We start from the raw sequence: 60,948 nt of genomic DNA, 5'->3' as shown, positions 1-60,948 counted from the left end.
TTAGGTTCATATACGTTGAATTCTTCAAAATTCTTCAGTGTTAGAGTACAAAATTCTATTCAGTCATTTTGGATGTATCCTGCTTCATACAAAAACTAAGATAAGAGAGTCACTAATAATAAGCAGTGAGCAGCCAGCCTGGAAGGGGATACACAGAGCTAACCAAGAGGAAAATGCATGCACATGTATTTAACTGAACATTGCCTGCACCAGGGCTTTTCCTACTGGCTTCTCTGCTCTCTTAGAATCCAGACCATTAGGTACATTCTGCAGAGATCACAAGACAAAAATAACGTTCTTATCTTTCACAGCATTGCCATTTGACTTCCTTTCAGAAAAGCTGTAACCTGGATTCTGGTCCCTTCTCAAATGTGTATCAGTACATTGACATGCATTTGTGAGCATGGCAGGCACAGCAGTGGGTGGCAGCCCCTGCTCTGTGGGAGAAAGTTCTGCTCACCTTCCTGCTCCTGGGGATGGTGGATAATCCCCACCCCTTTTGTTGATGTTTGAAGGGTCATGAAGGAACTCACAACATAGATTATTTTTTTCAGTTGTGTAAGAGGAGCCTTATTTTGTGGCCACTAGGTCATACTGTCTCCTGGACAATGAAAATCATTCTTTCTCACCTCTAATGGGGTAAAGTAGGTCTGCAATCCAGCAGGAGCCTTTTGTTCCTGAAGGTCAGTACATGATGTGAAGCTTCTGAAACATTAAAAATGGGTCATTCTTTTTGCTCTTGTTTTTCCATGCCAGTTGGTAACATCATCTGTTAATGGTGAACATTAAATGCTTATAAAATTGTTAAGGGATCATTCCTTAACATTGATTTGTGTGACTCAAAGACACTGATGACAATCAAGGTATTTTGCATATTTTATTGGTAATGAAAATATTCCTCAAAGATACGAATCCACTTACAACTTGCTTAGCTCCATCAAAAAGGAAATGAAAGTCTTCACTTTCTTCCTACTTGTTCAATAGATTGAATATTTACCTCATGTCTAAGATAAATTATTTGTCAATAGAATTACTTTATTAAAGTTTAGGGCTTGATGTGCTTCAAAGATCACACACCCAGAGGGGTGGCAAAATTTGGGAGGAAGGGTGTGCTACTGCAGGACATCCAAGATAAAAAGAAATTAACAAATCCAGCTCAGCACAGCTCAGCAATAATAAAATAATAACACTGAAGGCCACCAGGCTGCCCAGGATAAGAAGCCAGCTCAGCACAACTCAGTAATAGTAGAGCAGTAAACACTGAATATATATTAGATAAGTGGAATATATCAAGATTAACAAAATATAAATATTGGTCATCATTTCTGCTTGGTGTGCTGGCTTTGTGGATTTACCTAGCACCCATCTTTGCACAAGTATTTAAATAAACAAACACCTTGGCTCTATGTTACTACACATAGGGTGATGGATACTGATTTTTGGAACAATATACCCACTAAGAAGTTAATTATGTCACCAGAAGTATTAACATTCTCTTAAACACTGCTTTATGTTCTTATGGAGTAGAAGAAATGAAATAGAAGACTAATGAAGAGCCTCAAGAAGATTTTTAAGAAATAAAAGCATATAGAATTTGTAAAAAAAGCTAGATAAATAATACTTCAGAAACCCTGACCTTGAATTATAAAATACAATAGTATTACACTCAACACATGTATTAAAATTAGAAGAACTCATAAAAAAGCATAATCTGCATCTTACACATCAGTTTTTCTGTTTGCATTGTTGCATTAGATTTTAAGGCACAATTTTATAGGTTTGTTTAGGGTTTTTTTATGAAGAAAAGAATACAGAAATACACTACTAATAAGGCAAATGTGAAAAATGGGATTAAAACTGGTATACTCAAATGTCAATTATCAGGTATCTTCTGGGCATGGACCAGAAATTAGTATAACATTATCCACTCCAATTTCTCCAGTTTTACCCTTCCCACGTTCTGATTCAAAAGTGACCTGTTGTAAGAAAAGATATGTATTAAGGGTGAAAATGCAGTTTATCCAGCCATTCAGCAACTCTTAATTAGTTATAATGCTATAAATGGAGACTATTTTAATACAACACAGGACTTAATGACTTGAATCTTTGCCATTTTTAAAGCTTTGTGCATTATTCAAACTAGATTTAAAATCCTCTGTGTAGATTTACAATACCAGGTGGATTACTTTAATAGGATTACTTACTTTTATTGTAAAAAAAAATGCAAATTGAGTGAAATCCCCTTATAATAATGCAGTTTTATCACGGCATGTGATCTTCATGCATTTCATTTATTGAAGTCATTACATCTCTTCATTTCTGATCTATTTGGATCCTTGGGTTTTGTCTGTATACTCTATGTATATTCACACACTCTCACATGTATTGAGTATAGTATGTATACTATATATAAAGAGGGAGATTATTTTTATGAATAGGATGTCTGAGTTTTTTATTTTCTAGTCTAATTATAATTTATTTAAGGACTTTTCTACATCATTCCAGCTGTGCAAAGGAAAAGGATTTGCATTTCCTTTATGTTCACTCAATTCAATTATACAGTAGAAGCCTTTACACAGCACTGAAAATGTTCCATCACACAAATGGAAAGCAGGCCCCAGAATTTTGAGGAGAAACTGGCTGAAGTCCTGATTGAGGCAGTTTTCAGGCATACATCAGTGCACAGTGTTCCTGTTGGTATGCCCTGCTCCTAAAGTGATGGTCCCCCTTTGATTATATATTTCTCCTTTTGCTCTAATGGTCTAATTTAGTTTGCTTTGAGAACATCTTCTTCTATGAAATGAAAAATTTTCATTTTTCCAGGCATGTAGGTATGCTTCTGTTGCATGAGATATTGAGGGCACATTTTGATTACTTATGTTAATTTATGATGTGAAGCAGTATTTTTACAAAATGACAGAATTACTGGCATCAGTGTTCTAACTAATTGGGGTGATTCAATTCTGAGATTACAATCAGGTGATAACTTTTATGCCCCCTGAAATATGGTCTCTGTTTCCCATTTCAGATAAGCCTTTTGATTGCTGATGCCTATAAAAGAGTTGGTGGAACACTTGAGGATTAGGAAATTAAACTGGCTTGCTGGTTATGGTAGTTGGCTTATAAATTGTGTTGTACTTACACTGTTGGTTGTTTCAGCCCCCTGAAATATCTCTATTTTTCCAGTTCTCCACTTTTCATCTTTTCCTTTGTTCTCTTCCCAGACAGGAGCAGTTTTTTTGCTTGCCAGGAACACTCGAAGCTTTCCCACCTTCTCCCCAGCAAGCCGATAACTGAAAATCAAGCAGTAGCTGCTCTTTGGTTTGAGGTCAGTGAGGAGAAGTTTTAGACGCCCCATATCGTTCTTGTGCCCCACAAAAGCTGGAACTGCCATGTAGTAGCCATCACCTTGTAGAAAGAAAATTTTTTAAAAAGTCATCTTTAATACATTCGTGTTATTTATTAGCAATTTGAATACGTTTGCTAAGAAAATAAGAAGCTGAAGCTAGTTTACTTGAATAATTTCAAGTTACACTGGAGAAAAGCAGCAGGGAGTGTACTTAGCAAGGAATAAACTTGTACTGTTGGAAGTCAGATCAGTTTACAGAGGAGATGAGTTCATATTTCAGTGGCAATTACAGACCTTCTTCCTTGCACTATCTTTCAAAGGCAAAACCATCTGTTTTTCAAATGCAACAGTCTGAAACATGCTGCTGTGCCTGCCTCTGTGGTCAGATTATTTCAATACTTGAGCTAGCTCAATATTCTCTCCACTATCCTCTGCATTGATAACAAATTCACAAGAGAACTGGCAGCTTATTTCCCAAGTCCTGAAAGACCAATGAAGTGACAGACACACACACAAAGTCTTAAAGGAATAAAACATCTGGGGCCATAAATGAAGTCATAATCAGCAGATGTAAGTTCAGGGAGACAGGATAAGGCCAGGGTAAGGTTTTCCTGGAAGTGACAGTACAGAGAAGGAATTTAGGGAATTATATGGAGCAGGAGAGAAGGATTAGTGAAGAAAGACTAACGTGGAAAGACTCTGAGAGAAAAGTGAGAGAATGAATGTGGGAACTGGTGTAAGCAGCCTGAAAGATCTGTAGGATGCACTGGTCACTACTGCAGCAATTTCTGCTACATTTCTGTGTCACAGGGAGAGATCCTTTCAAACAAACTCTTCCAGCCCCACCTTTATGTGCACCCCCTCAGCAGTCCCACATTGCTCTCACAGAGCTCTTTCTCAGGTTTTAGCAGACTCCTATTGGTACCTGTTCATGTATTGGTTGTTCTTGCGTAGGCCCCTTGCCCTTGGCTTATTCTGAGTTTGTCTTGCAGAGTTTGAGATTTCTGAGCAGTTATCCCAGTGATATTTAAGCCATGTGGGTGACTACATTGCCACATCCATCTAAATGACAGATGTGTGGTTAAATATCCTACCAATCTTGGAGAGATACAACACATGGCTGATAAGGTTTCCATTGCCTTGTAGTTTGCAATTCTGAACAGTTATGTTCTAATAAGTTTTCTTACATTTTGATTTATTTGTGTTGAAATATGTTGCCGATTACTGTTTGCTATTAGACATTTCAAAGAAACAATATCCACATCTAGCATCCTCTGCCTCCTTTCTTCTTTTATAAAGATAACCCACTGATAGAAAAGAAAAATCCTGGATTCTGTTTCCTCCCCCACCCCCTTTTTTGGAGGGGATAAGCCATCAAATCAAATTCTATCTACATGGCACTTATTTTAATACCTCTATCTCGATCAGCAGGATTCCAGTCAAAGTCATCATCAACATCTTGTTTCCAGTCACACACCCCACGACTGAAGCTGCAATCAACTGAAAAAAAAGAAGACAGAGATAATAGGAGCACTATATCCTAAATACTGTTAAAACATTTTGCTCTTTATTCATGCAGTTATGAATGTACAGATCATTCTAAAATTATAATCAGATAGCGTTGACCTGGATGAAACTGCAAAAAAGCAAAATATTAGAATTTATGTAGTAATTATTTCTTTAGTTCAGTGTCTTTTTACTTGCATCTGCACATGAGTTTATATTCTGTAAATCTGAGTGCCTGCAAATCCCCAAGTAGAGGTGGAGCTGTTAATGTTGATCTCCAGCATCAGGAATTGTTTGAGATCTAACAGCTTTAAAGCTCTCCATTCTCCATTTGTTGCACTGCTGTAGTTGAAATCAGCTCAAGTTCTAGTTCTATCCATTGAGAGAAACTGGCATTCCATGAGAAGAGTCCCTTACACCAGCACCTGATACTCCAACTACGTGGAGCTGGGAATAGCCCAGAGGAGTTGACCTTTAGAGCACACTGGAAAGGGTGTCAGCCAGAGCACAGCCAGCCTTCATGACTGTGCAGATGAAAAGCATTACACACACAAAGCAACACTGTGCAGTGCAAGCATGACAGATCAGATTAAGAGTAATACATCAGTCATCTGAATTCCTCAGAAAGAAGCATGCTTCTCGTTATTTTAATGTATTTTATCGTGAGACAGAGACATGAAGTACATGGCATTTAGAGAGATCTGTTGTATAAATCCATTATTTTTGAGATTATTGCTTTCTAAATAGGGAAAAAAATGTCAACCAGCACATCTGTCTATTTTGTTTGTTTAAGATTATTGTGTACTATGCGTGTTTTCATTTTATTGACAATAGAAGCTACTTTATTTTTTCATGACTATGAAATTATTCAAGTGAAATTCAATTGCCACTCAAGTTCTAATCTGGGGGAAGCTTTCTGTGCATGTGTTATAAACAGTAAATTATGCTTGGAAAAGAACACGTTGGAACTGGTAGCATAGTTTAGCCAGATACTGTCTCTAACATGTTCACAAAATCTTTGGTTTATGTTAAAGGCTTTTAAACTGGTTCTGACTTGGCTAACACAGATTGTCACAAAAAGATAAAATACACAGGAAAATAAATACTATATGATAAAAATAAGCCACCTTCTTGCTCTGGTCTTGACACTGGAATTTTCCTCTGTGTCAGATGAGGGCCAAAGGCAGCTGCTTCTTTTACCTTGGGAACTAGGGAAAATAACTTGTCAAGTACATCACAGGAAGTGAAAATGGAACTTTATTCCTTTATACCAGTTGACATCATTTATTTAAATAAGTCAATATATGTATTTTCCACTCCACCACCAAACCCATATTCCTAACTGGCGTTAGATACTCTAAATTTTAAAAAATTGCTAAGACTGCTGTTGAGCCCTCTAACCTATAAGCACTGGAGCTACAGCTCCATCGAATTACAGATTCACAAGGTCATAAAATATTGATCTTTCTTCAGTGGGCTGATCTGCTTTCCTGATATGATGATCAAATTGAACTGCACTCTACCAGAGAGCAGAGACAGTGACTTGGCAGCAGTTTGCCAAAGCAGCCTCAAAAAATGGATAATGTCAGAGACTTTGTACAAGGCATAGACATTAGGGCATCAAAAGCCCACAGGTCTGTATTCAGGGCAATGTTAGCTGGTGCTGCTGTAACAGAAGCCCCAGGAAGTCACACTTATTGTTGTGAAGTCACACTCTAAACTAGGATGCACTTTCTCCTGCATTCCTGATCAGCCCTGCTATCTGCTGGGAAGAAAGGCTCCAGCAACTGCCCTTCCCTTCCCCACCCTCCCTGTTACAGCTGGTAAGCACACACTGATGCTTTGATAACCACCCTGAGCAAGTTATTTTGTAAAAATTGGTTGATGTGTCTTGTGCCAAACTGGAAGAGTCAATAAAGCAGCACCAATGAGTGTTAGGGGTGTTCTCTGAGATACCAGCCTGAAAGAGGTGGTTTCTCAAGAAGTATTATTTCTCAGCCTCAGAGACCAAGGGAAATCCTCTCCTGTCTGGTGAGATAGAAGATTACATATTCTTGTTTATACTAAGTAATCTTTAAATTACTATAAGTCTTTTAAAATTCTGTTATTAAGTTTGGTTTGTATTATTTTAAGTGATTAACAGGTAAATGCACTAACTAAAAAAATAATCATCTCAACTTCTTTATGCATACCCTGTGTAAGTAACTAATCACACATGAAATAAGGGAAATATCTGCTTTCACTTTCACACCCTTTGCAAACACATAAGCAGATGATACCTGTGATATATTCATGACCACCTGTGAAAACAGGAGGAGCTTAAAAGTGCCATTTTAGAGGAATGAGGGAGAAGCCTTTGGATTACTGCTTAGAAGATGTATTAGTGGAAACCCTGAAACAACTTGAAGTTCACTTTTCAGCCACACCCTGAGGGCAGCTGTGCTAAGAAAAGCTCAGGCTTCCTCAAAAATGCCAGATGATAGCAGCTATGGAAATTAATTTTCTCTACTCAGCATTGTATCATATATGCAAATGCCAAATATTTTAAAAGTCATTACTTGCACATGGATGCACATTTGTTTCAAAGGGGAAATTTTTTTCCCATGAGTTTGACTGAGCTAGGGCTTTCCATTTAAATACTCCAACATGCTCACATATACTCAGTTTTAAGATTATACTTAGAAGCCACTGCAATCCAGAACCTCCTAGCTCTGCCATCCACTTAAACTTTCTTCTCCATCAAAACTGTCAAAAAATGCTCTGTGTACACCAGTGAAAGCACACACTAACAAAGAGGCCCCTGAGGCACTTCCAGAAGTGCTGAATTGAAGAAGACTCATGGAATCTTAGGAGCTTTCTGATGAATTGCCAGGAGCATGTCCTCTCTTGTTGTTCTTATAGCTTTCCCCTAGCCCAGATCATTGCTTAGATCACCTGGATAATATTCATACTTAAGGCAAGGATTAATATACATATTTCTCCAAATTAAGTTTTGTTTACATATACATATTCAGCAATAGGCACATCCAGATTAGGTGTTAACTTTACTCTCAAGCCATAAACTTGGCCTTGTACTTGGTGAAAGAGGCTCAGGCTGTGAAAATCCCTGCCAAAATGAAGACAGCTATTAAAATATGATCAGTTCTGGAAAGAGAAGAGTGATTTAACAGAAAGCAACAGCTGCCAGAATGATTTATTTGTTAAGTTATTGAATTACACTTGAATTCACTTGAGAGAGACACATGCAGGTGTAGCCATGTGCTATCAAGTGAAGAACTGTCATGGACAAAAAGAGAGTCCAGTTTTGTTTCCAAATCTATTTTTGTTTCCAGTCAGGCATTACAATCAGGTTTTGCACTCACTGAAAGATATCACTGCACATTATGAGAAACTGCAAGCTTCAGCTTACAGAAAGGTTTCAAAGAAACCTTACTGCTTGAAAAGTGCCTACATTTCACATCATCCTCACACACAGCCATGATCCAAAGTTTATTCCCTCATAAATGATAGGAGTGTCAGAACTACTGTTTTTAGCTTTTCTGCTGTCAAGTAGTCTTATAAAAGGGAGGTCTCATCTCATGTTCCCTAAGAAAAAACTCTCACCAGCACATATGTCCCACTCTAGGCAAAGCAGAGTCCATCCTTCTCTCTGTGCTGCAGATGCCTCCCATCTGCTTATCTGCAGCAATAGCCAATATGTAATCTCTACATACAAACCCCTTCATGTCATATCATGGTGCCACACATTCTTAACCACTGATGTCATCAAGCCCATTATAAAAAAACCAAAACAAAACCCAGAAAAACACAGTGGGTATTTCTGTAAAACTGTAAAATATCAAGCAGAATATAAGATGTAGTAAATCTAAGATGAGTTTCCTATATATATGGTATACCACTAGGTTGGACTCACAGGAATATCCCATTTCTCTGCTACCACATCTTGCTCTGAAAGAATTACATTTACCAGAAGTTTGACATGTATAGCTATGAACTGAGCTGTGATCTGAGCATTAATAGCTCAGAGTGGTATAATTACCAGAAAAGAATAAGATTGAGAGCAAACATCATGATTAACTGAGGGAGTTGTCTTGTTCAGCATCAAGAGCTGTGAAGCCATAACAGGAGCAGTCCACTTTCAGTATTGCCAAATACTAATCCCTCCTTATCATCCCTGATGCTACCAAAGGAAGTGTCTCTGTGTAATAATGTGGCTGGCTACATGATACTACAGGAGTTGTAAGCATGATGTGAATTTCATAAACTGATAAAGCATAGAATATAAAATTTAGTTGCAGCTGGCAATACCATTTTGAATTACCAATGGTGGCCAAAAAATACTCAAATGTTAGATACTATTGTGCTTAATTATTTCAGTGGAGCTTGAATGTAGCATCTCTACAATCCTTGCTTATATAACCAAGTACTTTGGTCCAGCTCTCTGTGTCTTCTGTCATATACAGAAAAGGCACTTTTCCATGTAATAAAGAGCTTTCCAATACTATGGTTTATTCTCATTTTTATTAAAATATTTAATAATGAAGATAATTAATGATGAATAATAATATCAATGAATAATTATTATATTAATAAATAAATATTCCTATTTATTAAACTGCACCCTTCACAACAGGACAGGTCCTTCCTCACATTGGACAAGGCAAGAATCCCATGGAATATAGTAATTGAACTAATTTCAAATGGTATCCTAAGATACAAAAATATAAGAAAAACGTTTTGATTGATGACCTTAATTTTGACATTTCTCATATATTGTGGGCTTCACTTTGCTGTCTTTATCTGTTGTGTGGTTGTTTTAAAAAAATTGGTAAATAGCAAGTCTCATGAAGGTCCAGTTTTTTGGGCCTATTTTAATAATTTCCATTTCTAGATAATATTTTCTTTTTTTCCTACAATATTTTTCTATGGGTCCCTATGCATTTATTATGTAGTAAAACTACTATGATAAAAAATACATTAATTTAAAGAGACTTTTCTATTTTTCCTAATTAGCTACTCTCCCCAGAAGACAAATAATATCAATATTAATAATACAAAAGGCAGATGCTATGTGAATACTTGAGGGGATTATATGGAGGAATTTAATGTTGTGGTAAAGGAATCTGCTGAATAGACATGAGCAAAGAAAGGAAAAAATGTACAGGTTTATGAGCTGTATATTTGAGCTAATGATGTTTTCTGAAGGATCACTCAATATCATTAAAATTGAAAGTGTTTTTAAAGCCAAATGTTCACTCAATTAAGCGCCTGAATCATGACTGAATTTTTATGATAACAAAGATCAAGTACAGCACATGGAAATTTAGAAGGAAAGAAAACACAGTTAAGCAATGTATCCTGAAATGAAAATGGTTCTGTGCTTTAAATTCTTGAATCACAGCTGGTATCAAACAAGAAAGCCACAGATAACAGAGAATTCACAAACTTAATGAAACTACATCTTGGGCATGCTGCTATCTCTGCATGAAGCAGCCAAACAACTTTCTGCCAGAATTCCCTAGCAAAATAAAATATCTCTAACAAATTCAGCATATTAATCTCTTAGGGAATCTCTTATTAATCTCTTAAGGGAAAATTCCAGTCAGATGTGACTGGATCAAAGGCAGTATGGGCAAAATACAGATGAACCACAATGCTTTAATATTTTCAAGCAGTAATATTGATTGTTACTGCTGTCATCTGTAGTGGCAAATTTTGTAGAAACAAGTAGACTCTGCCTCTCTGCCTAGCCCAGGTATATGTAATGAAATATCCTGGTTTGGTTGGGAAGGTCCTTGAAAAAGGATCTCACCAATCATCATGACAACAATATATGCCTTGGATTTTCCTATGGATGAAGGAGTTTCCCCATGTGCCCTCACTCAAACTGAAATCTCGAAAATTAGTGCATTCCAAGTAGTGTAGCTCTGAGAACTCAACTGGAAAGTTGCATAATCCCCACTTTGCAATTGCATCAGGTCATGTAGCCCAGTACAGGAGACCAAGTTCCCTTTGTCTCACCAGGCAGAGAGAGCAAAGCCCTTTGTCCTTTTAGCCAAAACCCAGTGTGGCTCTACCTGACCTGTCCAAGCAGGCCAAAAAAGACACCTGTTGAGATGTTTGAGCTCCTTCCATCCATATATCCATATATCCATATATCCATATATCCATATATCCATATATCCATATATCCATCCATCCATCCATCCATCCATCCATCCATCCATCCATCCATCCATCCATCCATCCATCCATCCATCCATCCATCCCACCCCATCCATCCATCCATCCATCCATCCATCCATCCATCCATCCATCCATCCATCCATCCATCCATCCATCCATCCATCCATCCATCCATCCATCCATCCCATCCTCCCTCCCTCCCTCCCTCCCTCCCTGCCTTCCTCCCAGAAAAGCAGAAGGGAACAGAAGGGCTGACTTGGGTTTTGGGTTTTTTTTTGGTTTGGTTTGGTTTGGTTTTTTGGTTTGGTTTTTTTTTTTTGTTTGTTTGTTTGTTTGTTTGTTTGTTTTTTGCTTGCTTGTTTTTTTAAACAGGCCTCAAAATTGAGGAATCAGAAAAGGCCATAGTCCTTTATGGCACAAATTTTGGAATAAATATATCTATAACAAATAGCAGTATTATTTATAAATATTTAATTTATTATTTACCATAAATAATAATGGACCTATACTATATAAATACTATGCTCCTAAAAGTGATAGATCAGCAATATTCCCACAATTCTGTTAAGAAATAAAAGCTTTTAAGCTTTTAAAATTGCAGCTGCAAGGGAACACACTCTTGCCAAGGGTCAAGCTCCCTTCAGGTTCCATAAGCATTTTGCTGGTAATTAGTCAATCTTCTTGAGTCTTTCCCAGTCTAATCACATTCAGCCCAACATGTCTGGTAATTTCACAACACCCTCTTCGCACACACAAGCCCCCCATTAGCTTACCTTCATGAAGAAGCCTGAGTACCTGAGAACCCAAACTTAACAAATATCAACATATATATTGCAACAGTCTTCTGCTCACTTTCTCCAGTTTCTGTAAAATTATGGCCAGCTTTGGATTAATTAGCATGACTGGGAAGAGTTATGTCCTTCTTCAGGATAGTATTTTGGCAGAAATGTGTGTGAAACATAGTTCTCTAAATGTAAAAGTATGGCCACCAGAAGACCTGTGTTTTATTGCTTCTTGTGAGAACAGAGGCAAGTCACTTAATCCTTTGCTCTGAGACTCTCAAATGCATTTGGCAGTACCAGCACAGCAAGGCTGAACCCCAAGGGTAGTTTGCCATACAGTGAAAACTTCTACCCCAATTCAGCATCAGCTCCTGCACCTGCTGCCTCTTTTAGGTAAGTAATTTATGAAGGGATCCTCAGAAGATGGGAGGAACACTTCTTTAGAGGAAGTGGCATATGCTAGTCAGGAGTGAAAGGCTGAGTGAAGACACAGTCTGGGGCTCAGGTGTGGCTGGCCAGAGGGAGAGTGATGTCCTAAGTACAGAATCCTCCACTTGGGAGGCATGGCAGCTTAGTCAGAAATTTGTCACCATTTTATCTGGTTAAAAGCTGACAAACAGAAGACTCTTTTTGCAGGCAGCTAGGTAGCAGATGTTTTGGATTTTTAGAAAAATTACTGAAAAAACTGTGACTTTATGTGCTTATAGTACCCGAGAGAAATCCAGCATCTTCCAGGATGCAGGTCTACACTCACTATTTTCTGAACTACTTTGAAATGCTTGTTTGAAAACACAGAATGAATCACAGAATCATGTTGGAAGAGCCATTTTTAGGTTACCTAGTCTGACTTCCTGATCAGGGTATTGCTCAATGTCCAATTCAGTCATATTATGAATATCTGCAAGGATAGGCACTTCCCAACCTCTCTGCATACCCATCCCAAATTTTGTCCACCTTCATGGTGAAATAGTCTTTTCAATTTATCTAATTAGAATTTTTTTTTTTGTTCCAGCTTGAATTTGTCACTTCCTGTCCTATTGCTGTATATTTTCAAGAAAAGTCTGTCCATTCCTTCTCTGTAACATTCCATTAAATAGCTGAAGAGATCATTAAGATCTCGTCTTAGCCCTCCCTTCTCAAAGCTGAAAAAAAGTTATCTCAGCCTCTCCTCATGTTCTCCCTGGCAGAGCACTGCTAGATTCATACCAGTGTGTCCCATTCCCATTTGTCTTGTAATGGGAAGTGCAAAACTTGCCTTTTACTGCAAAGCATCTTCCTAAGCAGTCATCCCAAATCCATAATGTAGCATGAGGCTTTTCTCCCCCTTTCCATTTGCTTTTGTTGAACTTCATATTGTTGCTGTCAGTTACCTCCACAGCCTGGCCAGAGCCCTTTAGCAGCAGGGCTGCCCTTCAGTGAATGGGTCATTCTCCCCATTTTGGTACTGTCAGCAAACCTGAAACATGCCATTAACACTCACTGGGAATATTTGCAGGAAGGGAGGAGATTGGTGAGCAAAGACCTGACTTTGTTCTGTTTATCAGCTCCCTAGTTTAATTTGAGGAAGCAATATTAGTCTACATCCTTAGCTTAAACTAAAAAAGGCCAATTACCACTGAAAACAAAAAAAAAGAGCAATTTTAGAAGCATGCCTTTGGCAGAGAAGCCTGCATGCTCCAATGTATTAAGTGAACAATTACATTTTTTCTTGGCTGTCTTACAGAATTACAATTTTACTGACCAGTTTTTCCAGAAGACTTTAAAATTACCTTTCCTTTAAAAATATATACTTATCTCTCTTTCCAGGTTAAATAGCAATAAACTGAATGTTAACTTTTTTTTTTTCATTTTTATTATTATAATTTTAATTGCTGTGGGATAGTGTTTATTATTTTTCTATACTTTGGAAGGAGAAAATATAATGAATGAACAATTGACTGTGTGTTTTTCATTGTAATTATTTTTGCTGCTACTTTGAAGAATGTTTGACTGAGACATTTGTACTAAAAACCAGTTATAATAATGGAATCACTTGGATTGGAAGGGACCTTAAAGATTATCTAGTTCTAATATGCTGTTCAATTTCTTGCTGTGTTTTTCAGTCTCCAAATGTATTTTCAAAAACATTAATTAGAACCTAACTATCCTATGATTCTGTGATTCATTTTCTATGTAAATTCTGATAAAGTGTCTGTAATGTTTTGTGATCATTTTTTAGTGTTTATACATATTTACATTAAAGCCAGACATCAAAAACAAAGAAACAAACTTACAAAAGACATCTCCTCTAAGGCTTCGCTCATCAATTTGATTTTCAAAATCTTCCTTCTCCTCTTCATCTGACTCTTCTGCCTCCTCTTCTGCAGCAGCTGCACTTTCTTCCTCTTCTTCACTGTAGCTCCCACCAAGATCAATACCACCTTCAAAGTCCAGCAACTGCAAGTGGGTCTTAGAAGGTGGTGTCACAGCTGCTCCTGGGATTGCATTCTTGATTGTTTTATGCTTTTTCACACTGCTTTTATGTGCAAGGAGTTTCTTAATTTTGTCCTTAGCTGTTCCAGGGCTTCTTGCAATTTCCTTCACTGACTTTTCAGGGATAACTAGAACCAAGAAGAAAATATAAAATACTCATCTAAGGGATCATTCAGCAATGACAATGTTTTTAAATGGGACTGTAATGTCCTTTACAAGCTCCAGAGCCACATGGAATTAAATTCTCTGCTATAAATCCAGTTCTGCACAGAACCAAGCACACATGCACATGTTCACTCTGTTGTATAGACAACTCTGAGTTACAGTAATAAAAAGACCAAGGCAATCCTCTCTAATGATCTCTTTAGACTTCTGTGTAACACAGGAGTAACACAGGCCATAGAGCTCCTTACTTAACTTATTTTTACACTGGAGCTCAGGCAAAAACCAAAAATCCTTGTTCGATATTTGGACCAAAATTTTCCATGGAGCTGGGATCCCCTCCACAACAGCAGCCTAATAATAATGAGCATTTCTCTTGGCTATTTTTGTGAACTTCTCTGACTAATTTTCCTTCCTTGGCAGGCTGAAAGCTACTGAAATGGAGGATACTTTCAGAAGACATACATCAACTCCTCCATCATATTTCTTTAGCTCTTATTTAATTGTAGGGGGAAAAAACAAAATTCAGAGAAGCAGCCAAGAATGCCAAACTGTTACCATCTTGCAATTCCAAGACAGACTAGAACATAAATGGGACATTTCCTGAGAGTTTATAATTTTATGATTCCTCTTGGACATGAAATTATCCTTCTGGATGCTACAATCAAATATTGTACACAACCATGTCATAAACTACTGCTTGAGTCCTTTATGTGAGCTACCTAGGAAACAATGAAGGCTGAACAGTTCCAGTGTGCTATAAAAAAGCTTTTTCATAAAGAGAGACTATTTTCATCACTGGATCAGAACAGCCTCATATACTGCTTCCCATCTTTGATTCTCAATCAGTATTGATGCTGCAGTTATTTTCATTTCATTTCTACTGTCTAATGCTTATATTATCAGGGCAATAATATATTCCTATTTTGCTCCTCACTTTGTGTTAATGAAAGTACTTTGAGACAGATGAATTGGACTTGGAACCTTGGGTAGTACTATTTTCTCTGTGCCTCTTTTCATGGAGACACAGCAGAAATAAAAACACCAGTAAATAAAATAGAACTTCAGTCTAGTAGGAAAAGAAGAAAGTTCCCTGAATTTATATTTACTTCGGGAAAATACAATCCTATCACTGTGAATTTGTCACTTTTTTTTAATGGCAAATGCAGCTGCATGCTGTTTAGTATGTCAGGAACAGAATCAGACTATTGGTGGCTCACTGTAGCAATTTGGTGTTTTTGAAATTGCTGTTGGAGTAAACAGATGCAAATAAAATGAATAAAAAGCAATAGCAATTAACAGGAAAACTTAATTCCAAACAAATTTCCTCTTGACTATCAGTAACAAGAAGCTTCAAGCTTTTAATAGAGAGGCTATGGGGATTTTCACAGCCATAGGACTGACTGCTCAGCAAACCTTACATCTGCTTTTAGTTTCTGCTTTGAAGTTTCCTCATGAAATGGAAAATTCTTACAGTTCAACATAATAATCTCTGCAGTGTCAGAAAACCAATCTCCTTGCACGTGCAAAATTAAGCAGTGTGGAAAATCAACTGACAGGAGTGACAAAAATAGGGGGATGAAAAGGTATAAATTGCCATGTGCTTGCAGACTCCAATTTGCTGCTGAATTATGAAATCTCCATGCTTGTGGAGACAGAAACTCTAGACACCAAGCATATTTTAGGACACAGCACTGGTCTCCTTGCAATCTGCATTCATCTTTAGAGCAGCCAGAGGTGTAGATTTAAGGCTTTTTGTGTCTAGCCATAATTTGCAGGAGGACTAATGCAATGTAAGGATACACCACCTTAAAATCAGTCTGTTCTTTTGAATCCATGGCCTGTGGACTTGCCTGAATGAGCAGCTCACCTTCTCTGGTGCTCTGGGGTGCTACACCTGAGACAGTGATTTTTCAGGACCCTTTGCCTCAAGATATGTGGATAAATGCAGACATGTTGGTCACAAACATTTGTGCACTTATCTGTCCATGTGACTGTAGAGAATTTTGGAAAGTGCAAAGAAATATAGAGCATTCCACCCCAGCTCTTCCTTATGTACTTTGATCAGGAAGCATGCAGATCAATGCCTCCTGCTCATGCAGTTTCTGTTTATTACCCTAATAATAAAATATCTCAGTTTTGAAAGGTATTTTCTTTCTTTGAATTAGAGAGAATTAAGGTAAGAAGTAGGAAAACAAAGGCAAATGGTGGCTGAGGATAAAAGTAAAACTTTTCTGTCATCATTTGCTGTACAAAATTATAAACCCAGAGAAATGGATTGCTGTAGGATGTCTAATGACCAAGTTGTGAAAGCTGAGTTGAAAAAAATACATAAAGAGCATATGCCAGCCCATTGACTCTGTGCTGCATTGTTAAAGGGAATAACTCAGGGGATGCTACAAGAGAGGGACAGACAAGGGTCTGTTTTCCTTCCACACCCCCTGTGCCTGCAGCTGGAGCTGGCCCTGACCATACAGGGATGCAGGAGGAGGTAACTTGCTCTGCCCTGCAGGGCACCCCCCTGCTTCCCCCTTCACACCTCACAGAGTATTTAAAAACCTGGTGAGAGACAAGCCTGGGAGACTGGCTTACAAATCCTTTCACAGCTCCCTTTATAGCTTCTCTATATAAGAGTTGGAGAAGTGTTGTGGGAGACAGACAACCATCTACCACGTGTAGGTGGAGTTTGTCAATATGAATAAAGATTAGATCAGCATGACATACTTCAAGAAATCATTCTAAAAGTTATCAACCTCTTTTAGATATTCTTAAAAGAGCCTGAAAGCTTTCATAGAAAGGTTAAAAGACAGATCCTGGGCTATTATTTTCTTCAATGCACCATGGAACATCATCTACCAATATGCCTTGCTACCCTATTTAATTTCTAAAATTTTTTACTTTCTTATTTAGAGAAGGATACTTTGAGAAATCAGAGCAAGTTTGTCACACTGGACTGTGCTTAATACATGACTACATCAGCCAGCAAGATGTAGGAATCTAGTAGGAAATGTGTGGTGACAAAAGTGTTACTGAAGAATGACAGCAGTATTTGACTTCATACTGAATTGAATTTTAAGAATATCCCCAGCGATAGGATCACAATCACTTTTGAAGCTTTGAAACTTTATTATGTCAAAGCAAACTGTTCTCAGGATTGGCAAGTTAATAAGAAAGCAAAATAATATATATATAAGATCTAAGGGTTACCCTATCAGCAAAAATTAATAAGTAATACAAGAGGCAGAGAGAGGGCTGGTGTGATTTTTTATTGACACTTAGATTCCCAGCAAAGTATAATGAAGAAGAGTAACCTCTGTCTCTAGCTGGGCAATAACAAGAGTGCCATTGTTGACCTCCTTAGAGTGATACATGTAGACTTAAAAATAGCAATCCTTTTTCCTGTTATTTTGCAGGACCAAAAAAGTGAATCAAAAATAGATTATTTTCTTTTTTCCCCCCAGGAGTCTTAATTGCTTATGGAACCTTGTACGACTCTATTCTTAAATGAAATAAAAGCTGAAATACACATAGAAGCATGTGGCAGGGGAAATGTGGGTTTTCAATGCACAATAGGAAATCAGGAAACATGTGAACCAGAGAACAGCAACAGATTGCAGCAACATAGAGGCCAGATGTGGAAATGACTAGGATCCCTTTAAGGGATCCTTCAAATCACTTAATCTCTATGGATTCTCAAACAACATGTGTGCTACAGACAGTTCAGAAATGGTCTCCAATGTTTCATACATATAGGAGTGTTAAATGATAAAATCATCACAGGTCATATCCATACCAGCAGCAGTGTTTGCAGCCTGACATTTCAGCAGCTTTCTCCAAGTTAGTGTATTGACATGCAAATTGAATGAAAGAATTTCCACCACCTTCTTTGCAAAGGTGAATTACATATCACGTCACTTATAAGGTTATTTGATGGCACGAGATGTAGCCACAGGAATTTAATAATAAACAATGTGCTTAACTGTTCTTCTTTCATACTCCAAAAATTAAGTTATATATTAAAATAGTTTTCATTTAAAAAAAAATACTGCTTCCATGGTAGCCAGTTTTTTTAATAGTAGAGACAACTGCTATTAAGAGATAATGCTTGCCTGTGAAAACAGGATTCCAGCTCTGTGGGAATAATTATGTGGAGCACTGGAGACTTATTGAAGAAGGTTTTTGTTCAGCTGCAGCACAAGCCAAGGCCCATCTGCTGGGAACTGGAATGGGCCACAGGAACTGTAGCCATTGTCACCAAAAGAAGTGTGAAGCCACAGCCTTCAGCCCCTAAATTCCCAAGATGGTGTTCTCATCCCATTAAACCCAAAAATTCTTTTGGCTGCAGTAAAGGCAAGGCTTTTCCACAATTGTCATATGACATGAAGTACACTTAGTGCTTCACTGTTGGCTGGTACATCCAATTGTTTGTGTCAATGTTTGAAAAAACATTTTCCCCAATAGCAAGACATGTCCTGTCCCCATCCAGTTACACTGGTCAGATGTTCTTGAGGATTGCAGTAAAAAGTCAATTATTGAAACATTCAGAGCTAAAGGAATCTCCTCCACTTTCCTTTAAAAAAAAAAAAGATATATGTGGGGGAATTACCACCAGAGAAACCACTCTCTATTTAACATTTCTACATTTCAAGGCTCACCTACCACTGATTGTATTTTAATCTTCCTCTATTGTTGTTTACACCTTTCTAGCTGGACTCTCACCTTTTGACCTGCCTGTGGCTCTGCTCTCATTACTGTATGTTATTCCTCTATCCTTTCTTGTAATAAATCTCTTATCCATTTAGTGTGTTCTATTAAGTTTATGAATGGTATGGATCCTTCCTCTACTAAACAACAAATGGATTTCAGTAATTGGAAATATGACAGGAGGAGGTAGGCAGATACCAAACTATGTAAGAAAAACACCTGTGAGAAGATAGGGATCATCTGACTTCAGAACTGATTTTTATACAGGGCTAGGCATCAAAAAATTTCTCTCCACAAGTGAAAATATTTGTTATTTATATTTAAGCAATCATTCTTGTTGAACTGTTTTTGCTTGACAAAAGAATATTTTATACATAGAATTAGTCAAAAAGAAAATTTCCCTGGAAAATTTTACCTTCTCATTATAAAGAAAAAGGCAAATAAATGAGAAAAGAAACAATAACAAACCTGACTATTTTTCTCAGAGGTGTATTTGTTTAACACTTCACCTCTGGTACATTCTGTTTTCACAAAACCATACCAAGATGTGTCATGTCAGTTTGCTTTGAAATTCCTTCATTTCAGTGAGCTGCAGTGACATCACAAGAGATGTGGTCTAGCAAGGAACCTGGCTCATAACATTGAATTTGAGTAGAAGAATGTTCTACACAGCTCTGCTCTGGTAATCTATGTCCATACCAAACCCTTCAGTAACAGTCAGATTTTTATGTATTTTTCCTTGTTAAATGTCAATATTTTTTACTGGAAGTTGAAACTCAAGAAAATGGTGCTCTCCTGTGCAAGGCTAGGAGTTGGACTAGGTGGGTCCCTTGCAACTCAAAATATTCTGTGGACATATTAATTTATAAATGTGTATTGTAAGTTTCAATTGCTACCATAATGAGAGTAGGAACATGAATAATAGAGGGACTCAGAGAACATCTGTGACCATGAAGTATAATCAAAAGACATATCTGATCAAGGATTACTTGAAAAGATTTATATATTATGTAGACTTCATCTGCTACAGGAAAAAGCTTTTAAAATGTTTGAGCAGGAGTCAAGTGTCCTCTTGAGGAAAACAACTGTAATGATATTGCAGGAGAAACATCTGCCAGGATTAATAAAGGTATAAATTAAAAGGTTCATTTTAAATATAAAGACAAGAACAGCCTTCCCTTCTTTCTTCTTGAAGGGTCACATTCAGTTAAAGTGGGAAATGACATCTTTATAGGAAGTCTTCCATATTCAATAGAAAAACAAAGGCAGACGGAAAAGTCACAGCTTTCCTCCCTTTCTCATTTTTGCTAAGTTAGCCTGAAACTCTTCTGGGAGGGACTGTACATCCCTCCAAGGGGTTAACCTTGGGAGTTCATGGAGAAATCACAGTTGATTTTTAAAACTATTTTCTCTGTTTCTTCAAATTCACTTCTCTGTTCTACTTGCAATTCCTAGAGATATTATGAGACTTGGAGACTTGCAGGCAAAATTAATTTGAACAAGTGATACTTGTATTAACTATGCTATGAGTCATATCCTGTTTTGTGGAGAGGTCTTGCTTGGTGGGTATTGCAGCACTGTTCAGCATGACTTTTCTGAGAACATGCCCTTTAATGATCAATTATTGGAGAAAAACAATACAGCACTGTTGCTGACATCCAGTGGTACTCACCAGCACAATCAAAGCCACTTCCTCGGTAGCCCTGTTTACATCTGCACTGGAAGGATCCTTGGGTGTTGAGGCACTCTGCATGGAGGCTGCACCTGTGTGTATTGGTCACACATTCATTTACATCTGGGGAAGACATAAACACTTCAGTGAAAACTGTGCTGGAACCCAAAGCTCCTGACAGGCTGTTTCCAGGTATGTAAGCACTAATGTTAGTGCAGTGACCATCAGAAGAATCCAGCTAGGAGAGAATGCTTGGTGTCAGCTCCAAATGCACAGATGCTGGTGCATGCATCCATGAAAACATAGAGCTTCCCAGCAAAGACAAGGTGAATGCAGTGATTTCCTGACTGAGAACAGGATTCAAACCATAGGTTGTACACACTCTTTCATCAACAAAATGCACAAGGCACCAAGAGAATGTGTGACATCAATTAAAAAAGAGCTCACCAAAACATTCCCATTCTTTCATTCACTGTAGAAAGAATGCAATGGAAAGTAACCTTGAGTATGCCAAGATCTCAAGATTTTTAAGCTACCTCTCACATTCCAGCATATATATGATGCTGCATGAAAAAGATATAATAAGTAAAATTCAGCAGAAAATACTACATTCAACTCACAGCAAAATATACAGGCACCAAGAATATTTGATTTTGCTCCTTCACAAAGATATTTCTGATTTTTCCCACATGAGGGAGTCATGTTGGTGCACAAATGTTTGTACCACTCACATTTTATCCAGATTGCTTCATATTTAGCAGCTGACAGGTCCTCTCATAATGTAAGTCAGCAAAAAAACAAGTAGCAGGAAGACTGACTTAAAAGTCTCCTGTGTCTGAAAGTGAGATTTAGGTTTGCAAATAAAATCCTGACTACTGAGACCTTTCCATTTTTTCCCCCGTGCAGACATAATGTATGAGAAAAGAAAATATATTTTCTCCTTGAAGTCTCTCAGGGTTTGCAAACATGAAATGCAAACTTAAATCTCCCAACCTTATGATCTTCCTCCCTCACTTCCAATATCAATTAAATATAAACTAATCCCATTCATTCTCTCTTTTATGCACATGTAGTAGTTCCAACCCTTCCAGGCCCTTGTGTAGTCAACAGCTTGAACAATATTCCTGCAGGACTTTGCTGTTCTTCCAACATTCAGCTAATGAATTGTAACAGGAGTTAAGTGTGTTTTGACATTTGTTTTAACACCTGAGCATGTCAACTTTTTGTCTGTGTTTTTTTTTTAGGGAGGAACATTGTCATGCAGCAGAAACTTGAAAAGTAATTGAAACCTACTATTTTCATACTTTCTACCCCCCAAGTTCTGTACAAACCATCCAAATAACTGTTTTTACAGTCATGAAGGCACTTTCTTCACATTCCTCAGTAATGACATGAAAAAAAAGAAAAAAAAAACAAACTGTGGGACTGCTTATTCATCACAGTTTGAAGCCAAGACAACAAAAAATGGTTCTTTAATTAACCCTTTACTGGAAGCAGCATTTTTTTTAGTCAAGAGTTGCCAACTTACAACAGACTCTTGCTCATCTTGACTTTGCACAATGAGGCAATTTAAATTGTAAGTGCCACTCATTCAGTTTTTAGGGAAAAAAAAAAAAAAAAACGGAGAAAAATTCAAAGTCCCATCAAGAATATTCTTAGTGTGACATCTTTTACCCATTTCTGAGGCAGCATCCCCAGGACAGGCCAGCGTGCTGGAGGCAATGACAGGCAGTAAAAATGAAGAAGGAACATGCATGGGCTAGCTCTTACCTACACAGCTGTAGCGACCACTGGTGTATTTTAGCTCATAGCCCAGCTGGCACTTGCAGTAGAAGCTCCCAAACGTGTTGACACATCTGCGGTTGTACGAGCAGACAGCTTTGCCAGTGGAGCACTCATCAATGTCTGCAGCAGGAGAAGGGATGCTGGTCAGACCCATGAGAAGGTAAAATGGGAAAAAAACTCACTGGGATTTGCATGGGAATTGTTTTGTCTTGGTATCACAAATAATACAAAAGTCATAATTTCACATTTGGCAATGGCTTTTGCACGTGTTCTTATGAGTGAAGCAGTAAAATGTGAGCTAACTTTATAGAAAAGCACAGTATCAAATATAAGCAATGCTTTCTTCATCACAGGAAACTCACAGGTAATGTTGAGGCTTCTGGAGAAAAACTGAGAGGTTTGTATTGTGGGTCATCACAAAAAAAGAAAGCCCCATCCAGACAAAATGCCCAAATCCTATAAAACACTGTGTCAGCAGGGCAGCATCCTGCATGCAGAGCACTGTAATTAATGGCCTCATACCAACAGGGAGAAACTGAATCTGTTGATGATTCTAAATCATGTGAAAACATTGACTTATTTACTGGGGTGAGAGTTATCCAAAGAATTACATGGTCAGTAGTTCAAGAAAAATTATTTTGGAAAAGGTATGAAAACTTTACATCACACTGAGAGTAACAAGAAGCTTTATTTAAGCCAGCCAGGAGGGTTAACTACTTCCTAACCTTTCCCCAGAATGTCATGGCTTTGGGGATCCTGCAGAAAGGAAGCTGAGAGTGAGCTCCCTAACCATACCAATGCATGTCCTTCCATTTGGTCCCAGCTGAAGGCCACCTGATGGACAGAGACACTGCACCTGCCCTTTCACTTCTTCACATCCATATTGGCAATTCACCATGGCACATGTCCTAGAACCTGAAAACAATATTTAAAATAACAAAAAGAGCAAAATTCCAGGCTGGAATCTAGGAATCACACAATTTTAAGTTAGATATGGATAAATACAGAAATTAATCAAAATAACAAAAATCCATTCATTATAAATAAAGCTGTTTATAAATTACCATATTAAAAAAATCAGGAGCCCCTGAGATATTTTCTACAAACAAAACTCTGTCACCAAAAAACTAGAAGCTTTCCTAGGTCTGAAAAATCAGGTTGGCTAAAAAAGCAGAATGCTTTCCATTTCATGCTGGCTTAAAGACAAAGAAGATAGGTAGAAAGACCTATTTTCACAATCTTAGATAAGCCTTAGATCTTACAGCAAATGTTTGCAAGAACAGTTTTCATCAACTGTCAAAAGAATATTAACACAGATAAAATAAATCAGTTGTGGAGCACAGAAAGGTAAAGCAAGGAATAATGGCATGAGATTCAGCACAGTCAAAAGTAATCTGTATTGGTGCTTTGCTTGAATACATTCAGTAATCCTTATTCAACAGATGGACTGGCAGGACTATACACTGAGATTGTACTAGCTGCTCTAGCTGAAGCAACACTGTCAAAGACTTTTACTTCTACCAGGACCAAAACACCTCTGAATACCGAAATATAAGTATGACCTAGTTTACTTTACCCAGGAACTACCAAGTAGGAAGCCTCTTTCAGCTGTGACAGTACCAGGGACAAATCCTGAATAAGCTAAATCTGTCCATCACAAGGAGAAAATCTGCTGGGATTAAATGTGATTAGATGATTTTGGTGTGCCTGTTCCTTCAGCTCTGTTACTTACTTGCACATGTGCCATCTGGCATGAGCATGTACCCGTTGAGACAATAGCACTTGTAGCTGCCATGTGTGTTCATACATCTGTGCTCACAGGGACGTGGCTTCAGTCCACATTCATTCAGATCTGCAGAAGTCATTGGAACTGAGTGAGTGCTGGGCTTTTATACAGATATTCATGCTTATAGGTGGATAATGTTGCCTAATGTGTGGAGCTCCCCAGAGTGAAATTGTCTGGATGGAAAATAAGCCAGCCCCTTGCAAGATGAGAGTTTAGCAGACCATCTGGCAGAAGGACTGCTAGTAAAACCTACATACACAGACCTCTACACTTGAAAAATTAATGCAAACTCTGGCCACATCTGGCAGCTTGTTAGGAAGAAGTGGAGGGGTGGAGAGAATTGTAGCTAATCATTTTTTTTGGAGTTTTTAAAATGGATTTTTTATGGTTCTAGCCCTCCAATTGACCTCTGTATTAGAAAGGCAAAAAACATGAGACTAAGAACAGCAAAACAGTTTGAGATAAAGTGGAACAAAGATTTTTACTTTAATTTTTCTGAGCTATACACTGGCATCAAGGTTATCAGCAGCAGAAATTAAATACAATATATGATAATAATTATCTGACTTTAAAAGAATATTAAAAATCTAAAAATCCTGAGAATAAAGCATCCTAAATCCTTCTCAAAATCCAGGATTTAAAAGCTTTTCAGAAGTGAAATCAAATTCCCAACATCTTTCCTTCACAGGGAGAAAATGAGAATTCTAAAACATTTATTTATGTGGTACAGGGTGAACAGTATGGACAATGATATTTGGCCTATGACAAGGGGACAACTTCTGTGTTTTTTACTTACATGACCTGACACCTCTACCTCTTGTAGTGACTAGTAAATAGACAGAACTCATTTATAGAATGCAGCAGCACATGCAGCCCATTCAACATGTGTTTAACAGTTTAACCAATAATATAATTTCAGTAAAGATGCAGCTCTCCAGGCAAGCACTGAACTTGTGCAACTCCACCTCTAATGGGAGAAGCATCTGTTCTTGTGTCACACCCTGCAGACCCAGGAATAAAACCTCCAGGCCATTCAAAGCATAAACTTTTTGGAGGTGCACAAGTGTTTGTTACAGCTCAGTCCAGGGAAAAGAGAGGGTTGTAGCATTCTATTATTCTCCCAGGGTCTGTTTGAAAAGGGACAACCTGCTTGCAAATCACACTGGATTTTTGTGCTACTGTGACTCCAGTAAATAAGTAAGACCCTCTTAACAAAGAAACAAGAGAACAAAAGTTATTCCACTTAGACCATACATTTTCAAAAGTGCTTATCTGCACCTATCTCTCACAATGCACAGATAGCATACACAGCTCTAAAAAGAGCCTATGGAGATAAGGCTAATTTAGCTCAGACTTGGTGGCAGACTAATACAGTCCCCTTATCTCTGTTGTTTTAGTTAGCTCATGTTGAGCTTGCTCAGCAGGACATTCTGCAGTAAGGACAGACCAAGGCTACATCTGCCAGTACGTTAAAAGTGGGTATTACACTCCTGGCTGATGGAACATGACCACCTATACAGCTATCCTGTTGAAACAAACAGCTCTTGGACACTTCTGGCCTGTACCAGCCATCACCTGAAAAAATCCTGGCCATGCTTCAGAAGGTAGAAAAGCCCAGGAGCTAACAGGGAGTGTGCATGTGCAGGTCTGTGCAGTGCTTCCTCCAAGCCTCAGTGCCTGAAGTGCACAGACCTGACCAGATTGCCAATGGAGAGCATGTCAGATGCACACAGTTACTGCAGGGAAAACACCTCAAAGCTGAGGGCTTCTCTGCTGCCTTTTAGTAACATTTAAGCTGCCAAATAATTTTTGAGGTTAAACTTCTGCGTTTAGAGGCTGAAGTTGTAAGTGGTACTTTTATATCTGTTACATATAGCCACTGCTGCTCTTTCCCTTTCCTCTCTAGAGGTACTGGGGATTTCACTTCTTTCCCTGTGAGAAACAGCAAAAGATGGATTTTTCCAAAATACTTAATAGCACATCTTTAAGGCATATTGTTTGAAAGATACTGTGTAATGAATTGGCTGTTTTGACTATAAAAAAGTGTGTTTAGCATGTCTGCAGGAGCTTGGGAAGGTAGAAAGGACAGACCTCACCATTTGTGTGGCCTTTATGACATGTTTCCATCATAGCACCTACAGTTCACTCATCTGCCTCTCCATGCTCAGTGACCTTTAATCTGATCCAAGACAGGGGTCTCATATTTTGGAACAGAAAAAAAAAGTTGAGTTCTTACCAATGTGTTAACTGAAACACTTCCATATCAAATTCCAAGTTTATGGGGGGGAAAATGGTGCATTTAAAGTTTCTAAAAATGCAATTCTAAGGACTCCCAATGGTGGTTCTCAGAAATACCAGCATATACATACCAGCATATACAAACAGCCCAGGCAGATTGATAAATTATTTGTCTACCATACAATTGCATGTTTTTCTGACTAGAAGATTAGTTTAAAAAGAAACATGGGCTGCTAGTTAAAAAAATAACATGGGTTCTGGAATTGACTTCCATCTCTTCTGATACCTTCCTATACAATCTCTCCATGCCTTAATTCTCTGACTATAAGCATGACAGTTTGCCCTTGTCATCAGCCCAAAAGATATATAAAATATAGGTTCAAGCTTTTGTCTGCTGAAGGTGGCTTAGAATTTGCCTGGCATGCTGGAGTTACAAAGGGCTTAAATTCTTAAGTTCTTCTACATAAACAAGAAAACATCCTGGTTTACTGCTTTGGAAGATGATAAAAACCATAGTACAAGATAAGGAAACAGAAAATCACCAGACTCCTTTCTGGAGCATATGCACAAACCTTGATTACAGGTTTTTCCTGTAAACCCAGGGAAACATTTGCATTTATTTGGTCCCATGCACTCGCCATACTTGCAGCCATGTCCACAGGTAGCTGGTGGAGTCAGGCAGAGAAAGGAGAGAGAAAAATAAAAAGTCAGAAATAGTCTATTTGAGAACTTTTGCCCTGCTTAGTTGCCTAAAATGTTTTGCACAGGTTCAGCATCCTCCATACCTCTCCCTCTAGTCTGAGCACAGTAACTGCTGAATAGGACTTTATTTGGGCTTGAGAATAGTGGCACTAACATGAATTAGAAGAATTTGGTTTTTTCCAGGTTTGTAAAGACAAAAGGTCTCTCCCTCATTTTTTTTACTGCATTGCTTACAACTCGAATTGAGTTTTGTACTCTTGCCTTTTTCCTTTTTTTAGGAAGCCTATGTGAGAAGCAGCTGGCCAGCAGCTTGAATTGCTGTGCTTGGCATCTGGAGTAGGAAAGAGGCAACAGCACTCTCCCAGAGCCAGAGGAGACACATAATCCTATAGCAGTTTACAGTCTTGGATCTCCTCATCTGCAGCTAAGGAAAGTGTCTGTCCCTTGGTGGAACACCCAGAGCACATCTGTCATCAGGCAACTGTCCTTACCACACATCCCAGCGAGCACCATTGCAGCAGGTTTGCAATAATTTGAGAGGGCCACATTTAACCTGGACATATTGAAAAGCAACTCCAAGTCCTCTGGCTCATCAATCAGAAACTGAATGCTGACTTTTATAAGCCTTAAGGCTCCTGAAATCTCTCTAATTGTCAGCATGGGGGTTATTCAGGAAAAGCAAACCAAACATGCATTTATATCAGGACTACCTCTGAGGAAACAGTGAGAGAATGTGCACTAGGATGTGAATCTTGATTCCTTAGGTAGTTAAGCTGATCTGCAAACTATAGGAAAGTTACTATTCAGTAAAGTTAATATTAAAATTAATTTTTCTGAATTCAAGTATCTTCCCTGCATTAACAGATACATTCAGATGTACTGAAGGTACTAACTCAGCAGATTGAGGCATTTTTCAACATTTCTTCCAGCCCTGAATGCAGTGTGGCACACTGCAAGTTTGTCCCCTTGGGATCCAAAGCATCCCTGCTTGGGATGTTCTCCCATGGGATGGACACACTTCTCTTCTGTAACTGAGGAGATGCACGACTGCAAAGGATCAGCTTGCAGTGTTAGCACTGAAGCAGAGAAAAACACATCTGGATTTACAATGCAGAATTACCTTACCGGTGGCTTAAAGTGATTTGCCAAAGAATAGTCTTCAAAGTTTATGAAAACCTATTGCTTTAAAACAAGACAACCTACTCCACTGGCTGATCAAAAGTTACATTTGCCAGTTATCCCTCCAGGTATTAATTTGCATCAAAACTAAAGTGCAATTAAGCAATGCAAGAAATACTAAAATAATCCCTTTTTCCTTTCTTAAAATGGCATATAATAAATACAGAGCAGAGACATTTTAGCATCTTTCCCTTTTAGCATATGGATTTTTAGCAAAGAATAAGCTTAAGCCTCTGTACAAATTCATTAGATATAAAAGGCCAAACTCTATAGGACAACAGGTGAGACATTTGAAAAAGATTTCTAAAACATATTTTATGATTTTGTTTCATTTCTCCCAAATACAATTGGAGAGAGAGATTCCACATTGCATTCTGCTTGGGATATGTAGATCTCTTACAAATTAGAAGTGTCTTAAGAGTCATTGTCTCTTTATTAAGCAAACAGACCAGAACACTGGCTGGCTAACCAAGCTCAAGTCAGAGGCATTTATTGCTTGGGTTTTATTTATATTTTTTGAAAGTTAAAACGTTCTGGTTCTCAGAGGCTGTGTAATCTGAAGATAAAGAATACTAACTGATATAAAACCATTTTAGGGGTCTTTATATAGCATTAGAAAACACTGCATTTATGGCATGTACTCAACAGCTGTAACAGCATAGCCACTGACCAGGGCTGTGCAGGAGGTTAGAACAGATGGTGCCTTCTGGATTTAAGAATTTTTGAACATGTGAGTTATGGTTAGGTTTTATTTACAATGCTTTTTTTTGGGGACATGGTCTCTCAAGCATGTTTTATTCGCTCTCTCACAGAGTTAGGAGATTTCACTCCCCAGAAGTTTTCTTTCCATAACTTTTGGCAGACATGAGAAACCTCCTTTTGAGTACCGAGTGTGCAGCAGCAGAGAGGAAACAAACAGAAAGTGAATGTTACCTTCACAGTGTCCCTTGTTCTTTCTCCAGCCAGGACAGCAATCCCACCTGGAGCCGTAGCGACACAGCCCAGGCTGGCTCACAGCCCCCAGCTGCCCACGCGCTCTCGAGCTGTGTGAGGAAGGACAGACACTAGCTCCAGCAGGAAAATTCCCTAATCCATTCCTCTGCATACCCCTTTGTACAATTCTCTTATGTTTTATCCACTGTCAGGCATTTTCATTTCACCAAACCTAGAGAACTGTTCCTAGACAGGAATGCAAGCTTGCATTTGATCAGAGAAACTGGGATGATGGGAATGTTTCACCAGCAATAAATTAACTGTGCAAGGTAAACCCTTCCTAATGGGAAACATGGCAAAGGCAAAAAACACAGCCAGCTTCCCTGCTAGAATGAGTCATCTTATTCAGTGAAGTCAATGAGGCTGCATCAGTTTGTGTCACATGAATAACTGAATTGAATATATGATGCCATAACTGACAGAACTATTGCCTCAGATGATGAAAGACTGGCTCTACAGAAAAGCATGTTGAGAACATCAGTCAGCCCCATAAAAGCTAGTGACTTGCAGACTCACAGTCACTACATACATGCAGAAGTGCAGACAGTCCCAAGCATTCTGGTTGCATGAGACTCTCTGACCATACAAATTAATGTTAATTTCACCTGCCAACAAGCCCAGAGGGTTCAAAGTCATTGTGCACATCAACAGCTTCAAGAATTGGAAAATTTGCTGTATTAGTTGCCAAAATTATAAATCTGATGACAATCCACAACTATGTAAATCCTCTAGACCTCCTCTGTGCTTCTCAGTGCTGTGGCTTTAGTTCTCTTTTTCCTCTGCTTGCTGTTACTTAAATTGTCCACCACCACATGCCTGTCCCCTTTATGAAATTCTTTCCTTTATCCAAAAATCCTCTGTCCCCATTGCTTTATCCAAGTCATAATTTAAAATGCATTTTCTTCAAAGAATCCAAAGTGTTGGTTTTGACCCATAAAATTCCTTTTTAGTGAGAGCTTTGTAATAAGTTATTTGGGGTACTAAGGGGGGCAACACACTGCAACAAAAATCTCATGATGGGGAAAAAAATGGTGGAAAAAAGCCATCAGGCATGAACTTTTGCATTTCTTAGTCTGAGGCACAAAAAAGGTAATATTTTAGCCCATTGCAGGAGTGCTTTGTGTGTATCCTCCTGCACTGATCTATAACGGTTGCACTCTCATCAAAACAAGGCAAACTAGTAGAACAAATATATGCATACACTTCAAAGACAAAAGATGTTACTCCAGAGTTTTCTTTAGTAGCTGAACCATTGGAACTAGAAGGAAGTTCAGAGGAAATGCATAAGCTCATGTATCTGAGATATTCTAAAGAAAGAGATGGTCTTTGTATCACCTGCCAAGTAAAAATGCTTCAGTGCTGGAATAAATCGTTCTGAAGCCACCCAACCTTTGCCATCAACCCAGGGATGCAGTTTACAGGAGTGTATGTACTTGTACATGAACATCTTCAGACAGGTGAAAAAGGTTTTGAAAGCTGTAACTCCTCTGTGTGTGTCTGTGACAAATCAGCACCCTGTCTCTGCATCTATAATCAATAAAATAATATTTTTCCATTTTGTTGTCCACATGCTGCTGGCTTACATCACTTGCAAGTACACAAGTTAAAGAACATATGTTCTGCTTAACGACTAGAGAGTGGCCTTGAATTCACCTGGATAGTAAATATAGATTCTGCTTGCATCCCAAAAAATTCCTTTTAATGCATCTGGATAGTGCTATGACTCTCCTGGAAGGTTAAAATGCCTAAAGCATGGAGGAAGAAGGATCTCATTCCTTTCCAGAAGTTGCTCATTTTCACAGGAAAAACTGGTTTAGAAATGTTTAATAATTTACTTTAAAAAAAGTAATTATAAAGTATACAATCTTTGTCAAGATTTTGGAACAAACTTTCTTTAAAAGTGGGAAATGTTCCATAAAGCTGCAAATTAAATTAACATAGCTGAACTCTATAGATATTGCCCTAGGCAAGGTCGAAAGGCTTGTTCTGACTTCCACAACAAGCATCAAGATAAAACTTACTTTTGGCAGAGGGAAAGATCAACTAGATCCCAAAATCTGGGAGGAAAACCAGTTTTGCCAGGTTAGTCCCTCTCACCCATGAAGAATCAACACCCATCAACTTAGCTATTTCTATCAGGAGTTCAGCATCTTTTGAAAAAGAAATTTAGAAAGAAGAGATTTTTCAGGCAGGCAGACCTTTTCTGGAAGAATGTTACATGAACCCTCCTGGACACTGGGGAAGAAGTAATGCAGACTGGAGGAACAGGGCACTTCTGATCCCTCCTTGTCTGATATTCCTGCAAGATTTCAGAGGGACTATGTAAATTACCTGAGTGAAATGGCTGGACTTATCACAGTCTGCTCAGTGTGCAAAAAATTCCTGGCCTTAAAGAACCTGCAGCCAAAATATGTGACTGAAAAAGAAAGGCAAGAGAAGGCACATTGTGCAGGTCAGATCACAGTGCAGGTCAGTGATGTCTGAAAAACTCAGTCCTCTGAGAGGCAGCACTGATGCTAAAGGAAACAAAGTGGGTACTTAGCAGTGGGTACTTGATTTTATGTGGCTGTGGTATTGCTGACAGTACTATGTGACATTTAGCAAATAAGTGAGGATGAACAGTAACCACAACAACCCAGGACCACCTGAGATGAGGTGGCTGAAATAAAAACCTGGCTGCATTAGGTGCTAAAATATTGCTGTGAGCCATTAGCAGCATTTTAAACTAAGTGGGACTAAGTTTCACTGCTGCTGTAGTCTGTATTGCCGTTATGGTTTAGGAATGGCATTTTCCAAATCAGTCCCCCCAGCACACTCTCCACAATCACCCCCCACCCTCTCTTGCTCCCTCAATCTCCCCTCATCCTTCCCCTGCAGCAGGATGGAGCTGAGAATGGGAGGCATAATAGGCAAAGATCGCAGGTTGAGGTAGGAACAATTTACTGGAAATAGCAAAGAGATAGGAAACGAACAGTAACAGCAACAATACTAATGACAGGAGGTAGAAGAAAAGAAACATTTCACATGGAACTACCCCAGTAATAGACCAGAGATGCTCCCTCCACCATGTTTTGTTGACTGGAAGGAACCCCTTCTTCCCTGAGGACAGTCCGTTTCCCCTGCCCTTGAAAATGGTGTTAGGTGGTATAGAATAATATATGTGCTTTCTCTAAGACATAAGAGCAGGTATGGAGTTCATGAACTTCCAGTTCCTGAGGAGCTGACCACTCAACAGCCTCGCATGCACTGGAACAGCACACAGCCACTTGTTGATGACAAATGCTTCCATCCACAGATCTAATAGCAAAGAAATAAACCACAAAACATCTTAAAGGCTTCATATGCAGTGGCTGCGAATTCTCCCTTTATGAGATATTGCCTTGCTGCAGCACTTCTGCTTCTGGAGAACTGGGAGAGGGAACACTGGAATGGCTTGCTCTGGATGAAGTGGTTTTATTGATCTTCTCTCAAAATCTCCTTCTGTTTCCAAAGCATACCTGTTTCCATAGAACGCAACATCTGTGATGACTGGCTGCTGGTGAAGGGCTGGCAGACCAAGAACTGGAGGTGCTCACACCTTTCCACAGGCGCTGCAGGTGTTTCCCCATTTGGGCCGCCGCTGAAGCTGCGGCTTTCCCCGGCGCTGCGGTGTGAGTACCGGGGAGCGCTCGCACGCCGCGGGAGCGCACGGGCCGGCCGGGAGCCGCCGGGAGCCGCCGGGAGCCGCTAAGCACCCCTCAGCACCCCTCAGCACCGCTGCCCCGGGCACGGGCGGGCAGGGACCCGCGTTCACCCCGGGGAGCGCCCCAAACCCGCTGGGGAGCAGCGGCACCAGCCCTGCCCAAAAGGGCATCGCCCCGCCCGCCCCGTCCCGTCCCCGCTCACCTGCCCGCGGCTCCCAGCCCGGCTCCCAGCCCGGCTCCCAGCCCGGCTCCCAGCCCGGCGGCGAGCAGCGCGGCGAGCAGGGCGCTCCCGGGCGCCGGCACCATCGCCGGGCGCGGGCGGCCAGGCGGCCAGCCCGGCGCTGTGTGTCTGTCCTCGGGCTGTCTGTCCCCGGCTGTCTGTCCCTCGGGCTGTCTGTCCCCGGGCTGTCCCTCCGGCCGTCCCGCGGCGGCAGCGCCGGAGCGCGGGCACGGACGGGGCCGTATAACCGGGCGGGGCGGGGCGGACCCGCCTCCGGCCGCGCTCCCCGCTCCTGGAGCCGGGGCGGGCAGGGGGAGGGTGGCGGGGCAGGCTGCCCCGGAGCCGGCCGTGGAGCCACGGGGATGCTCCTCGGGAAAGCCGTGTAACTCCGGCGACGGTATGAGCCCTGAGCTAGGCTGTGGAACCACAGGGATGCTCGGTACGAGCCCTGAGCCCGGCTGTGGAACCACAGGGATGCTCGGTAGGAACCCTGAGCCAGGCTGTGGAACCACAGGGATTCTCGGTACGAGCACTGAGCCGGGCCATGGAACCACAGGGATGCTCGGTACGAACCCTGAGCCCGGCTGTGGAACCACAGGGATTCTCGGTACGAACCCTGAGTCCGGCTGTGGAACCACAGGGATTCTCGGTACGAACCCTGAGCCGGGCCATGGAACCACAGGGATTCTCGGTACGAACCCTGAGCCAGGCTATGGAACCACAGGGATGCTCGGTACGAGCCCTGAGCTAGGCTGTGGAACCACAGGGATGCTCGGTACGAACCCTGAGCCAGGCTATGGAACCACGGGGATGCTCGGTACGAACACTGAGCCGGGCCATGGAACCACAGGGGTGCTCGGTACGAACCCTGAGCCCGGCTGTGGAACCACAGGGATGCTCGGTACGAACACTGAGCCCGGCTGTGGAACCACAGGGATGCTCGGTACGAGCACTGAGCCAGGCTGTGGAACCACAGGGATGCTCGGTACGAGCCCTGAGCCCGGCTGTGGAACCACAGGGATGCTCGGTACGAGCCCTGAGCCCGGCTGTGGAACCACGGGGTGCTCGGTACGAGCCCTGAGCCAGGCTATGGAACCACGGGGTGCTCCCCGGTGTCAGTCCGCGGCGGGTGCGAGCCCTGAGCCCGGCCCTGGTGGCTCCCCCGTGTCCCGCCGGCTCCGCCTCCCCGGCACCCGCTGTCCCCCCGAGGCAGCGCTGCCATGGGTTTCCATCGACGGGAAACTGCATTTGAGCCTAAAGCTTTCCAGGCTTTGCCTTGCAGAACCATCCCTGAACAAACTTTTCCCAAGCTGTTAAGTACTTGGATATTAGGAAAAATCTTCTTTAGAAAAATCTTCTGCCAAGTTGCTGACATCTACTGCTGATTTTTTCAGACTTCTGAAAGTACAGATGTTCCTCCAAAGCACATTTAAGTCAGCTTGTAGATAGGAACAATGCAAAGTTAGAGGTATCAAAAATATGGCAAATTTAGGCCCAGAATTCAAATAACATCTGATTAAAATTCAATCTATGTAAAAGAAACAAACTTGTGCAATACTGTTTATGTGTTGCACAGGGTGGTAAAGACTTTTTTTGTCCTGGATGCTGGACACAAAAGCTATTGTTGGTTTGCAGCTGTGCTGCTGTTGTCCTTGAGACTCTTCAACTCCCTTCATTAGAGTTGTCTTCCTGAATGGAGGGAGTAGTCTTTTGATTTTAGTCAAACCAGCATCATGTAGAAAGTATACTAATTACTTAAATCTGAATTCAAAGACTCATGGTTTTTATTATGCACATTTATTCCAATAAATAGATATAATGCATCATTTGAGTCTGAGACTGGTGTTCAAGACAAGTTTTTTTGGCCAGAAGACAAATAATTTCTGAACTGTGGTGCATGTAGTTTGTTATGAGCTATAATTACTTTCTCAAAAAGAATTTTTTTTTTTTTTTTCCAGAGTGGCTTGTGGATAGGTCTGTCTGCCCTGGTGGTCCCTAAGTAGTATTTCAAATTTCCTGCTGGAATGGACTGGCCCTAGGTCTCCCCCATTCCCTGTGATTTATTAGGGAAATGTTTATTGAGGCTGTAGTCATGGCTGTTTCCCAAGTGAAAGTCCAGTTTCTGGACTATCCTCCCAATCTTGCTCTGAGCTCTCACAGGAGCCCTTTCATACCAGGCTGATATAAGAGGGGTCTGTGGCTTCTAGGGTCATATATAAAATGTCTTAAAGGAATGTTCCTCAGCTTTTAGGAAAACCTTTTTGTACTTCATACAATCCTGATCCCAAAGCACACCTCGTGGCTGCTGTTTGTGTATTTTCCTGATGTCTAGAATGCAGAATGTGGAATTATTGGGATGACAATTATTAATCCTATCTCTAGACCGAACATAGTTCTCGTTATTGTTTCATGAAATGCTGCCCCTAGTTTTTGGGTCTTAGTATATCAGTTTGTCATCTCTGGAGCAAAGTGAGGCCCTATGATAAAACTCTTTTGCCCACCGAAGATGCCATTTCCCATTTGGGGTGAATGGACATAACAGCTCTAAATTTGTATGTGGGGGGCAGTCCTGCTCATCCCCCCTAATTTCTTCCTTTGCCTGACATGCAGGTTGTATCAACAAGAGCATCACCAACAAGCAAAGATTAAGAAGTAATTTGCCCTCTCTATCTATCACTGGAATACTGTGATTAGGTTTTTCCTACTTGTCCCACTTGCTACTTTCTCTCTGAAAGTCACTGTGGAACAGCTCCATAGACCCATGGACCCTGGAGCTTCCATGCAGAGGAGGAGATTCAGTCTCCAGAGCATTCTGAAGGCACACAAAGTACAGGCCCTGACACAACTCTGGCTGTACCATGACTTAATTTGCTTTTTTCCTCTGAGGCAGTAGCTCTAATACTCTAAGGGATGGAAGGGTGGAATGGAAGATGGTCTACCAGGCTGTGGAAGAGAACTGGATCTGCCCCTTTCTCTTCCACACTTTGAGTGTCCCTTCCCATGGAAAGGAAGGGGTTACATCTTCAAATTAAACCTTGAATTCTGAAAAGTGCTGCAAGTCCCCTGTGAAGAACCCAACACCAAATATCTAATACATAATGCCCCCATATGAGCCCTTTTCTCCCACCTGGCCTATCTTAATTGATACCTATGCAATCCATGTGTGCACCAGGGATTGCCATTTCCAGCAGCTTTATGAATGAATGTAATAGGAGATCACTGTGTGGTTTTCAGAGAGGAATTTTATAAGTATAGCTTCCTGGCTTTTGATGTGATTTTTTTAGTTTCAGGTCTCCTGCCAAAAAGATTTAGACATTTTTTCCCCTCATATTATTTCTCTACATACTAACACACAAATCTTTCATTGCTTGACTACATTAACCTATAATAAAAATAATTCAGTCACTGCTGATTCTCCTATATATTACACTTTCCATATGGTAGTCCAATAACATGGTGCCTCTTAGTAGTTTTTGGGGTTTTTCTGACAGAAAAAAAACACAGTGATTTTATAGTTTGTTCAGCCACACTATGTTTAAAATAATATGAAGTTCATGTAATTTATATCTTTAGTTTGTAATATTAATAAATGTTAATTGATTATCCTGTAATTCAGTGTTTTGGAGTTTTTGACAGTTGTCCTTTTTATTAGAATTATCAAAATGTAACAGTTGGCAAAATAATGAAAAAAATAGGGATTTAACCACGTAGGGTCTGGACCTATCATGCACTTTTTATGGGTCTATAGTTGCTACTTTTCAGTTTTTATTAATTTGCTGCTGCCTTTAGAGATTACTGTATGGAGAATGGCAGTAGGTTTCTGTTTTACTGGAATCCCAGGTTCTGTCCTCGTTTGTTCCCCTCAAGCATCTCAGTGCTGGAATGTTCAGTAACAAAGCAGGAACCTCAGCCTAGTGGGGAAGCACACACCAGGTGTGTTCATGGAATCAACAGGAGGATCTTTGTGATTTTACATCACAAATGTGTTTGGTCCTGAATTCTCAGATTACCCTTCTGCTATCATAAGTTCAGGTTCTCTCTGTGTCTTAATATTTGGAGTAGGTGTTGGTGTAAGATTCTAAATTTTTTTATGCTGTAAATATGAAATATTCAATTCTATTTAAGAATCACAAATGACTGATGAAGTTGAAATAGAAATACTTCAGCTAAAACATTTACACTAAGGACAGATAGAGTAAAAAACAACTCAGAGCATTAAGGACTGAAATATTGCTATAATAGCAATCATGGTTATATCCCTTTTTTCTTTTGTGAAGTTCCATTTATACTGCCAAATAGTTTCAGATCAAGTTATTCTGTAGATTTTTCATGGAGTAGAACAAATAGAGAAATAAAAGCAAATCATTCATTTTTTTTTCTCATTAATCATTTTGTCAGCTTTAACAGACTATTTTGAAAGAGTAAGAAGTCATGAATGAGATTTCTGAATTGGAATTCCTGAACAGAATCATGATTATTAAATCAATTGAGCTTAATTTTTGTTTTGGTTTGCTGAGTATTGCTTCAGGATGTCTTGAGAAAAAAAATCAGATTCAAAGTTGAAATTCTTGCAGTTATTTTATGATGATCTGAGTATTTAGGAAAAATATCAGATATCCATGGGTTTATGAGACTTAGTAATATTGCTTCACTGAGACTATGCACGTGAGGAAAAGTTGGCAGACTAGATGGTTAAAGGCAGAGCACCAGGATTAGCAAACCTTTGCTACTTGGAAAATTTAGTAATAACCTCAACCTACTTTTTAGCTGACACTATAAAATACTCTCAGAGTGGTCTGTTTACATTCCTTTGATATTTGATAACATTTTTCAGATTTCTGCCATGGTTAAACTCAGCCCTGTGGTCCACGGGGCAGTGCTTGCTGAGAGCAGGAATTCATTGGCAGGATCAGCCTGGATCCCAGATATCCCTAAGAAAAGCTCAGTATATGTCTAACTGAGATATATTATGGCTTCTATGAGGGAATCCTTATTTCTGGTCAAAAGTAACTGCAATCATAAGAGCTGAGTGTTTAGGAAATGATATGTATTGTATTATGGTTAAATAATTAAAAATCACACACTCAAGATGGTGGGTGGCATAACATAGCATGAATAAGAGCCTGTAAAAATGATACCATTATGCTGGAAATCACTTTTCTAAACATATAAGTAAGAGGTTTCACATGTTGGGTTTATATTCCACAGCCTGGAGTTCCAAGAGAGGTTATAAATTTATTTGGCAGAAGCAACTGAGCTGAAGGATTTATGTGCCTGTTTGATGACTGGTTCAGGAGAACATGAAGAACTCAGTAAAGTTTATTTTGGCAGCTAAGACAAATCTGAGGGTATCATGGAGGAATATATGCATGGAAATGTCTACTCCAGGTTTTCCTTGCTGTCATTTGCTTCTCTGGTGTGGATCTTCATTACTGGTTCAGTTGTGTCAGGTCTGCTTTTGAACTGCATCTTAAGGTTTCAGCTAAAGTCCATTCTGTATGGTCCATGAACCTAAACATGTTGAACAGTCAGACACAGATTTACTTCCAAAGTGCAATTCTAATTTGAACTGGAATACAGATGCAGAAACACCATCTGTGTCTGCATTAGGGACAGTACTGGTATTATAATAAATAAATACTGGCTTTTTGGAGAAAAATCATTCCAAAGGGACTTTTTATCTGAGTGTCTACACTTATATTTATTTGATTTTTTTCATAAGCTCTTTTCCCTAGACCTTAATCTTCAGCAGTTAAAAATGTGGCTAGATAAACATTTTTGTCTGTTTGCACTTTTTGTCACTTTTTTGTCACAAAACAGTGCCTTTTACTGAATAAGAAATTATTTTCTTCTTTGGTGCCTTCTTTTGTTGCCCAAAATAATCTAGATACGGCTTTTATTGTAGTGATCATCTGCTCTCTCCACTACTCAGCCATACAGGAATCATGGAGGAGTCTGGAGTTCAGTCAGATTTGATAATGAAATGCCAAATGAAAGTTTTGGAGGACATGCTCTTACTCTTCAGCTGAACTGCCTGAATTTCGTCAACTTGCCTGAATTCTTTTGGTCAGTGTCCTTTACCTCTTTGTCTCATAAAACTTATGAATACTCTTGCCCTCATACAAATCTTAAGAGAATCTAGAGAAGATCTGACAAAACAAATAGAAGTAATGCAGAATTAAGTCAAATGAAAAAATTATGAAACATGCAATATGTTATAAAACTTAGTTTATTTTTCAGTAATGACTGTTCACATAAACATTTGGTGGATACAGTTTCATATTTACAAGTGCACACATTTCCTTTTTTTTTTTTTTTTTTTTTTTTATGTTTTTAAAACTCTTAGCATCGGTTTTGGTCCCAGTCTGAGATCCAGGTAGATTTCTGAGCTGTTTTTCAGAACTGTCCTCTTGAAACTGATCTGCTATCTTGCTCCAAGGGCTAGAAATCTTTGCAGGCTTTTGGAGCTGAGCATTGTTACTTTCCTTGGGTGATGCAGACATATTTCACCACTCAGCACTTTTGCTCCATGTCACTCTGTCTTCCAGGTGGCACTTCATCTCATTTCTGCATTTGAGAGGAGGCTCCCAAGGAACCTCACTGGGGTTTTCCAATACTCAAAGGGGGATCATAAAAAAAGAGGGAAAATGATGCTCCACATGGACAGAGTGGGACATTTTAAAACTAAGAGAGGTGAGATTTAACTTGGATATTAGGAGGAAGTTCTTTACTGTGAGGTGATGAGGCACCTTTCCTTTCCTTTCCTTTCCTTTCCTTTCCTTTCCTTTCCTTTCCTTTCCTTTCCTTTCCTTTCCTTTCCTTTCCTTTCCTTTCCTTTCCTTTCCTTTCCTTTCCTTTCCTTTCCTTTCCTTTCCTTTCCTTTCCTTTCCTTTCCTTTCCTTTCCTTTCCTTTCCTTTCCTTTCCTTTCCTTTCCTTTCCTTTCCTTTCCTTTCCTTTCCTTTCCTTTCCTTTCCTTTCCTTTCCTTTCCTTTCCTTTCCTTTCCTTTCCTTTCCTTTCCTTTCCTTTCCTTTCCTTTCCTTTCCTTTCCCTATGCAGAAACATCTGCTTTCTGTTACCCACTGTGTCAAACAGAAAACAATAACAGTGCTCATTAGGAAGTTTCCATGTTTAACTTTTGCATGGCACCATTCAGAGAAAGAGGACCTCCCAGTTTTTTTCTTGAAGATCTTTGTTATTTTCTCACCATGAACTCTCCAGGAGGCTTTTGGCAGTTCTGTCATGATGCTCAGTTTCTTGCCTGGAAGCCTGACCTCCTGAAATATCCCATTCTTACACTCTTCAGTCTTCAATCACATGGGGTGGTGTGCTTACCACACTGGAAAATGACTGCTGTTAAAATAATAGCTGTTTCATAACTTACTAAATATTTTAGAACCTCCTTGTTGACACCACTTACAATCAGTTTGTTCCCATGAATGCACAGTTCTCAACTTGTCCAGAGAGATAAGGAAAGCTCAAAAACTATCAGTGTTTCAGCCTGCTTGGTAGGTGTTCTTTCATTTCATCTACAGTTACCTGCAATCTGAGTTCAGGGAAATAGAAAAGCTCTGCTTTTCCCCATTGCTCAAGAAATGAGGAATATGTGTTAGAAGAAAAAACAATCTTAATGGGAAAATAATTTAATAACAGTGTATTGATGAATATTAATTTCTTAATTAATTTCATTAATTAATGAATGATGAATAATAATTAAAGATTACTTTATTATCTGATTAAAAGTCTTTTGATCTCTTTTAAGACCTCATAATAGAGGTCACACTTATGGATTGCCTGTATGGTGTTAGTATAGGTGTTATACAGAGAAATTTGTTGGTAAGTGATATAGCAAAACAGGTCTAAAAGGAAGGGAAAGGTGAAAGTTGCTTGCAAAAGCTCTGAGTAAATTGATTCTACTCCCACCCATTCTTACTTCCACTTACCACAAGCACCAAGTGTGCCTGACTGGTCTGACACTGTGTGGGGCACAAAGGGCCAGAGAAACTGGCTACTGAGTCCTTGTCACAGCTCTGGGGTTCTTCATGGTTGGCAGAGATGAATTACTTTTTAAAGAAGTATTTCATGTCCTGTTAGGAATAGTGTTTATTCTCCTGTTGTGATAAGAGGAGGGAATGGTGTGTATGATGTTCTGCAGCCTTGTTGCCGTCCATTCTTATGTTCTCAAAATGTCTTACATTAATGAGTAATTTCTGCTGAGGTCTTATCTCAATGTGTGCTGTTTGGGTTTGACACATTCCTCAGTGTGATTGACTGGGAACTGCCTTGTTCATTACATTATTTTTTTAACCCTTGTTCTGCTGTTTTCTCCTAGTGCAGTCTCTTTTTCTCACACACATTTCCATTGGTAATTAATTCTTAGCAACCTCAAAAACTTGGTTGCAAGTACTTTTATCCTGGTCACAGTTCTAGGAAAACCTTGGAGTTACAGCTGTGCAGGACTCAGGCAGAGTGAATAACTGATGCTTTCCCAATATCAGGAAAAGACAAGAGTTGTGTGTGGTTCATTATAAAAACATAATGTGACAAACAACACAGCTCAGGAAGATTAATAACTTTAAAGCTTATAGGAAAGCAAAATGTCACAAAACCTTCTCCTATGTATAGCTGCATGAAATTTGTCAAGGACAGGCCATGTCTCTGTCCCATTCAAATAATGTCATAATGCCAAGACTGAGAGAGATTTTAGCCTTCTGCTTGAGGATTATCTTTCTTTTGAAGATAAAAATAATGAAGTCATTATCCCTGGAGTATAATGATTTCTTTTTTGTTGTTTTTGTTGTTTTGTTTTACATATTTATTACTGGCCCGTGTCAGAATTCTTAATCTGGAAAAAGAAATTTATTTTTTCAACTGATTAAGTGCTTCCCATATATCTTCATTTATATTCCCTGTCAATACATTCTGGGATCTTGATGCCATTGTGTTTGAGGAAGCAAGGACACCTTAACATAGATATAAAGAAAATAGATATTGTAGGCTAAGAGTGCAAGACAATACTGACTGATGGTAGGGTTGAGTAGACAGCTGTATACCTGCTGGTTTTGTTTTGAAATGTTGTATCCAGCCAGTATCTGCCATGCTTGAACATGTAAGAGTGTTCAGTTTTCCTTTTTCAACTGTGGACAGAATTCTCTGCTTCTCTAAATGGGAGTGTTTTCATTTTGAAGTCTAAAGTACTTCTCCATTGCACCATTTAATATTAACTTTCTGTATTCAGTGCAGATGGATTTATATGCTGCCTGGCTTTTTCTTCTTTTTCCCCATTACTGGTTTGGCTAAGCAGACAGGTGGAGGTGGATAAGTACCTGTGCAGGTTGAAAGGATGCCAGGTACAGAAACCATCTGTGTGATGCAATCTGCAGAGCTCCACAGTGCTAGTAACAAAACCAGACTCATATCAGCAGTTGCAACCATTGTCTTGGTGTGATTTTACTGGGCACCATGTGTTTTGTGTATCATCATTCCTGACCATGTGTAGTAACTTCAGATGGTTCATAAGAATGAGTGATGGCTAATCCTGCCTTGCTAAACAAAAATCCAATTTAGGCTGGGTGGAATAACAGACTCTTAGTCACTGCTCTGTAATTGTGTTTGTGCTGTGTAAATGACCACCATGAGAGATTAGACACTGGGATATTCCTTAGCAAACACATGCCTACAAACATTTTAGATCCACATGGGCATGTGTAGGGTAGGGTCAGTCTCATTGTAAGGAGTGTTTTCTAAATGCCACCTCCTGCAGGCAGACAGTGCAAAGTTGTTGCAGAGGAAGTGCACGGATTTCAGAAGCTTTCAAGATAAAACTGAGGATTGGAAAAGTTTATTATTTTCAGTTTCCACTGTACTTCTGACAGTATCAATTCTGCTTTCCCACTCTGGTTCTGTGAGTATGTGAAGGGCAAGTATGAAGTATATTTATACATTTCCAAGTAATCCTGTCCTTTATGACTGTGGTTCCAAACATTTCTGTGCCTTAACCACTACCTGAGTTATATAATAACCATTTTCTGGGAAAAAAATCCCAAAAGTAGGAGTTCTTTTTCCATTAATATCTTGACAGAAGTGTTCTGATAAGAGATGAAACAGGTGAACTGCTCCTTTCCAGAAAGTCGAATCTATTATCTACCTTGCTCAATATTTTTGATTTCAATATCTGTATCATTAATTTCAATCATCACAATGAAAAAATTAAGTATCCTTTCACTAGAAATTGCAGAAATTGATATGCCATGGTTTGAAATTGCACTTGTAGCTAATGAATCCTTCTGTGTCTTTATGATTCTGAGTCTGTCAGAAAGCTGTCTTCCTCTTCCAAGACCATTACAGTAAAATAGACATGTTTATTAAGCTCAGATATAAATCATACCATATGCATTTTGTTAAAAGGGAGAGTCTGGCCTTATGGGAGGCATCCAGTGCATCAGGGGGATAATGCTGGATTTCTGGTGACAGTGGAAGATGCGTAGGCACTGTGGGTGATGCAAGCTGCAAAATGCTATGAAAAGGAGGATTAAAAGTAAAAAGATGAGTTGTGACCCAGAACTTCTGACTGCCCAGTGCAACTTGCTGAGAAAAAGGAAAGAACAAGAGCTTTGGAGTGTTAAAAACATTTTGTTTCAGTGTTTAAAGAGGACTGTCTTTCTCATTGAACTTTCCATAGGATGTGTACTTTCCTTTTCTTGAAATTAATGCTATTTATGGTATAAGTCTGAGCAGTTAATAATATACAGAGAGGCAACTTTTATTTGCATATCTTGGGAGTGGAAACCAATGGACAATGCCCTGTCTCTCCACAGCAATCTGTTTAAGAGAGTAAAATTACAACTCCTGCCTTGAACAATAGTGGTCTCTGGAGAAAATCTCTTCTTAAAAAAAACCAATTGTATGGCTTTGTGTCACGGAGTGTTCATTGCTTTCTGGAGGCAGATTATAACACTGAATAAATGCCAGTATCTTTTAATGTGCATAATTGTGCTGATTCTGTCAATTTAATTGAACCTTTATTTTGCACATGTGCTGCTAATTGATAAAACAACCCCATGTGAGGAAAAATGGCAGGAAACACAAAGTAGAGAAATCCCAGCCCTCTCACAGCAAAATCTGTGCTCTTTTGTCCTGCCCACAATGTGTTGTGTTCTTTTTTCAATTTCATAATTGAAATGTGTTTTATTTGCCTAGAATGAAGCTCTTGATTTAGAAGTGAGAAGGTCAGTTCCTGTGTGTTGTTCCTCAGAAACTTTGTCTTTAAGCCCTGGTCTGTGACAGGAACTAAGTGGCTGAGCATGGATTTTGTGACTCAGGTCCATATAGGAATGTTATGCTGGATTTCTTGAAAAACTAATTTACTGAAGAAATTTCTCATCAGAAGAACTAATTTTTCATCTTTTCTCACGTATTTTTCTTTTTGTTATTTCCCCTTTGAGGACAGGCCAGCAGCAGAAATCCCCACCCACCATGACCATTCCTCAAGTCTGCTGCTAGTGCTAGTCTGGAATTTGACATGTGAAGAGGTGGCAGCACCATAGTGCCAAGAGGAAGTAATTGATAACAAAACCATTCACAAGCTGGGAATGATGACACATAGTTTATGCATAGGCTGGATTCCTCTCTTGGGCTGATAATGCCTGATAATGGTTTTTGGATACTCAGGGTCAGGATGGCAGCATAAACCAGCAGATACAGTCCGTACTACCTTCTAATTTGTTTCTGGAAATGATATTGACTTTGTATTTTGACTTATGTGTTGTGGTCACAGACATATCAAAAATAAACAAGAAGTGATCCATTCCTTCAATAGGCAACTTAACCCAACATTTATGGTCATGATGACACAAAACAGTCTCTCTGCATCACACTGTTAAATGGCATTCCTTGATGAAAGATGAAGAAATTGCCTTGCATTGCATGTCTTAATGTTACTGGTTTTTTTCTCTACCTTCTCTAGGTGAGAGACTCAGACTCTTCTAACTTGGTGATTTTTGGTATGATTCTGAAAATCTTGCATTCTTTTCCTGCTGGGACAGTGGCTTTGTTATTAGTATCTTAGGAAGAAGGAAGAATAAGTTTTGGTAACTTGGGAAAATTCTCCTCTGGACAGTAAAACATTAGTTTATATTTTTGGGTTTATATCTCTTAAAAGGTAGCACAGGGCATAGAACAGGTTTACAGACTTTAAATAGATACAACTTTGTCATTAACTTCACTTTGAAGAGGTACTGGGGGTAGCTTAGATGTAACAGAGACAGAGAAAAGATGGAAAACGATTTTTCCTTTATTGCTAAAGGGGGAATTATTATTATCTGATTTCTTCCACATGGCTCTCAAAAATGCATATTTACAGTTTTCCTAAAGGTGCCAACTGTAACAAAATACTCTTGAAATTGAGAGATACTAATCTAAATACATGTTTGTCCTTTTTAAAAACCTTTGTTCAAATTAACAGTAAAAGGAATAAACAGCTGTTTCTTCAGCTTTGAAAATTACCATTAAATCTGTCAAGAGGATTATTACAACTACAAAGCTATTCCTTTCAAAATGAGTTTGTATAGTAAATGCTACCATTGTAAAATTGGAGGTCTTTTATAACATCAAAGTGATAACATTACAATTGTCAAATTGAAACAAAATTTCTTTTAAATTTGGATAATGTATGTTGAATATATGCTCCATATTTTGAAAGTGTGTTTGTAAATGTGCTCCTACACTATTGCTCATCTTTGAGTGGATTATTTCTAGAAAGACCAGAAGTGCTGGAAAAAGGAAACAAAGGGTGAAAAAAGATTTTACAGGTCAACAGGCTAGCTTCTAGATTTGTGGAAAGATCTTAAATCTTCTCCATATTAGAGTTGCCTCCCACAGCAGAATTGAGCCTATGCTATCATATTATAAACAGAAATAAAAATTTGAAATTATGACTAGATAGCTTATGAAAATGGACATTGAATCTGGTCTGAATTCAGAACAAAGAGATGCTCAGGCCCATATCTAGTTTAGTAAAAGGAGGTAGACCATTCTTTTCAAGCTCTTGGACTGAAACTTTGAAATTTTATGGCTTTAGAACCTGGCTGTAGCATTTGTTTCTTGTATGGTGGCAGATAAACTACATGAAAAAAAATTACCCATGTTATGTGGTCACAAATGTCCATATTTTGGTCCAAGATTTGATAATGGTATGGTTGCTTAAATGCTATTCCATTATGTCTAAATTCTGTACACAGTGATATTTACATAATTGTATTCCTGTCAGTGCTAAAAAAAGGTTATATCTGCATTTTAAGAACTGAAATCAACTTCTCTTTCTTAGATTACTGTTCTTAGCATCTAAATTATTTTTATAGAAAGAAAATACTATAGTTAGCAAATGGTGAATCATGCCAAAAATGTGAAAAACTGAGATTACGACAGAGTTTTAGATTCTTTTTCCTTTCTGAACAATGACAGAGAGTAGACCTATTTTGCTTTTAAAGATGTGGTAATAAAATGATGTGTTTGAGTATGATTGTTCTAAAGCCTACAAGGTTGTTAGTCCTCTTGCTCCCCAGGAAAAGCAAACATACACCCTTCCTACCTTTCCTTCAGGATGCATGGTGACAGGGTGTCCAGAGCACATGGGAAGCACTGCAGATGATGAGCTAAACAAGGACCAGTGTCCTGTGCTCTGCCAGCTGGATGGGGGGTGGATCCTTGGCCACAGTGCCTGAGTGTTACCAGCTTAGTGACACTTTCCAGGATGAACCTGACCATGAGCTGCAGACAGAATTGCTCTGCACACACTGGGCTTCTGAGGATGCTGCATCAGATGTGAAACTGTGTGCAGTGATACACACAAAACTGGATATATGGCTGTGCTGATCCCTGCTTCTCCCTGCTCTGTTGGGCCACACCGAGCCTGTCCCAGCCAGGGTCTGCCAGAGCTCCCCATGGGTGTCGTGGCTGCAGCCCCTGCAGAGGGAACACTGCTTCCCTCAGCTGCAGGATAACCATGCTCCATGGCAATTCTGAGCACTTGAGCATGTTTAATATCACAGATGTCTGTTCCTGTGTCTCTGTGTGAAATACAGGTCTCAAGGTAGCATTTATCCTCCCTCAAGCACCAGAACAGGAAGGAGTGTGCTCATAGCATTACTGAGCTGGGGATATAAAAATTAATGGAAACCAGTTCAAATACATTAAGGCTTTTGTGCAATGCTCATTTCTTACTATGTTATGATGTTGGTTAAGGATCCCTGTGTATTTGTATCTTTTGTGCACTTACTTCACCAAATTAGGAGTTAATTTGTAGCAAACTTTTAAACAGAAATGAAGTATTATCATTGAAATGTATGAATTCTACACAAGTCTGGCATGTAAGTAGGGAATTTTGACAAGTAGTAAATGGTGTTCTGGTTGTAATCTACCCATTAATAGCAACCAGGAAACCAGAGAACAGAAAAGGATCAGATTCTACTCTGGGATGTATTATGGCTTGTCTTTTCAATGGGAATTAAGTATGTGCATCTAAGGCAGGAACTTGGCCTTACAGCAGGTTTTTCAGACCTGGCTGTAGGACCAACCTCCAGAGACAAAAACATAAACTGTACTGTGTCTGCTGTGAGACTACACTTCTTGGGGGAAAAACAAACCAAAAAATGCTTCTCACCCTTTTTCTCATCTGTGAAGTCATCTGTTCTCCAACTTAGTAAAAAGGAATTTGAGACACCTCTTTGTCTTTTCTGTTTCTTTTGCTTTTTCATCTCCACAGTGGTTCGATTTTGCTGTATTACTCTGAAACACAAAACTATTTCTTCCAGCTCTTGAAAGTTCCTGAATATTTGCCTTCTATATATTGTCAGGCCTTGTTTTGGTATCCCAGAAATGTCAGGGAGACTTGCATATTCAAAAGGCTGTTAAGAGGGACCTAACAGACCATTCTTCCTGCCTTAAAAGTATTTGGTTTAGATATGTCATGCACACCAGTTACCCTGATAGGCAGGGAGCTCATTACCATTTCAAAGACATTCTTTAATATGTAGAAGTTTTTCTGAGAAGAGGTGAGTGAAAGTTGCCACCTGATACTTGTTTTTTTCTGGTGGTGGCTCCACATGCTTTGGGTTGTGGGTTTGACTCAGATTTGTGTTGACTAACAGCATTCAGCTGTGGCTAGAAAAGAAGCTGGAGTAAGTGAATCACAGTCAAGGTAATTGCTACAGGGTGCCCTCTGCTAAAATCATAGCTCTAAATTCATCAAGATTTTTGTTGACAATAATTACAAGTGACTATTTGCAGCACTGAAGACCTTTCTTGATCTCAAATCCTGCAACACTTTGTCAGAATCTGTCTTGTACCTTAGTACTGTGGGCAAAGACAAAAGGTTGTAAGTATAATAAGCTTGTGAGCTACTATAAAAAACATTTACTGCCAAAGAAAGAGAGTTGAGGCTTGTTAGTCACCATGGGCAATGTAGGTCCTACCCTTGGTTTTGGTGATAAATGCCTGTAAAAATTCTGTTGTTGAAAAGTCCTGCTTATGTAAAACCCTGGAGCAGCACAGGAATTACTTACTTCTGCTGAAATGTAAATTAAGAATACATATTGAGCTTTTTCGGTATCATTTTGGCTTTGAGATTAAATTAAGCAAATTAAATTCAAGCACCTAAGTAATTCACTTAAAGACAAGATTATTCAGTCAGCAATGGGATGGCTGAAGGAAATCACTGCATAAGTCCATTGTACAATAAAGGTTGAAAGTAGAGATGCACAGTCTGAAGAACTTTGAATTTGCTTGTACTGCAACAAGAAGGAGCCTTCAGAAAGGAGCCTCCTGAGGACTTATTTCCCAAGTATTTGGAAGTTTCTGACTGAAGTAACAGATGAATGATCAGGTAATCACTCAGATAATCATCTGGCATTAATTACTGAGCTCCCACATGCTCTGTTAAATAAACTCCTACTTCTGCATGATGGGTGGTGGTTTGGTTGTTATGAAATTATACATATGGAAACACAGAATTGCTGGAAAAAGTGAGATTTACCTTATTTAACTCTATCTGGCCAGTCTCAGGCTGGGACATGTGGTTCTCTGAGGTGACTAGGTCCTTTCTGGAAAGTGAAGGAAGGATGACTTCCTTGTGCACAGGCTTTCAGACATCCCAGCTTGGGCAGAGGAGTCTCAGCTGCCACTCTCCTTCACTGCATTACAGAAAATGTTCAAGTCACCTCCTTACACATACCAGTTATCTCCAACTTTCTGGTAGAATCAAATTGTCATAATCCAGATCATTAGTAAATTAAGTAATCTCATCTGGCCTTTGGGCAATGTCTGTCCAAAAACTACAGAAAAAAAGCAGACTTCTAACATATTTCCAAATCTACCTTAACTGGTAAAATACAACAAACTTATACTGATGAAGAACTACTGTCTCCCTAAAGAACAGCGGTTTTCCAGGCACCAGACACTTTCACCTAATTTGTGATACAGTTATTTAGGATTTTCAGTGGATCAAAATACAGCTTTTAACTTATCTAATCTTAAAATAAGTGCCAAATGAAGTGACTATACTCAAAATAGTCCTTAAGGATTATGTCAGAAGTGGTATCTTCTTATTTTTCTGAAAGAAATGTCTTTACTTGTATAACTATTTTCAGTCATGTGTGAATGGCTGTTGGTATATTATAATAATATATTATAATATAATTGGCTGTTTGTTGATTATAATAAAATATACAAAAATTGTATATTTTTCATGTACCTACCTGATATTTAATTTAGTTTTCATGTCACCCACATGAACTGTTGTGGACCTAAAGGAGATACCTTAGGATAGGGGACACATGTGAGATAAATTTGCTTGAATATTGATTAGGGAAGCACTAAATAGGTGCAGCAGCCTTTGCAGTAAAAGGAGATGGTGATGGATAACTCAGAGGGAACTGCTGGATCTGAGCTGGGCTGTAGGAGTGCAAACCCAGTTATTTGAACTGTAGTGTTCTATGATACTATAACTAGAGAAATTATTATCTTGTCAGTGCAATGCTCTTTGGTGGCTGCAAGAACAAGTCTTGGTTTTAACATTTCCTCACTTCTCACTGATTAGCAAAGGAATGTTAATATTTCTACCAGAGCTTTCACATGTAAGCCATATGCTGCTGAAAAGTACTTTCACACTATAACTTTATGAGAAAAATATATGACCATGCAACATAATACCTGAGGATATTTGTGAAGTGTTTTCCAGATAAGAAGCCCTCCTGCCTGTACAGAGCCAATTATTCTTTACTGCTGGCTGTAATAATGAAATTTTAACAACAAATAGACTTTTTAGGAACCAAGAAGTACCCAGAACCTTAGGATGACCTGCAATTGTATGCCTTCAGCTCATTATTTCAGTAGTAATATTTTGTTAAAGATTGGATGTGAACATATCCCTCCCTTAATGTAAGTGCAGGAAAATTTATAAAATATCTGAAATAATAAGATCCTCAAGAGCAAACACAGACATGAGTGTATAACACAGTAATGGACAGTGAGTGAATCCAGGTTTGCTTGTAAGTAAAAGTTTTTGAAAGGGGAGCAGGAAAACCTAAAAAGTAAAAGAAAGAGCACAAAAAGCCCAAAAGACTCTGCAAAAGCATTTTGTCTAGAAGCAGGATAAAGAATAGAAAGTACACCTAAATTGAGTACTATCAGGGAAAAGTGATTGAAACAATCAACAAACATTGATTTTTCCTGAGTTTGGGAAACCAGAACTTTCGAAATTATTTGAAAATACTTTTACAGAATTGCATGGCAGCAACTTTGGTAAATGTACATTCTACCCACCTGACACTGAATACTTCTTTTTGGCTAGTTGTCTTTGCCTGAAAGCAGCTTTCCTTTATACATCTGGATCCTGGAGAGGGGTGAGAATGGACTGGGAAATATTTCACATGTGGGAATATATGGCCTATATTCCAACTCTGTGCTCATGTATGTATGTTCATGTATCTCTTGCAGGTGTAAGGTTAGTAGTTGTCAGTTACTCACAGACACATTCTTATCTTTTATCACTGTTCACATCATTTTGAAATTTAAAGCCTGGAAAGAATGCATTTTGGAACAGCAAATACCTTCCAGCTCCAGGTGCAGAGCAGTGTGTCCAGGAATGCTCAAGGCTAAGTGCTTTTGAAAGTGCAGTTTTGTTGCCTTGGAAAAAAGAGAACTGACCATTGTTTAAGGAAGCTGAGTAGAAGTTGCCTTTGGTTCTTACTCTGCTGAAAGATGTGCTGTAACTCTGGATATGTCACTGGAAACCCATGTCCTGTGCACAATATGAGAAAGAGAAGGAAAGTCCTACAGTGGATTTATATGCTTCATTCAGTACTAGACCTGGATAATATTTTAAATTTCTCATTATTTAAAAAGATGTTATGATTGGCACTGCTCAAGGCTGTTTCCTCAGCTGGTCTGTAGTTCCAAAGACTGCCAAAAATGCTGTAGGTCTGTTGAAGAATCAGAATGAGAGAAATTACACATTCACAACACTCAGATGATGTTAGAGGGTTTATTTTTTCTGAGTACTCAGCCAGTTTCCTTGCAATTATCTTGCATATCATCTTAGCCTAGAAGCAACGCTGTGGAATAAACAAAGTAATAGTCATTGGGTATTTATTCCTTTTTTTTTCTCCCATTCTTAAAGAAGCTAGTAAAGATACTTATTTGTATTTTTTATCTTGTTTTCCTGAAACAGAAACTGCATTCACAGTGATTTTGTCTGAAAGTGCTCTTTCCTATTTTTCTCTTAGAGTCATTACATTGCTATGTAGAGGTAACAACTTACTGAAATGTTCTGACATTTACAATGGCCATTTTAATTTCATTTTCTCCTTGAGTATCATTCTGAATTTTGTTTTGCAGTCATGGTGACTTTGTAGGTCTCAAGGGATCTTCTTTTACATAATTTCTGTATTCTATTGCTCTAAGCAATAACAATTTTGAACAGAGCTGGAATTATAGTAGCTACAGTCGAAACAACAGGACTGTTTGGAAATTATATATACTAAAACTAGAGTTATGTCTGTTGAAATCAGAAATATTCAGTGGTCCTTGTTCCATGCTTCTTTGTAGAGTATTGTTGAAACCCACAGTATCTCCATCATAGTTCTTGCAATATCTTGGGTTTGGAATTTCTATCCCCAAACCTACTCTCCTTAGAGAATTTAGATGCTTACATTTACAATATATGTTTGGAAAGAGTCTGTATTTTACCAGATCTGATTAGAATAGTACAGTAGATTTTATTTACAAATATAATTTCTTTAGAAGGCTTTTTGTCTCAGGAGAACTGCATATTGTTCCATTAACAAGCTTCTCTCCTTCTGATATATTTTTGTGGAGAAAAGAAAGAACATGGTTTAAGTTTTCTGGCTTACCTCTGGTAAATTCCTGAAGGTGATGGACCATTTTTTACTATAGGAAATGGCACTGGCAACACTGCTAATCAAAGGTAGAATATCATAGAAATTAACACCAACCCAAATTCACCTCTAAAAAAGAGCAGTCAGCTAGCAATAGTAAATGAAATTTGGCACGTGGCCTGCTCTGTCAGTTGTAACATCATCTGGAATACTGCACATTTATCAGACACTTTTTTTATGAGCTTGGCAGAAAAAGTAATAAATGGAAATGAGGACTTTGCCTATATCCAGCAATGATTTCATGTACCTACATGCAATGCTGATATGCTGATGGCTTGAATACTGTAGCAGCCACAGCAGGTCAGAGCAAACTCTGCAACCTCTTTTATGAACCTTATTGCTCATTTTTCAGACTGCTGGTAGCTCTTACTACATGGAAAGGAAATTGCTGATAATCTATTTTTGGTATGATTAATCTTTGGGACTTCAGATTCCTTTTTGCAGCCCATAATTTGTCTGCTCTCAGTATGTCCTCAGGAACTCTTAAATTAAGGAGCCCACAGTTTATATGATCCTGTCTTCTATACTGTCAGATGTTACCTTTTTGCTCATTAATGTCTTTTGAAGCTCTTGATTTCTAGCCAAATATCTGACAATAAAATCAGTATGATGCTTCTACCCCATTTCTGGAAATAAGTTAATTAAACTCCCTTAGGTCCTGAAAAAAAGCTTTTATCTTTTATCAGTTTAACTTCTGCTGTATCCATTTGTATTAGTGCTATGGGAAAGAATACTTTTATTCTATTGCTTGTTTAGTTTACCTTTTTCTTAAGTTTTTGTTGCTCTTTACATACTTCAGAATTTAAGACCAGTAATCTGAAAACTGTTCTGTAATTAGAAAACAAGATCTAAAAACTTATTTCTCTTAATCTTGCATCTTGTCAAATCATTAACCACAACGACAATTACAGTGAGTTAAGCTTATGTCAGAGGCTTTTTTGAGAGGAAAATTATGCAAGAATCAAAAAGAATGGGAATTGGGAGAGAAGAAGCTCCTGAGTGTTAGCACTTGTCATCTGCAAGGATGTGCAATTCAGCTTTCAGAAAAGTCTTTTTTTTTCTTTCATTTGTGCAGCTCCTTCCAGTTTAAATGAAATGGTGATTTGCTGAAAACTGATACTGATAAAAGCATGATAATGGTTTAAAAGGTCTATGAAAGGCAAGTTAATGAAGCTGAGCTGTTTAGTTTTCATTCTGGTCACTCTGTACTCAAAGGTAAAATATTTATCTCTAGCCCTGCCTTATCTAGGAAATGAGTGCACTATTGCATTCAATGATGGCAATTTGCCAATCAGGCACACACCTCATGATAACTGCAGTTATTTTTAGCTATTTTTAATGCATATTGGAATTATGAATAAAAGAGCATACAATTAACTTCTGTACAATCAGTTACTCCAGTAACTTCCTTTTTATATAAAAAAGAATGCCATAATCTACAGATATGCATATTGTACCCTTTTGGTGTGGTAGTGGATGCATTTCCCTTGTCAGGAGTAGTAATGGGCCACAGATATGTATGAAAGTGAAAGAAATAACACAAGTGGAAATGTGTTTAGACGATTCATCTAGTGGTAGTGGTTTGTTTGCCAGTCTTTAAACGAGTTCATCCACAGCAGTGCAAAGATTAGAAGCCCCCAAAAGTGATGTTTAGAAATACCCTGTGTCTAATTAAGAAGGATATAGAGCTGAAACAAATTAATCTGAGAGGAAAATAAACTAATGAGCCTTGAAGTAACTGAAAATAATAGTGGTTAAAGAAAAAATAGTAAGGAGTAGAAGCATAGAATCAACTTGCTATATTTGATTGCACTGTAAAAAAAAATTGCAGTTCTCACACTAGTGGGTTGAAGAAGCTTTCATTTTGCTTTGCTATTAAAGGCTTCCTTTATATCTCAGGTCTCTGGCCCCATTTTCTATGATGAAACAAAGCCATTAACCAATTGATAACTCTGCCAAAATGTGACTTTCTTCCAGAGAGAGATTGTTTTGTATGTGGCTTTTCTAAAGTGAGAACTCTCAGGAGTTCTCAAAATGCAGGCAATTGCTTACAATTGCTTTGAATAGGCACAGTAATTCAGGAAATAAACTTTCAGATGTAGTCAAATAATATGATCAGTAAACACAACATATCCCACACTTAAGAGTAGTGTAAACTGGACTGAGAAGGACCCAGGAGGTTCTTACTGAGCTCTGAATATTTCTGAAATGCAGCTGCTCTGCTGTGTAAGTCCAGCAGAGCAGGGTCTGCTGGCCAACACCTCAAATTAGAGAACAGCCAGTCTCATAGGAGAGCTGCTTTGCTCTGTTTTTTTCTGTGCTTCCATGACCTCAGCTACAGCCTTTCTCTGACACTGACATAAAGCAAAGTGCATTCAGGCTTCTTGGCTCAGTAAGAGTCTGCTCTGTGCATACCTTCAGCATCCCACTGCACGAGCTCCCTGGCAGCAACCCACTGTCTCTGTGTAAAGGGTGATGCTCAGAGTGACACACACTGTGTAAATCTATCCCTATCTCTGATCTTCCTCATTGCCCACTCTTCCCTGTTCTCCTTTTGCTAGGAGCAGTTTTGTGAGAAGCTCATTTTTCTTCCTCCAGTCCTGAACCCACCACATTCCCCCTGCCAGGGATCCTGTGCTCAGTCCATGCCCACCAGGATTCCTGCTCAGAGGCAGGAGCAGCACACACAATTTGACCTTTGCCTCTTCCCTGTGTAAGTTTCAATCCCTCAAAAGAGGAGCTGAGCAGGGCTCTTGAGTTACAACAAGCTTTCAGTGGAAACAGGCATTTGCTTGGTAGGTAACTGTAGGAAGTGAAAAACATATTTCATATTTCTCCCAGATAATTATACTCCTGGCTAGAAGACTACTAATGTCTGAGATTCTAGAATTCATGAATGCCTCAGGAAAAATTATCCCGAGAATCATGGGTGGAGAGAAAAAAAAAAAAAACCAACCTAAATCCTCTTGAGTTCAGCCTAAATTTTTACAAGTCAAGCTTGGTGCTGCACTTCTAGAATTGTGGGAAGAGAAGAATTCAGCTTTAGTGAAGATTTTGGGAGATATCATGTGGATGCATGATGAGCTGTCATGTGACTTGGCTGGTGCCCTCATCCCTCATCTTGTGAGATGGCCACAAGACAGAGTCCCTGATTAGTGTGAATAATCACACTAATTTGTGTGGCCTGATGCTTTCATGTTCTTTCCATGGCCTCTCCTAAAGACATGCATTTCACTCAAATTAAAAAAGAAAACAAGACCAAAAATCAGGAAAATAAGGAAGTTTCCAGGAGTGGTTGGGTGGTCTGTTTTCTTTCCTGATTTCACCAAAAGTTACATGAGTCTGTTCAAGTACCCATGAGATATTTTAAATTCATTATTAGTGAAGAAAAATCCTTTCCTCTCACTTTATGTGCTTTCACTCTACAGACTACCTGAATGCATTTTGGAATATGATATCATGGTCATATCCCTGACTTAAAATCTTTCCCATAATGTAATTTTCTACAATTCAACTTTTGATATACTGCATAATATATTTATACGATTAAGTTTTCTATTAAACATGAAATTCCATAAAGCATTCCTCCTGATATACTACTATCCTACTTCATGTCTGTCTTTTCCTTGCTCGTGTTAGAAGCTGCCTTTTGGGATGTCAGGAGCATTTCTGAGTGTCAAGAGGAGTCTGGGACTCTTCTGGTTGAATTCTTTCTTTGAGAAGCACCATCAGCATTTCCTTGGTAAAGGTCCAGCACTGCAGGTTCTGAAAGGGCTGCTGAGAATTTATTGTTTGAAATGCTGCAAAATAACATGTGAGGATTAAGCTTTCAGAGCTCTAAAACATGACAACTGTAAAGAGTAATTAATCTTTAGTGTGATTTTTCTCCTAGTCTCCACAGGCAATATGACTTAAACATAATAAAGCAGAGTTTTAAATAATTAGAATCACCAGATTAAAGCAGAGATTTATTTTTTTTCAGCAAGCAAAGACATTTGTCATAGATTAATCAGCTACAGAATCAGTTTTTTAATCTAATGACTGAAAAATGCAGTTTTCACTTTCTGACACTGAAAATTTTTGCCTATTGTTTGAACATGACATCAGCTTAGATGAAATATAACTTCAGTGCATGGGTTGAAATCATGGGAAAAATGGAATAATCCTGTTTTTATTTGCTTTTATTATCTTGTCCTCAAATATCAAGAATTTTCCCTTATATATTCAATGTTACTTCACTTCATATATCACATCCCTGTTTCCAAAGATAATATTAGTATTTTTCATGGCTTTTTAGGGCTCTTTTTCAGGCACTTCATGAAAGTCATGATCTTTGCACTGAAGAGTCTGAGGGAATGTGAGTGTTTGTGTTAACAATAAGCTGTACTTTAATTTAAATCATCCTTGACAACATCAAACATCCAGGTGCAACATAATCTGATATGGCAAATTGAAATTGATGTATGAATCAAGTTATCATGTATTCATGGTTTCCTAGTTCACTTTTTTTCCTTATTCAGAAGCTTTTGGAAGCTATTTTTAAAGTGTGCATGTGTGCTGTGAGTCCATTTATCCATTGACAAGTGCCTGGTCAGAGGCAAAATCAGCAGTTGTAAAACTGTACCATTTTTATTGTAATGGTGCAACTATACAGGTAGAGGGAGGTGCAAGGAGCAGATGAAAGCTGAGAGCAAGTTAAGGTGTGAATGGACAAGAGAGAAGTTATCTGTAAAACACTGGTTGCTGTCTGTGTTCCTGATCCCACACAGCAAGCACAGAGTTGCTTTTCTTTGCTGACCATATTTATGTAGACCCTATTAATGGTATTTCACAGGTTATTCTTAAGCAGTTGCTGAAGTGTCCAAGTGCTCTGTGAGAAGATCTCCCCAGCCATGGAGCTGCTTTGCAGACTCACCAGCTTGCCCAGTGGTAGTTCAGACCTGAGGATAAGCTGCAGCCTTCTAATATTATAAAGTTCACTCTTCTCAGATATGTTTGCAGACCTGTTTCCTGATTTTACAGACCTCTTGACCATTGAAAACCTCTGCCATAACTTAACTTATTTGAGCTGTATTGAATATTTCTGAATATTTCCAGAGCTTTCCCCACAAACACAGGAGATGCCATAGGACATAACAGCGTGTGCATCTCTGTGCCTGGTGCCAAAGCTGCTTAGTGCTGAGGACCAGGGCAACTTTCCCTGTCTTCCATTAGGTGCAACTTTCTCTTTTGCCCCTTCCCATTATTTTCCAGTTTCCTGGTAAGGGAGAAGCCTTTGACTTGCTTGTAAGGGATCATTTGCACTTCAGAGAGCTTCAAGGAATTGGATCTGGGAATCTTCTTGGATTTGTTTATGGCACTGCAGTCTGAAAGTCTGAGCAGCACCCAGGCACTTACTGCATGAAAAATACATTTCAAGAAGGCAATAGGATGAACACCACTCCCCTGCAACTTAGTTGCAACTTTCTCTTTTGCTACTTTCCATTTTTTTTCCCATTCCTTGGTAACTTGTCCAGTAGACACACTCTGCTGCTCTTGCTCAGGCCAAGCTTGTTTGCATGGAGAAGTCAGTTCACAGTAAATCAAGCTGTGAAATTAATAACTGCCCAGACATCTTTTGTTATTTCTCTGCTTGAACACCTACAGAGCATTGTATGAAGCAACTTATCTTAGAACATGCAGAGAGCTGCTTCAAGACTCCAATGGAAAACAGGCAGTAAATCCAGATAATTCTTTACCTGTATTTTAACTTTATTGTGCAGATAAGAAAAAATAAAATCCTTCTCTAAGAATTTTTGAGCTTAACAAAAATTAAACATTTAGGTCATGACTAGGAAATTCAGCCTTTCTGCTGTTTTCAATATGATCTCTAACTGTAGGATGCTACAGGTAAAAACCAGTTCACTAGTGGAATTAGCTGAATACACATTGTGGGAGCATTTATCAAAGATGAAGATCCTCTAAAAATCCAAACGCAGGCACCAGCAGCAATGTGTCCAACAGCTCTCAGAGAGACACCTTTGGCTCTTCTTTGGGATTTTATACTTGAGCTATCAGCTGGAAGTTTGTATAATATACTGTGGTGCTGTACTGCAGTTAATGAGAGCTGGCCTCTCCCCACACAATAGTAGGTTGGCATTTCTTGGTCTGATGTCTTCTGTTCTTCCACAAAAGGAATTTGAATCGAAATGGGTCTGAAGATGGAAAGGACTTGAAAAAATTAGATTGGTTTTAGAATGTAGAGCTGCAACTTGAAATATTTTTAAGGTGCATGGTGTGGTTTTAAGTTTTTTGTAGTTTTGCTCATGTGACTCATATTTGCCTGACTTCCTCCTTATGCACAGAGATCTCAGATTGTTACATGAAGAAAATTCAGCTCCTGCTTTATTAATCTCATCCAAATCAGATTTGGGGACTACAAGATTATCACCATGGTTGTGAGATAAGATTTTGACTGTTTTTAAAAAAAAGTCTTCCTTTATTTTACTTTCACTTATAATACTATAACTCTGTTTCTCTCCCTAATAAAATACCTATGATTGTACCTGTTCTAAATAGCTACCCTGACTTTAATCTGATGCCTGGAGAAAACCCAAACCTGAAATAGAAAAAAGTGTACAAATTTGAATTTAAAGGATAGAGAGAACCTGACAATAAAATTGACTGCTGTTTTTTTTAAGTGCCATTGTTCATTATGCCACTGGATGTGCCTTAAACCATTTCAGTTTATTACATTCTCTTTGAATACATCTGAAGTCTCTAATAAAATGTTTCTGAAAAATCCTCTTTGTTGCATGGTGGATAAACATTAAACTTTTCAGCCTGTAGGTCTTAGTGGCATTACTAACACCAAGCCTGGTTGAGCCAAGAGGAATTTATTAACTTGCCATAGCTTTGGATGAGGAGTAAGTGACTGGATGTACTTTTTTTGTACAAGTCTTTCAGCATCCCAGTGTTCAAGCTGTGGTTGTGTGAACCGAGATCGCCATCCCATGGCTGCTCACAGCTTAGTTTCCACTAATTAATTGTGTGGGAATTCCAGCACACAGTGGCTGTTCCCCTCACCGTCTCTCTTTGAAGGGTACTAAAACAAAAGGCAGCACTTTGTCCTCACCATATTTTAAATATGCCATACTGTGGTCTGAGTTAAACTTTCCAGCTGCCAAAAATCTGCAAATTTAGTTGCTTACAGCAGATAACTTTCACAGCTGTGAAAAGTTACCAAAGGGTAAGAGAGCATAGGGAAAAGATTAAAACAGAAGTACAGCATAGAGAGTTTGAAAGGAACTTATACTCTAGATCCCCAGGGTAAAAATTTATAGATATTTTGTCATCCTGAAAGAATATTTTGGATGCTGCTGCTTGTTCAGCTAAGGGCTGCAGCAGAGCTATCACAGGGTTATAGAATGGTTTGAGTTGGAAGGGACCTAAAAGACCCTCTCATTCCAGCCCCCCTGCCATAGGCAGGGACACCTTCTGCTAGACCACTTTGCTCAGCACACCACCCAGCCTAGCCTAGAACACTTGCAAGGATGGGGAATCCACAGCTTCTCTGAGCAACCTGTTCCACTGCCTCATCACCTGCAAAGAAAAGTAGTTTTTTCTAATATCTAACCTAACCCTGCTCTCTTTCCAGAACCTTGCTGTTACTTGGTAAGGAGGCAAACTGTGAGGCTACAGTAATTCTGTATTTGCATAGTACTTCATCTCAGAGGAGATGGTCTAATACCTAATATTGTTTAGGGACCCCTGATAGCTTATCCTTCATAGATGTTTTTACAGATGCTTTCTAAGATAAGTCAACTGCTGTCATCTTTCTAAGACATCAACAGCTCATTCTCCAAGTGTTTTCTGAAGAATGGCTTCAGAGCTCTCTTGACCTAAGAACATAGTTTCTGTTTTCAGTAGAAATCCTCAAAGTAAATACCAACAATTGGAAGAAAGGACTGAACAGTTTTCTGTTTATGAAAGTCAAGTGGCTGTTTGAGACTGCTTGTTGGTACTTGTCCCACTGGAAATGGTTACTGCTGCTGCCAATTTTTGAAGATAGCATTTATGTAGGTATCTAATACAGGTTTC

General features: G+C 39.0%; 1 protein-coding gene across 1 annotated transcript; it reads right to left on the bottom strand.

The window, feature by feature from the left end:
• Nucleotides 1–864: 864 nt before the first annotated feature.
• On the bottom strand, nt 865–33,562 carry EGFL6 (EGF like domain multiple 6). Its single transcript, XM_056491147.1, has 12 exons — nt 33,402–33,562; nt 29,457–29,566; nt 27,215–27,307; nt 24,351–24,470; nt 23,414–23,533; nt 22,604–22,738; nt 20,834–20,956; nt 14,097–14,423; nt 5,983–6,063; nt 4,763–4,849; nt 3,143–3,408; nt 865–1,976 (listed from the first exon to the last, which is right to left on the bottom strand). Exons 1-12 carry the CDS (start codon nt 33,503–33,505, stop codon nt 1,881–1,883), a joined length of 1,662 nt encoding a protein of 553 aa, XP_056347122.1. The 5' UTR covers nt 33,506–33,562; the 3' UTR covers nt 865–1,880.
• Nucleotides 33,563–60,948: the final 27,386 nt, after the last annotated feature.

This window comes from Oenanthe melanoleuca, chromosome 1 (assembly GCF_029582105.1).
Source record: "Oenanthe melanoleuca isolate GR-GAL-2019-014 chromosome 1, OMel1.0, whole genome shotgun sequence".
Classification (NCBI taxonomy): domain Eukaryota; kingdom Metazoa; phylum Chordata; class Aves; order Passeriformes; family Muscicapidae; genus Oenanthe; species Oenanthe melanoleuca.
Note: the sequence above shows the minus strand (reverse complement) of the source record. Positions and strands in the feature narration are given on the sequence as shown.

Excerpts from the sequence above, each read along its gene's own strand:
- EGFL6 (XM_056491147.1), bottom strand. The coding sequence starts at position 33,505 with ATGGTGCCGGCGCCCGGGAGCGCCCTGCTCGCCGCGCTGCTCGCCGCC. Across the intron at positions 6,064-14,096 it reads CCTTAGAGGAGATGTCTTTT|TTCCCAAGGTAAAAGAAGCA; the intron begins GTAAGTTTGTTT and ends TATTTTCCCTAG. Across the intron at positions 1,977-3,142 it reads GGGCTGAAACAACCAACAGT|GTCACTTTTGAATCAGAACG; the intron begins GTAAGTACAACA and ends TTCTTACAACAG.